Raw genomic sequence first — 72089 nt, forward strand, 5'->3', positions numbered from 1 at the left:
GTAATGAGTGTGTTCAGTCGTGCAGAAAAAAGTGTGCGACTTCCCGGGAATTAAGAGTATAAATCACGCAAACCAAGCCAGCTGGTTTCTGTATCAGAAGACTGACGTAATTACATACATTGGTGTCATTTTTATTGATCAGGTTTCACCTTTCAGGTCCGACTGCATTCCTGCACTTTTTTGTTTTTTGTGCAGCGCGAACTGAAGCGGATCGTCAGTTAATTTTGTCCTCAGAGGAATGTTTCTGTCACCTCAGGCTGCAGCATTACGCACCCGTGTCACACAAATACAGGGAACGCACACAGTTTTGCTTTACGTTGAAGCTGCAGTTGGCAACAGTTGAACATACTCGATGCAAGTGCTCGCCAAAACCACATTCCTCCTCGCTGGAACCCATCTTCTCACCCGCCCTCCGTTACCCCAGCGTAGAGTGCCCCAAGCTTCAGAGGCACCTGCGTTTAGTGTCAGGCATCATTTGGATTTTAACGTTTCTCGTTTTTGACGAGTATCCAGTCCTTGAAAAGCAATTAGTAGCATAGCATTTGCAAAATTGAGTTGACTGTTTTAAGACTCAAAATTTGTGCTTTTCACCTGCTAACCAAACTTAGCAACGGCTGAGTGGGTTAACTGAGAATAATGCTAGACTCATGATTTAATAAGAAAGATGCATTAGGAGAGCGGAAGGCATGCATGCATTCAACTCACATATCCATAGGTGCAAAACTCATTTCAAACTAGCACAAGTGAAATTTGTGTAGGAATTGATAAGCAGATCACTCATCGATATGAGCGCCAGTGCATTGAACATAATGAGCCTGAAGCTCTGTGTGTTTTGTGCTCTGTGCCATTGTAGTCAAAGGAGTTACTGAAAATTTATAGCAAGTTGCAGGACTTTTGCAGAATTTTCTGCCATTGAATCATGCTCGCACCATCTGAAGGGACATGTACGCACTTTGGGATTCGTAGAACGGCCAATAAGAACGCCCCCTCTCTCTGAAATGACCTGTGATTGGCCGAAGTCTCACATCAGTCGCTGGATTTTCCAAAGCTTGAAAATAGAGGCAAGAGAAGGTGCAGAAGTCTAATTTTCTCTCAGACCACTTGAATTAAAAAAATAAACTGCCTACCCCAGCTTTAATTTGCAGTTAAATAAAGTGACAAAAACCTGTGAAGAGAAGCAGCCTGAGAAGATGAGATGAGACTAAAAAAATCAGCTGCAAAACACTTTTTTTCCATTTAAATATAGACGCCACAAGACGACGAGACCCAGTTGGACAATAAAACACACAATGACATATTTAGATAGACTTGTTATGGCCTGTAAGTACACTGTACTGCACCTGTTGCCGAATTTCTGAGCCTGCTGACCTTTGACCTCTTGTGTTCCTCAGGAGATCAGAAGACTGATGCAGGAGAAGAATGAGAGCTCCACCAAGAACGTCACCAAGACCATCATCACCAAGAGGTACAACATCACCGCAAACTATCTGAAATGTCACACCAGACTAGATTTATTATTTTAAAAACCATTTGTCTTTTTTTTTTTCAAACAAAAGTGCCAAACATTTAATGCTTCCAGCCTCTCAAATGTGAGAATTAGCTTATTGTCCTCATATGATGGCAAATGAAATGTCTTTTGGTTTTGGACTGTGGGTCAAGCAAAAGTATAAAGCTGTTAAAAGATGTAACATGGAAATATCAGCCTCAATATGATGCCAAAACCAAAATATTATCATACCCTGCAGCGTCAAAAATATCTGCCAAAATCTGTTTGCTCAAGCCACAACTGATTACACGTCCATGCGTCTGACTGTGTGTAGGTACAGGAACCAGTACCCGATCCTTGGCCTGCTCAGTGACGACTACCAGGTCACCTCTCCAGTCAAAGAAGCCAAGACCATTGTCATCGAGAGGACTGGAGAGATGATCAAACAGGTAAAAACAGGAGAAAAAGACGGGAGATCAGAGTTTTAAAGCAGGTAACCATCAGAGTAACATGAGCTTCTGACTATTGCTCAACATACTGCAGGGTAAAATGTTTCCGACCAGCAGCACAGTGATCAGTTTAGTGGATAATTTTACTGTCTTATTACTCCTGTTTGGTGTAATGAAGCAGCAGACATGCCGTTCTGCTGCTGGGTGCGAGAAGTTTGGATTTGTCACATGATGATGAGCAGATGAGAAACCTGCTGGCATTGAGACACTGTGCTAAATTCTGTCCCTGCTGACTCGTACAAGAGACGACTTTCACCAAGTCGCACCACATTCAACACTGACATAATGAAAGGCGGGATCCAGAGGTCGCAGTGAGGGCGACGGGTTTACAGCACTACATGCAATATATTACATACAGTCAAGTTTTCAGAAATCATGCTTATTTTTATAAATTACATTTGTACATTGTAGGAAAAAGACAAACAAAACTAAAGTTATAAAGGTTTTGGATGGGAGTAACGGCATGCACATTTCAGTTTGTGGATTAAATTTGAGGTTATATTGAGAATGGTACTGGGTCCCTGGTACACACATTAAGTGCACAAACTCCTGCATGTCTTTCCGTAAAGATACTAATTCTTCTATCTACCAGAAAGTTTAATCAGTGTAAATGATCTGGCATGTTAGAATAAATCTCTTTAGAAACCCGACTGTGGAAAGGAAAATATTATAATTGAAATTTACAAATGTTAATGCACCACAAGAAGGTGAATGGCTGTCTTCCTTTGCCTTATTCTTTGGCCCGTCCTGGTTTAACATTGAACTGCTGAACAAATTTTGTGTCATCCTAAACTTTTATATCTTACTAATAGCTAAATATACATTAAAAGATATTAGTATTAGTGCATCCTGTGTTTTATGATAATGCAGTTGTGAAAGCTGCTGTTTGTTGGTAAGTAAGAAGCAACTACAACTGCATTAATGAGAGTCTGATTTGAAATCAGATGAACTGGTGCCACCCTGTGGTCAAAAGGTTCTGCTGCAGGTTTTAGGCCTAAACTTGCAAGTCAGTGCTTTTAAAACAGCATTTAATGTTGATGGTTAAGCAGTTAGCGATGTAATATGACTTAAATGTACACAAGCTTTTTATAGCATCACACAGGCTCGACTGGATTATTGATATTTGTGTTGCATTTATGACTAATGCGAAATTTTGGTTTTATGGGAAAATTAACTAGCTGCAAAATTTTTCTGTTATCATGTTTGTTTTCTAATGTTGTGTGCTCTAAGATCAGCCAAAAAAAACCCCCAAAAAACAAAAACTGACTGTCTGAATTCCACTTGAAATACCACCTGAGTTTGTCTTTTTTCCATTTCCTACATGTCATAAATGCAGCGCATTATTTTATTTATTCATATATTTATTTGGTGTAAAGGGAATGTAAGTTGTTTTGGCTGTCTAAATCAGTTTAAATGTTTACCCTGCTGGTTCTCAGTTTCTTTCGATGTGGCCATCATTCCAATTTTCTTTTTAAAGATGACTCAACATCTGTACAAAATGTAACAACTGCATCTGTGTTTTGTTTATTTCGAAACAGGAAATCATAACAACCCCTTAAAGACTGACTGCTTCTCTCCGACAGGAATGATTGAACGACGAGAAGACCCAGACATCACCCCCCCAATGCATGCAATCCCCCTCCCCTCCCTCCCTCTCCCTCATCCTCAGGGCTCCCAGGGTTGGTGGTGGTTGAAACCCTCCCTAAAATTGGGATCATTGGTTCAAATCTTGGGTTTGAACAAATCGAGCTTGTTTGGGGGTGACTGTTTAATATGGGCTCTTTTTTGTTTGTTTTTACAATGTGGGAAGAAATTATCAATGACCAAATCTTTTTAAAGTGTGCTGCAGCCACTCAATTGTGCAGCATTGTGTTAAAGTGGCAGTAATGAAGCAATCATGACAACTGGGCCTGATTTATGATGAACAGTGGACAGGTTTGTTTCAAGAGCAGAGCTGGGATGACGTCTTTTTTTGGTACGAAAATACACTTTCTCACCTTTACAACTGTATTCTGCCTGATTCAGTAAAGGTTTAAAGGGATAATTTGGATTATTTGATGAGGATTTGTGTGAGGTACTTATCTAAAGTCAGTGTTTTACCTTCAGTAGACGGTGGTCGACATACCCAGAGTTTGGAGAAGCAGAGAGCGGCACTAGCATGGAAGCTAAGCACTGAGCAACAAAAGGTATTTTAGCCACTTTAAAAAGGTCCACCTACAAAAGCCTTTTCTGACAAGAAATTTTCATTATTCAAGCCATATGATGGTGAAAGTAAAGTTCTAGAAAATATTCTAGAAAGACTTTTCCAATGAGAAACTGCTGACATGATCCAAACATTGCTCTCTCCAAACCAACCAAACTCCATTAACAAAATGTGTAATTTTACCTTGCAGAGTACAGGAGTTGCCGGTCTACTGAAGCCTTGATCTGATTGTTTGTGTTATCATGTGACTTTGGTAAATTCAAACTACCCTTCTGAAACACAGAAGTCACACAATAACACAAACAAACTGACAGATCAAGATCAACAACTCCTGTGTTCAGTGAGGTAAAAATTACTCATTTTGCCTATAAAGTTTGGTTGTTTTGGAGAAAGTTTGGCTCTGCGATGACAAAGTGGAAATATTAGGTGGACCTTTTTTAAGTTGCTAAAATACCTTTTGTTGCTGACCCTGTCTACAGCAGGTCATTGCTTAACTCCTGTGCTGGTGCTCCTCTCTGCTTCTGCAAACTGGAGGCCTGTCACCATCTACTGTAACTAATACACTGACTTCATACAACCTTACTTCAAATTATCCGAACTATCCCTTTAAGGTTCAAATCTTTGTCAGATCACAATTAACAAAGAAAAACGCTGTCTGTGTCCCAACCTGGTCGTTGATTGGCTGCTCTCTTTACTGCATGCAGTAGTTGAACCTAAATGTTATGTGATAAATCATAAAATAAATATTTCTTTTTCAAAATAAAAGTCTTAACTAATCTAACATATTCCTAAATTTAATATTTAATATCTTGATCTAACTCTTACATTAACACCAATACAGAATGCGTGTTGAGTATTTTGACGAGGTTAAAAGATCATTAGCACTCTGCTGTAAGGTTGGGAAATCACGATACATTGCACCCAATAGAATCACTAAACGTGATTCTGTAATATACTGCAAGACGGTCACCTGTGATATATTACTAAGTATGCAACTGAAGAGGAAAACAATGCAAAATATATGCAACAAGTCAAGGAATTTCCTATATACATTACCTGCATGATAAGGATTCAATTTCAATTTCACAGACTAGTGTGATAAATAACATAAGTCAGAAAGCCAAGAAACTAGAGTTAAAATAAAGTTGCAGCTCTGTCTGAGTATCACAGGAGATTGCATTGCGATATATTGCTGTATTGTTTGTTTGTCCCAACCCTACATGGTACGTGAGCTTATAACTTACAGTAAGGTTGCATTCAGCTCCACATGGATGTCGTCTTCCCACGAATCAAAAGCAGAAACCACCATAAGGTTTGGATCAGAGACGCCTGACGAACAAAGTGAAATTAAGGGGGTGTATTAAAGTTATACTACATACTAATTCCAGGCAGGTATGTATCGAAGTTCAGCCCAGTCTCAAGGCAGTTTGTGAAATAGTCACAACATTTAATCTACAGATTCAACACAAATTCTCCTCTCTTGTTTTTTGGTGACACTCGGAACAACTTTCAAACTAATGAGGATGAACACAGAGGCCTAGAAAGTGAGCGTAGAGAGTTTGTCAGGAAGGATGAGTGGATAAAAAACAGGACTTTCAGTGGAGACCGGGGTTCATTTTTCATGTGAAACCAGCGGTCAGTGTCGATGGTTTTAAGGAAGTGGTTAGGTTTAGGAAAAAAAGATAATTTCGTGAAAAATAACCCAGTAGTTTTGGTGCCTGAGCCTAACAAAACTGCAGCTGTCACCTGAAATGTTTCTCAGGAAGCTCAACCGGATGTTGCGTACTTGTTATTGCTCACTTGACCATAGAATGAGAACGACTGTGGATAATTTGTTTGAAAGTCGCACCGAGTGTCATGAAAAAAAAAACAGGAAAATTTGTGTCAATGTACACAAATCGTCGGTTTAAATTTTGTGACCATTTTATGAACTGCTGTGAGACTGTGTTGCTAAGTTCCACACTTACCACACAGCATGAATGCTAAATACAATCGATGGATACTATTCTCCCACAAGCCGTGCACAAAGGAAATGGAGGAGCTGCCAACAGGTGGACAGATTTTCAAATAAATGCAGATGATGATGAGACAGCTCCAGATAAATCTTGGATAAGTAATGGCAATTTACTTTCTCTTTGTTAAGTTTAAATTGGCAACGATATTCCGTCTAACACTGCACAATCACTGCCCATTTCCTGACAATAACGGTAAAGTATGTGAATTTATTTTGTGTACTAATTGCTTAAACGGGATTTTTCTAAGTGAGACTGTGTGAGGTACTTACCCAGAGACAGTGTATTACCTACAGTAGATGGCGGTTAGTGCCCCCAGTTTAGAGAAGCAGCAGGAATACCAGTGCAGAAAGCTAAGCTGTGTACTGCTGTGGACAGAAAGAGCAGCAAAATGTATTTTAGCCACCTAAACACTACATACTCCATATTTAGAATATTTTCAGTGCTTTAGTTTGCCAGCAGACAGCCTTTTCCATCTGTAAATGGTCGTTATGTAAGCCAAATATTGCCCTGTCTTGCTCAACCAGACTCCATTCAGAAAATCAGTCATTTTACCTCACAGAACACAGGAGCTGCTGGTCTGCCGCTGCCTTGATCAGTTACTTTGTTTGTGTTATTGTGTGACTTCAGTGTTTAAGAGGGTTTCCTCGGATTCACTGAAGTCACACAAAAACACAAACAAACTAACTGATCCACGCAGCAGAAGACCGACAACTCCCATGTTCGGCAAGGTAATGGAGTTTGGTTGTGCAATAGAGAGCGATATTTGGCTTACATAATGGCAGTTTACCATTAGAAAAATGCTGGCTGATTGCAAAGTTGAGAGTAGAAATATTCTTAAAATGGTATAGCGTACAATTAAACTGACTTTTTTATATTTTTTGTAGGTGTCTGAAATGCGTTTTGACCCTGTCCAAACCAGTATATTGCATAGCTTTCTACACCAGTATTCCTGCTGCTGCTTCAAACTTTGGGCATGCTAACCGCCATCTACTGCAGGTGGATACACTGATTACATATAAGCATCGTATACAACCTCACTTAAAAATCCTAGCTATACCTTTAAGTTGTTTATTTGTCATTATCCCATCAGTTGCAATGACAGAATGTGGAGAAGTTGTGGACAAAAAATAGAAAGGCCTAAAGAAGTTTTTTCCATCTATTAATGGTCAGGGCTGTTTGGTTTCATCAGTTGATCTCTTGCTGAGGGTGTTCATGTTTTGTACATGACACGTTTCCTCACTAGAGGGCTCATGAAAGGGAAGACGACATGCTCATGTGGAACCGTAATGCGTAAAGAAAGCGTGCTGTCTCAGCCCCCAGTTGTCACTAATGCAGGCTTAGAGAAGCCTGGTGCCATCTAGCCTGTAGCACGAGATCCTGCTCAAAGCCACCACACCATGCTTAGCCCAGGGGACGAGGAAGAGGATGTGTTTCTATGATTGCTAGTCTGCATGTAAATATTTATATATAGAAATATATATTTGTAAGATGGGCTCACTCAGTGAATGTTTTTGACTGTAGAGCAGCCGTCCTGCAATACAGTTCAGAGGAACATTTGAAAAATGTTCTGATCGGGTAGTTTGCTTTGCTTTTGTTTTGTGCTAAAGTTTTTAATCTGTCCGCTGTGTAATTGTCCTTTAAAAGCGCTTTTATTTGGAGGTGTTGTTATCCTCGGAGGTGTTTGGGTATGTGCTGTTCAAATGTAGCACTCATGTGTTCATATATGACTGTGTGAGGAATGCAAGTTTACACTGACTCCATGGGTGTGATGCATTGAAGTGGGTGGGTGGGTGGGTTTTTTGGGGTGGACGGCTGGATGTGTGGAACTGGTGAATGATTTTATGGGGTTTCATGATGGTGGAAGAATATTTTAAAGCACAATATTATGTTTTAGTGAGTTTTTCTTCATGATTTTTCCTGGTTTTCTCTGTTTAGGCTTTTGACATAAGGAAGCATGTTGACGGCTTCGTGTCCACCTGGTGCTCATCTGTAAGGTGCAGCAGCCTGTTTCACTGTTTCACAGCTTGATTACACTTCAGGGTAGAAAGTTTACAGCTGACTATTTATTTATTGTTGCTGCTTTTAGCACAAAAAAAACAACTTTGACTAGCTGAACGCAGATTTTTTTTTCACCGTCCTGTTGCCAATAAAACCAGCACGTTTCAGCCTGTGTTACGGCCGAAATCCATGGGATGCGTACACAACACGGAGCACGTGCATTATAATCAGCTGAAGCTGCTACGCTGACCACGGAAGCTGCTCGCACAGCTCATCTCTGTTTTTACCCAGCTGGTCTATTTTTCTCCCCTCAACATGTGGCTGCATAGCATCTCATTGGGTAAAAGATACATATTTCTATGCAAAAAACAAATATAATCTGTATAAAAACTCAATAACTCGTTGTACTAGAGGCAATGTGATGCAGCAGAGCAACCTCATGGGTGTTTTTACTTTGTAAATCAATTAAATCAAGTGTCTCTGCGACCCTGTAGTAAAAATGATCTAGTTAATCAATTAATTACAGGTGAATATCACCAGGTTTCTAAACCCGGCATAAGCAGCTTCATTATCACTCATTAAAAAACTCAATATGCACACATTGAAGCAAATCATCTGTTATCTAAATCTCCTCAGAAAACACAGCTGGCACGCAACAGCGTCTGTGTAGCAGGAAGAAAACCCTGCTCCGCTGTGCCAAAGCGACACGACACGTCCATGTCTCGTGTATTCAGATCTTCACTGAAGTACAGTCTGATGAGCTGATCGACAACGAGTACTCCTTGATCCACCGTTCACGCGTGCTGGCATGAAACTCCCGATCTCTGACAATCATTACATAGTAATAAGTGGAAATTTATTTTCTCGTGATAATGGCTTGATAATCTCATTATCAAGAAATAGAAAAGCTTGTTTTCTCGTGATAATGAAATAATCAACTAATGGTCTTGAAAAATAATTGCAAGTTTCTGTAAATTTCTTCTTAATCACCTAGAGATGAGTAATTACACAACGGTTCGAACTACACAAATCTCAGAACAACCGCAGTTTCTTCTTGTATATATTGACTTTTTGTATATAGTGAGCAGACCAGCTGTTTTCTGATATTAATCAACTTTGTGAAGAGGGTAACATTCTCTAGTTATTTTGGTGAGAAAAACTGCTGTTCTTGTTTTTCTACCTCTGTCTGGAGGTTTTTGGTCTGCCTGTGTCATGCATTATGCTAAAATGGATGAGGATGAGTTTTGCATTGTCACTTAATTTTACACGGAAATAATTTAAGTTTTTGCAACAGATATATATCTAGAAATACATGCACTGAAGCTGGTTTAACAGGCCGCAGCACCAGTCCCTAGCTGAGTATTTTAAAATGTTTCAGTCATACTGCATCAAAAATGACCCATAAACGTCTGATTAACACACTGACAGAAAAGAGCAGCCCAGTGGACACCGAGACGAATTTCTTTAAAAAGCCTGTAAAAAGATGTTGTCTATCGTGGGACCTCAAGTATCTTATTGTGTTAGCTTGTTAGCAAGCGCATGTTGGGCCAACACAGCTGTTTGTCTGACAAAATATCATCATCTGTTCATTTGGGTTGAAAACTAGCAACTCTGATCATTTTCAAACAGCTCTGGCAGCATCAGAACAACAGCGGCTCTTTGGTTGCACAAAGAGGGGCCGTCTCATTCGCTTGCTACCTGGGTAATCTCTGAGGTGACCGAACCCTGCCTCTCTTTGACAGCAGGAAATAAATGTTTATTTGTGCTAAATTAACGGGTTGTAGCTAATCTGCAAAATAGATGTCTAAATATATTTTCGTATGCGAAATATTTTCTTTATTTTCCAGTTCCAAGAGGATTTGGGCTGCTAGCCTGGCTACACTGCCTCAGTCCTCTCCAATGAGAAATGTGTCAGCTGTGATAGATTGTGATTAAAATCAGTGATGTAACTTTGCAAAAGTGCACTTGTTTTGTGTCGTACTTAACAAACTGCGAAAGAACAGTCTCTACAATCATCATGGTCATGTTGACAGATGAGGTAAGTAAAGTTTAGGATGTTTTGTGGTGGGTGAACTCCATTTTTAAATGTTGCAGGAGCCGAAAAAGAGGCAAGACACTTGCGAGCGTGCATAAATGTCCTTTGAGTTTTCTCGAAAAACCTTCCAGAGTACTGGAACAGTAAGACAGTACAACTGAGATGGTTTTCGTGAGTTTAAACAATTTTTGTTTCCTTATTTTATCTGTCTGGCTTCCCTCCTTCCTTCCTTACAGAGCTCACTGTTTACCTGCTTGTCTGCAACCTTACTGTTTTTGTTTGCTCTCATAGTGTAGTCTTTGGCCGCAGCAGGCAACAGTTTTCAGAAAAAAAAATCCTAAAAACCCTCTGTAAACTCGGCACCAAACAAAAGACAGAGACAGGTGTGGAGCCGCCAGATATTTCCCTCAGGAAATAGTAGAGACAAAAAAAAAAAAACAGAGCTAAAAGCGACCGAATGCTGGACTCACATTCATCATGTGGTTGCAGCTCCGGCGGAGGCTCTGGTCCGTCTCCGTCTCTCCAGCAGAGGGAGGCAGCTCCCCTCGGCAGCTCGCTCCTCACTCGGGGTCAACGAGTGGAGCTGATGGAGCAGAGAGACAGAGAATGAGGTCATAGCAGCTCTGTAGGGCTTGGCTCAGTTGGCTGCTTGTCAACCATTTTGACTTCAGTCACTGTTCTCAAAGCCCACATGGCCACAGAGGAAGCACGAATCATCACAGAGCGCTGCGAACGGACAGGACTGTCCTGACATACAACCAGGCCCAGGAAGTAACAGAGTACAGTGATCAGATCAATAATTAGTCACTACAGTTGATTATCAATACTCATCTGTTTGATATTCTAAAAAAGATGACTGTTTTGGGGAAATATCGAAAATTACAGAGCCCTCAAAATCCTAAATGATCATATTTTAGTGTCTTGTTTGCGGAGGATAAAAATTTGAACTTTAAGGTCTTGAGGCTTTGTGTGAAAACGTGTTTGAAAGCAAAGGTTTGTTAAAATGTAACACAATATAATGCATTTTAAGAATTAAAAGAAAGTTTCAAGGGAAACTGAAAGGAACAACTTCAGCATCGTAACTGATGATAGTTCCTTCCTGTTGGTTGTGATTTTTAATATTTTATTCACTCTGCTTATTTTATTCTTCCTGAATTTGTTGCAGTTTTATTTTTCAGTATTAGTTCATGACTTGCATGTTTTTATATACATCTGTCTTTTAAAATGTCAATACAGCGTGGACAGATAAAGTCTATGATTATTTATTATTACAAGACGTTACTGGGGCGAAGTTCATGATGCGGCTGAAATGATTCTCCATGTTTCCTCCCTCCTCACTGACACATTTCTCAACTGAATCGATTATGCAGCCCATTCTATGTAGGCCTCATGAATTAAATATGAGGAATTACACTGAAAAAAACAAACAAAACACGTTTTAAGTTATTTGAACCTGGATTTGATCATGATATGTCTTGATTTTTAAGGGCGATTTTGTCTGTATAGTGAAGGCAGGGTGCAGTAATGGTGCTTTTTAAGAACAACAGACTGGGAAGCAGAAATGTTTCATTCAGTGCTGCTGAAACCGCCTGATGCTGTCAACTCACTGCATTGTGGAATTGACAACGTGTGAATTACCTCCCGGCAATTAGATTACGTCTCTGCCTGTTGTGCTTTTTTGTGGGTTAGGGACCTGATCTGATGAAGCATCAGATGGCCGTCCTCGCCTTAAATTAGCGTGGTATCAAGACAGAATATGCAAAAGTCATTTCCCCCCACATAGTCCACCATTATAAAAGAAACATCTGTGAAACTGTTGACGCCTCAAACTGCAAACAAGGTCACTTATGACTCCATTATGAATGTTTGATCCATGGAGCTTTTATATTTGCAAAACTTTTCTCGAGCCGAAAAAAGAAAATTAAAAACCTGTGAAGACATCATAATGTAAAGTCTATGGGCTGAGCGGGAACTCGCGGGTCGGAGGAAAGGTGGGGAAACACTACAGCGCATATTCAGTGAGCCTTATAACCAAGTTTTTATCGGTTGATGAAAGGCTCGGTACATGGCATACACGTGTTCTTTTTCTGGCATACAGAAACACAAGGCATGTTTTTTATAATATGAGGTGGAATAAATAAGTCTAGAAGGAAAAAAGAAGAAAACAAACAAACAAACACGTCACACAGACATCGTCATATATCACTCTACAGGAGCAAGTTCATAATCAGTTAGACCTATCTTCCACTTTGATGCGAGTCCATAACCGGTCCCAAGGAGATTCTCCTTCCTCCTGATCGCAATTTATTCCACTGGGCACACATTCATAAGATGCTATTTCCACCATTGCATTAACCCGTTCTTTAATTTCCCGGAACTTTGTTGCCTTCCAGTGTCTTAAAATAACTCAACATACGGTTATTAGAGACAGAGTAATAACAGAAATCTCTCAGTGAACACAGCTTTGGACTCAAACAGCATTCACATATACAGTGTAGGAAAGTTCCTATTTCCAACAGCTTCATTCTGCAGAGTTGTAACAGTGTAATGGTGATACTGCGTGAGCTTAACGGTGATTAAACTTGAGCAGAACTACATGTGCGTTAAAGAGTTTTAACGAACACCGGCCGGCCAATCAGAAAAAAGTATTCACCCAGACCATGGTATAAAAGTCTCCTTTGGTAATATCCTGACCTGAGCAGGTTTGTCAGAACTATATTGGTAAAAACATGTCTGAAAACTATTTTAACACCACACTCTGTAGAGGAAGTGCAGTCTGGTGATATTATCTGAGCATCTGTCATTATTATCAGCAATATCCATCACATCTGCCGTTGTCGCTAATGCATACTGTAATAATGATGTATAACAGATCCGTTATTGCAGTTTAAGGTCATGGGACAAGTCTGGTTGTGGTTTAAAGAAAACAAAAATGACTGTCAGCTGGAAAGATTAAAGAAGTCCAGCATTTTGTTGACCGTCCATCCACCCTGACCTCCTCTCTCTGAGGACTTTGTGTCTATAATAACGTCACATTGTTTCCTCTTTTGCTCCTGAGGGACAAATATCCAGATTCCTCTGACTGCTCTGTGCTTGTCCCTCCAGTTGGGAAGTTTTTTTTTTCTATTCAACTTTCTCTCCCACGTATGAACTTTACTTTCACACACGGAGCTCTTTAATTTTGCAAACACATATTTTTTCCCTGCATGTGCACATTTATTTTTCATATCTGGCCTCTCTGTCCACCAAATACGACTTCTTTCTGTCACATTCAAGCTCCTGCTCCCTGTCTGATGTACACACTCTCTCTCTCTCTGTCTGTAAACCCAATATCCTCTGAGGCCCGGGGGTTTTAGAGTGTAAAGGCAGTGCAGAGCCAGGAAGAGAGAGACTGCATTATCCACATCAAAGAGCCAGAGTTAACAGCCATAATCAATGCTTCCCCATTACGCTCTCCAGTCTCTCTCTGCCCCTCTCTCTCTAATCAGATCAATATGCTTTATTGGCATGAATGGCAGTATGATATTAATATTTGCAAAAAAAAAAAAAAAAGAATTCATCAACAAAAAGGTGGCAACACAGAACATACTTGTAATCATTGTTTTTAGAACACGAGTGTTTCTTCAACTATGGATATTTCTGACTCTCCAAAATTAGTAAAAATCAGCCAAGATGAATTTTAATTTTAAGCATCAGAAGTTAAGGTTAAGGACACAATTTAATAGTAAATGGCAATAATGTAACATTTAAAATAATATATGTATAATAATAACTGTATACTGTTGTTATATTTTCTATATTTTCTCTTCTGATTGCATTTTGCAATATTTTTTCTATCCTTGAAAGGAGCATCTGTGACATGAACAATTTTCCCCTGGGGATCAATAAAGTATTTCTGATTCTGATATCTGATATTAGCTGGATTACACTGTGGTCTCGCGCAATACTTCACTGATTTCCAAAATTGTTGTTCCCATCAGTCACTTAGACACAAAAACGTGGGAAAATAGACTCCAGGTTGAAAAATGCTGATGTTACCATTTGTTTGACTTGAAATTGTCTCTATGGCAACACGTAAAACTGTTACAGTAGAGACATTTCTGGTATGTTAGCTCTCACTCCTGACATCTAATATCCATGAATTCAACAAGTACATTTAGTTGATTTGTTGATTTATTTGGATTTCAAAACAAAAGTTTACTATGGATTTTGTTTAGTGTTGTGGTAAGTAGCTACACAAAAGTGTGGAACAGCTGCATTTAGATTAGGAAATCATAGAAACGATGAGTAAGTAAAAAAAAAAAGATGTTTAACACGGGGATAAGTAATATTTATATGAAACAATTTAATTTGCAATAATGTCAGACTATAATTTTAACTCGCTTTAAGAGCACTGGGATTGAATGTAAAACTTCCTGCTTCAAATGCAACGAATAATTTGGCTCATTTCTATTTAGATTTTTTTTTTTTTTTTAATATTGCTGGCTGTCACACCTTCACTCCTGCTCACCTTCACATGCACTCCAAAGTGAAGGAGGAGATGCTGTGGCTGTCTGGGAGAAGCCAAATCTTCTGTAAGGAAACTGCTCTGCCTGAACTACACAGACTTCAACTGCAAAACGAAAGAAAACACACAGCAGTATATAAACTCTGCAATGCAACACCTACTGAGACAGGCCATGTCAAACTTTTATCAGCGCTTAGACAGAAAGCATAGAGAGGTAAGCTAAGTGTAAGTGATGCTAGCAGACAACAACACTAGAACTACACGAGAATAACTGTCCATGGTATGTGAGACTTTGCTGCAATGTAAATAACATGCAGACTGTTGAAAGTCGCCTTCCTGATATGTAATGTTCACTAAACTAAACTTCATGACATTTAACTGTTTCTTTACCGGTACTGAAGTGGCCTACAAGTTTGAAATACTTGCATTTTATTTGAGTATTTCCATTTTTTGGTACGTGTTACTTGACTCTGCTATATCTTAGAGGCAAATGTACATGTTATTATATTTATATTTATTATTATATATATATTTTGATGCCGATACTTTTGTTCTTATACTTAGGTAACATTTTCAATGCAGGATATTTTTAAATGTATAATTTACAAATTTATTTGGCATTTATTATTTAGATTTTATCCAAAGTGATGTACATCTGATACAACACAAGCAAGGATCTAGTCAGATATAAAAAATAAAAGGACGGTAAAGCATGTGTGTTCTCCCTCTTCTAAAACTTATTTGTTTATCAAAACAAGATGTTATTTTACTATTGTATTCAAATCAATGCTGCATTAAAATTGCTAAACTCCTCCCTGACTCCACCAATAGGTGATTTTAGTTTCACATCAGGTCACCTTTGTCTCTAGAGTTTGCAGGTCTGACAGGGAAAAAAAGGATGAGTTGAAGCTTTGAAACAGAAGCTGTGAAGTCTGAACACCTGCTGTTTTTTCTCTCTCAACTCAGTTCAGTTATGTTTAATTTGCATCAAGATGGTAGCCATTTTCCCCCAAAAAACTAAACAACAAACCAACATTATTAACAATTTTAAGACTACACACAAAGTATACAACAATTTAAAAGTAGGAAATATTCAATGGACTTGTAAAGAAAAGGTAAAATAGAAGAATAAGGCAAATGAAAATCAGATTTTTTTCTGTCTTTCACCCTTATTGACCCCCTCTCCCCCACATAGCTGGGTCTATCGACCCCTCTCTCCCAGTAACCAGGCCCCATGCCAGGGGTCAGCGACCTGCTGAAGCCCCCCTGCCTGGCTGTGGGGTCGGGAAGTGTGTGTGTGTGTGTGTGTGTGGGTACATGGAATCACACCAAACATCATCACCAACCCCCCACATCCACACAGGGGCACAGCCAGGCATTCGTGAAGCTGAAAAAGCTGCTGCTCACAGTGATGCAAACCCAACAGTAGTACAGTGTGAAGCACAAAGTTTTTAAATGTTCATGTATTTCAGTTCTCTCTCTTTCACATTTCTCTTTTCTCCTACATCCCACTGAGGTGGAATTAATGCAAGCTGCTTTGGATAGAAGCATCAACCGAATTAATGTACTCTCATGGTTAAAGTGAAGCAGCGGTCACTGTCTCCAGAAGCTCTCACCTGACCAACGATGTTACAGTGATCGACTCCAAGGAAAATTCTAATTTACTGCAACTTTGGTATTATTTTAGTCGCTTTGGCTCTAATTTCTGTATGTTATATCATTGCACTCAGGTCACTGCTTAGATCTGGGAGCATGGTTGTAATACAGGTTGTAAGCGACTCAGCAGTTCAATCAGATTATCTAAACCACTTGTTTAAGAGGTACGATCACACCTGAAAGGATGTAATCCCTCAATATACAGGACGCCGATGTGTGCACAACCATAGCACAAACAACAGGTCGAAGTTGAGGCAGGAAGTTTAAACTCAGACCTGAAAACTCTGGAGTAGCAAAAGAAGTGACATGATACAAAACTAAAAAAAAGAAAAAAAAAGACAGCACCTTTTATGCCTCATTAAATCACGTCTTCGAAGAAATCTGACAGGGTTGACAGAAATCTTAGACACAACAAAGATGATTATAATAGCATACGTTTATACCTATGTGGTCAGTACTCGTATCGGTACTCGGTATCGGCAAGTACCCAAATGTAAGTACTTGTTCTTGTACACGGTCTGGAAAAAAGTGGTATTGGTGCATCCCTAATTATTATTAGTATTCTTAATATTATAATATCAACTCATTTATTTATTAAATTTTAGATTGTTAACTAAAACCTAAAGATAAACACAGTGACATAAAAAGTAATACTGTTTTTGGTCTCTACCAGAATCCCCAGTTTGAAAACCACTGATCTAACATATTATCAGTATATGATGAATGGTCCAACCATAATCCTGACGGCAGTAATAAGATGTCTCCTAAAAACTCCCGAGTTAGCTTAAAACTAGCATTACTAAGATCAACTATATCCATGACTCAAGACTGAGATTAGAGGACTTTAAATCCTAATCGAGAACACGACAATAAACTCTGTCGCCTCAAAAAAGTTACAAACTTTCATTATAGGGCTGCAACAAATTATTATTTTTATTGTTGATTAATCTGTTGATTATTTTCTTGATTAATCAATTAGTTGTTTGGTCCATAAAATGTCAGAAAACCGTGAAAAATGTCAATCAGCGTTTCCCAAAGCCCAAGGAGGACGTCCTCAAATGTCTTGTTTTGTCCACAACCCAAAAATATTCAGTTTACTGTCATAGAGGAGTAAGAAAACCATAAAACATTCACATTAAAGAGGCTGAAATAAGACAAGTTTTCTTTTTTTTTCTTAAAAGAAAAAAGATTGAACCGATAAATCGTTTATCAAAATAGTTGATGATGGCTTTAAGAATAAATTTCTTGATTAATTATTGCCATTCTATTTTGTTGACACCATTTCAAACATTACTCACAAATTAAACTACAAATACAAATTTATACTGTATGTTTTTTTTTTATCATAATAGCGCCAACACCCCTGCGTTTGTTACAACAGCTCAGCCCTCCTTGGGTTGCCAGATCTGGATGACTTGTCCAGGTTGCGTCTACTCAGCCTGGATATTTTCAGTTTTCCACCGGTCACGACAGTCATCACTCTCTCCGCCTCACGATCTTTCTCTTCCTCTCGTCTCCCTTCCTCTGTCTCTCCACCCTGCCAGGAAAGCGTTGACAGCTCTCATCTTTCATCCATTTGATGTAATTATGGTCCTCTATACACATTTGAAGCTCGCCATTCACATTTTATGGCGTGATGAAAGGCCACATCGTGCTGTTTCTCTCAGCCTCTCCTGCTCAACCTTAACCTCAGGTACCGGATGGTTCTGAACAGATAATGAATATTAAGCCTTGTTTTCTCCCACTTCCTTGTTTGTTTGCCGACTCATGGCTTCTCCCACAACCCAAAAGGGAAATGCTGAACTGCTCAAACCACCAAGAGTTAGACGAAGATTATATTTTTGTCATTCAGGTTCAGGGGCAGATAAGAGACCCACCTAAACGCATCAAAATGGGTAGATTAAAATGAAATATACAAGGAACATTCATGCTTTCCAACAGAATGACACTTCTCAAGCCGAGTGCCACCCTCAGACCAAAAACCAAGACATTACAATTTAACAGGACTAAGACTGTACAACACAACTAGAAGAAAATACCAGAGTTAACAAAATGGCAATGGGCAAAGGGCAGGCAACAAGTTAGCTGCAGGTTAGCCATAGGTATCTCCATAGAAAAGATGTTTTCACTTTTCTTCTGGCCAGCTTCGGTCAGGATGAGTTGATCTGACTGGTTGATGTTCGCCTGTGTTAGACCAGACAGATGGTTCATCCAACCACCTGCTAAGTGTTTTTTTAGTTGTTTTTTTAAGTGCCTGCCCTTTTCCAAACATTTTCTACGGACATCTTCCAAGATGACATCTGGTGTGTCAGGTTACACTCGTGCACCTTGCACTGAAAAGTTGAGAATATTTTAACTTTTATTATCATCTAAAAACTGCTAGAAAAACCATGATGTGTCGCGAAAATGAGAAGCAGACAACAGGCATGACGTAATTTAGGAAAACAAAGGTTTTGCTAGTAGCACTGCGGCACTGTTTTAATTCTGGATTTTAAAAACTTTTGATGAGTAACGCTGATCTTATCTGCTTACAAGAAAACTCCAAAGAGCACCTTAGAGCAGATATAATGTTTACAATGCTCACCATGTCAATTGTGCTAATTAGTGAATAACACAAGGTATGATTCAGGCCAATGGCATCAGTTCTGGTCATAAACCAAAGCGCTGTTTTAAGTATTTTGACCAAATGGTGCTAGATGACAGCCAGAGCATCACCAAAGGGGAATATAAATGTGTTAATTTAAAATAAAGCATAGACAGAACTAATTTTGTTAAACAGGAAAATCTTCATATTTTGCCAAACACTTTAACGTGTAACATTTGTTTTTTTTTAGAGCTGCAACGATTTATCAATTATGAATCGACTACTAAATTTACTGACACTATTTTGATAATTGATTTATCGCTTTGAGTCATTTTTTAAGATAGCAAACTGAATATCTTTAAGTTGTGGACAAAACAAGACATTTGAGGACGTCATCTTGAGCTTTGAACAACATTTTCATCAATTCATCAATAATGAAAACAATTGTTAGTTGCAGCCCTTGTTGTTTTCTTTTAAGAATAATAATCTGTTGTCTGATTTTTCAGGACTCTTTCTAATCAGCATGACGTCTTTTTGTGTTAATGTTAAGTGAAAAGGAAGGTGCACTGAGTGACCTGCAGTGTATTGGTGCGTAATGGAGTTACACTGTAAGAGATACTGTAGGTTGTGAGCCTATAGGAAACCTCCTCCCTATCTCTCCCTCTCTTTTAATGTCTGGGCTCTGGTTTGTTTCACTTAATTCTATCTCCTCATCTCCTGATCCATCCATCAGTGTCTCTATTCGCCTCTCGCACACTTTCTCCCACACACACACCCTCTTCCTCTCTCATCCTCTGCTCGTCTCACATTGTGTCTCTTTGCAACTCATTTTCGCTCCCATAATCCTTTTCCTTTCTTTCTGTCTCGGTCTCTCCCTTGATGAGAGAGTGAATGAGTGGGTGAGTGAGTGAGTGTGGGCAGAGCCGCTGATGCACTCCTGGTCATTAATAAAAGTTTTATACACAGTCAGGAAATGCATTTGAGCCCCGGTGGCTGGAGCTCCTCTCAGACACACAGGAAATGGGCGCTTGGCCGACAGCCAATCCTGCTATTTCAGGGGTTCGTCCGGAGCCAATCAAGCTGGGCCTGGTCAGTTAATGGATCAGTGGCTCTACTCTGCTCTACACCCAAATATCAGCAACAATTAGAAGGTGTGGGGGGGTGACAAGGATGGGAGCTTTGAGACAGACAATTAGGCACGACCTGAAAGTAGTGAAATAAAGAAATAATACAAAAATCGACCACATTCAACGGATGATAACAATTTGGCAGTTACATACATGTGACACAGCAAAGGGCAACGTGAGGGGTGTCATTAAAAATCTGTCACCATAGACCATTTATTAAATTCCAGGTCTAAAAAGTGAAGCCAGTGCTGAAGTGCATCAGGCTCTGTGTGCACATACTGTTTTTTTTCTGGCAGAAAGGATGGATGAAGCATCTGTGTGGTTAAAAAACATGCTGCACATGGGTTTTGTTTGTAAGACAATATTGATCTTGAAACTTCCTATGACCACCATTGTTGCACGGTGCAGCTTTGCCACTCTGGTTTTTATTATCTATTTATAACTTTGGATTTTGCATTTGGGCTACCTGCTTGAAGGTGTGCTTTGATATGGGCTTGTCTTGAGTCGAGTCGCCGCAAAAGGCTTGTTAACCACAAGCCATTTACTAAGAATTCTTCACAATAAAGGTCCCCTGATATTTTGTCGTCTAAAAGCTTTTATTACGAAGCAGCAAAATCAGGAAATGTTGGGTTTTCATCAGCAGTAACTTGACACAACTCCTATCAGCTGAAGGCAAAAATGAAACAGTAAAATAAAGCAGGTACATCAGAGTTCAAACAGCTACACAGGAGAGAAACTTGACACCACAGAGATTCAGTTAGAAGCTACAGTACAAGTGCTGAGAGCCAAACACACAGACTTTTAAAACCTCTTTCTCTCTGAGCTCCTGCACAGACATGATCCGAGTCTTAGCTGTCCAGTGCACATCAGGACAAAAAAAGGAAATGTCTCCATTTTCTTGGTTACCACAGTTATAAATCCCCATTTAATATAGGACTTGCATGAAAAAAGCAACGGTGCTGACACCAGCGCCTTTCTGAAGAATGCAGAGATTTTTAACTTAACACACAAAAAGGAAAAAAGAGACCAGGCACAATCTTTTTCACTAGCTAGCCACAATTGTTACTCATTGGGAACAACAACAACAACAAAAATGGTGCTCAGAAAAAAAACATTAAGTGGACACAGGCTCTAAAACCTGCATTCACTGTAATTCCCAGCAGGGGGTGACTCCTTTGGGGGCTTTTTGGCCTTCATTGACAGGACAGCTTGAGACAGACAGGAAATAGGTTTGAGAGAGGGAAGAAGACATGCAGCAAAGGGCCACAGGCAGGAATCAAACCCATGGCCGCTGCTGAAGACTGACAGTTTCTGTACACGGACGGCACGCTCTACCGACTAGGGCGCCAAATGTTACAGTAAAATGTTCTCTCCCAAGTTCTCACTACATTTATGACCTCAGTATAAGAGTTTTCTAATGAATTTATGATCACAATCACTGGTTTAAGGTCTGCTTCAAAACAGCATGATGTTCATTTTGTAAATTATGGTTCTTTTTAGAGTAAAGTAGACGATAAAGCAGGATATGCATGAGGGTGGGGCTACCATGTGTTTGTCAAGTCATTCTCAGTGACTCAGTCTGTCCAGCACAACTCAGCAATGTCATGACACTCAGATCAAACTGTCAAACTAGGTAGTGTTGACCAATGAAATGCTGACATGAACATGCAGAGAGGTGGACTCAAGTCACACGACTTGGACTTGAAAATCCCGTACATAATAACTCCCCTCCAAGCCCAAAGATTAAAACGTTTGTTATCTAAAAAGTGTACCACAAATCAATTAATTTCCCCTCATTTCCTGAATCAACTAATGCTAAAACTATTCATTCTCAGCGTGTTGACACTCAATACCCCAGATCCTCTTCCAGTATCCAATCAAGTTGCGGGAGAGAACCATGAAGGACTGATATTATGTTACTGAGCTTCAGCTGGAAAAAATGATACCAAAGATAAAAACTACAAGGTGTTCAACAGAAAAATGAATTGCAGTGTGTTTGACATTTGAATTTGCACAAAGAACGGTAAGTCGAGGCTCTTGTTAAAATGGTATTCACCTACATTTGGTGTAGAGTGCACTGCAAGTTGTTGAAACTAAAACTTTAGGACTTACTTGGCAATCTCGAGTTGTAACTTGACTTGAGACTTGAATGCAAAGACTTGTGATTTGCAAAGCAATGACTTGGACCCACCTCTGCTAACATGGTCACAGTGACTATGCTAACATGCTGAATCTAGGTATAATGCTAGCAAAATGCAAAATTAGCATGCTAGCATGCAAACTTGTGCTAATTAGCACAAAACCCAAAGTACAGCTGAGGGTGTTGGGAATATCATTCATTTTTAATTTATTATGAATGTTCAAATGTATCAAATTTTGCACCAATCCTTCCAAGTAGATGTTGAGATATCTCACAGGTTGAGGGAAAATTTGGCTTTTGGATTATCTGTCTGCAAGAAGTGACCCACATTAACACATATCAGCTTTGTTTACATGGACAATATTTCTTCTGTCTGATTGAAATAATTCTGATAAGAATCTAGTCTGCGGGAAATATGACAGATGAAGAAGAGGAAGTAGTTCCAGTTTGCCAACTGCCAGTAAACAGAGAAGAAGAAGGGTTTCTGCTCAGTTACTTTTAAATGGACCCACATCATATTCTGGGAACAATATTATATATAATATTATTATATTAGCATCTTTAGATCTTTTAAGGTTTCTAACAGCAAAGTTGGATCCACTACTGACCAGTTCTGTTCTATTCCAAATGAAATGGTTATTCTCTTCCTCCTGACTGGATTATCAAAACCCCTCTTAATCCAATTACAAACTTCTGATCAGGCAGGATTGTTCCAGTATTTTCTGATTGAGATGTTTATATGTGGGACTTTTATTATGATTGTTTGTGAAATATTAAGTTCAATGTAAACACAGCTAGTGAGTCGTAAACCTCAGGGCAAATAAAGTGAGGAGAAATTCACCCTCACTTCATGTCTGACTGTTCAGCCAGGCACTTCGGATAAAAGCATCCAGTGTGTGTTTGTGTGTGTGCGCAGAGATGTGTGGCGCTCACGTGAGACATACTGTAATGTGTTGTGTAAGTTGACACCCATGTGCTTCATGGGTGGGACGCCTCCTCCCCGTCCAGCAGGCGTTTGTTACAGCAGCACAATGACACACAACCAGATCATACAGAGACACACACACATGCATACGCACACAGACAAACACACACACACACACACACACACACACACACACACACACACACACACAGGAAGAGTGTGACCAGAGTCGAGCGCCGGCAGAAATGAATGACTTTGTCAGCTGTATGCTGTTAACCAGGCCATTTGACATTGATCCCTGCCTGACCCAGAACATCTCTCTCTCTCTCTCTCTCTCTCTCTCTCTCTCACACACACAAAAACACACACACATCTCTCCATTTAGCCATTTTTGCTTAATTGGCGTGCAAGTTGCATGTAAGAGAAGCAATATTTCATGAACTTGCCATTTCTCTGTGTCACCAGCATTCACTCACTCTCTCACTGAGTGTCATTTTTTTTTTTTTTAGCTTTTTCTTAAACGTGGTGGAAACTACTTGGCAAGTATCCAGTAAATGTATCAGATTTTCTATCCCAAAAATATTTAATTAATCTAAGTTAAGTGAAACAAAATACAGAGACATAGATGGTAGGAATTCAGCAACAGATATCAATAATATTAGGATATAATCCTTAAAGATTATATGTAAAATCGCTTAAAAATCAATCAAGAGTGCACCAAAGAAGAATACTAGGAATCAGTTTGAAATGTTTTCTTTCTGTATAAAATAAGTATTTGTTTTTGTTTATTTTTTTCTGCCTGAGCACAAATTTGGTTTCGTCTGGGTGTTTGGTTGTTAAAGGACCAGTTTGTAGAATTTTGTGGCATCTAGCCGTGAGGTTGTAGACTGCAACCACTTGCCTCACCCTCCCCTTCCAAGTGTGTATAGGAGAAACTACTTCGGTTACAAAAAAAACCCCCAAAAATAGGTAGCAAAAATATATACTGAAAGAATGAAACAACAGTATAATAATAATAATAAAAACATACTTATGAATCTCTGCCATATTCTGCCAAGAGATCCCCCTAAATCTAACACCCCCATTTACACCTGGCATTAAAATGCGATTTGTACACACAAGTTATCCAGATTGTTGTGTGGACTGTGTTTACACCTAACTAGGATCTGAACACTTTGTAAAATCAGGTGTAAATGGGTCTTTACACACTGGACCTTTAGAGCTAACATTTTTGCATTAAAATGTCTAAAAACTCTTAACATATGTTATATACTTTATTGATTTGTGTCCCAAATGTTTCCAGCAACGTTCAAATGTGGAGTAAACCTTAATATATTCCAGGTAATGTTGCGTCTCTTCCAAGCCATTGCTAGTTAGTTGCTATAACTTGACTTTCATATCATATCATTCATAAAATAAGTCATCAAACTGCATCTTTTGTTAATGTTTAAATGTCAGAAAGATGCCTTGCAGCAGATATTACATATTTTCATTTGAGTCATTTGAGCAGTTGCTTTGGCATTATTTGTTGCTTGCTAGGCTGTTGTTTTTTTTTAATCTACCTCCATGTTAGCGGCACTGTGAGACTGTTTGTTGGCACAGTGGTTTGGAGCTATTTGCAAATGCTAACCTCAGCATGCTAACAAGCTCGCAATGACAAATTTAAAATGTGGATACAGAGCAAGTACAAGATATTACAACATGGCCTTACGACATTTTAGACAACTGCAAATTTGCAAGGATACTTGAATGCTCCATTAAAAAAACAACACAGAATGGATTGTGGACACTGAAGGCTCTGAAGGCTGGTCTTGTTGTGTTTGTCTAAGAAAAACATTTTAAATTGTACTTATTGATAATGTGAATTGTTTTTGTATCTGAGCTGTCTTTTTTTAACTCATCAAATCAAACACAAACTAAACAAAGTCAGATGAATGCTGGTTTTTATACCTTTTCTGTCCTGTTTCTGAATAACCATGTTTTTTTGGGGGTAAAACTTCTATTCAAGAGCATACTTTAGCCCTTGCAAGAAATATAAATATATATGAAAACCATGATTATGGTTTCGATTTCTTTTAGATAATCACATTTTCTTTGTCTTCATTCCCCCTCAGTGTGTCTCTATCAGCAGTTTGTTTCATCTCAGATATTTTCCTCAACAGGAAACAGAGCTCCCCCCACCCCCATTAGGGACCAGTGTCCGGTTACTCTAATGTGTGTGTGTGCGTGCGCATTTGTATGCCTACACTGGTGTGTCTTGCTTTAGTCCGGATGGCTGCAAGTTGCTGAGTAAGGGCACAGACCAAAGAGACAAAAGCACATACACAAACACGCACATGCATGAGCATCCACACACACAAAGGAAGAGGTTCATATTACAGTCATGCAGCATATTGTCAGTGATGTCACTTGTCCTTATGGAATGAATGAATGAATGAAAATATCCTCCCTCCCCCTTTCCTCTTTTGGCATGAAAATAATGAAGTACAGTTGTGCCTAAAGCATATATGTAATGGATACGGTTTAAAATCGCAGTATAGTAATTCAGAATGCAAAGAAATAAACAAATGGGTTACAATTTGAACATTACAACACTATTTCAACCATTCCACAACAGAATTACCTGGTTAGGAGACAAGAGTCGATGGGAAAAATACATCTCCTGAATAAAACTGATGTTATGTTTGAATTCACTCCCTTGTTGCCCACATGAGTATCTGTATGAATGTAGAACCTGTAGGTAAGGGGCAAGATGTTGTTATCGGAACTGGTAATGATACCGTCCGATCATTTTTGAGAGGGCTTCAATTCTATGCAGGTAAACAGTCCGTGTAGAGAGCAGAAGAGGCCGAACGCATTGATGCAAAATGCAATCTCAGAACCCTTCGGCCATCATCTGATGACGATTTAGCTTATTAAAAAAAATGATCTGCATTTACTTGCAGGTATCCGTTTATAGACACTAACCTCCGACTTCATTCTTACGTCTCAAGTTGCAAATCAGGCCATAAACAATGGCCGGTGCACGGAAGAGGAAGTCTTGGCCTGGATATCTGTTATCCGTTATCAGGATATTTGCTGGCACTACCGGAAGCCCTGACAAATTTTTCCTATGCCACAACGGGCTAAATTTTTGCAGACGATAGCCGATGGGTTCCAAGACTGCCTACATAATAAACATTAATGAGTTAACTGAGTAGTGAGCTGTTCAAAGGTGTCAAAGGTTGCGGATCATGTGATGACCACTTGCCCAAAAAAAATACCTGTACACAGTCGTTACAATAACTGGGACCACTAAAATGTTTAACAGCTGTGAGCTTATCAGTAAATCAGCAGAGTCAACAGAAAGTCAGAAAGCTCAGGTAGAGAGGGACTTTCAAGAGTAAATACAGCCTCAAATTCTCATTTATGTACAACATATATCTGCTTACGAGGGCTTGTTGATGTTACCAGTAGTTACGGTAAAAGTTACTGTTTGGGGGTCACTTAAGACCACTGTGGTAAAGAGAGTGTCAGTCAATGTTCCACTTTCTATACACAGCGTTAGCACCTGCTAACACTGTTGGGGTGAGTCAACAAACAAAATACACCTCAGGGTTGTGGCTTTTTGGTCACGGTTGAGAACAGAATTTGGCTAAACTGACCTTGAATGGAAATCCCAAGCAGACGCAAACAAGCTACTTTGGATGATGTGCACTGTTGGGGGAAAAAAAAATCACTTGTATTAACACAATACATAAGAATCTATGGCATTATGTGTACAGTACTGTATGCAAAGTGGAGGATCTTCCAGATCTGAAAAGTGCAGCCGTTGCAGAAATGCCTTAAAATTACATTCTTTCTTATGGTCAGCAGGAGCTCCACCCTTTCATCCAAATATGGTCACAAACTTGAGGCCTGAAAACAGCAGTCTACAAATAAATGTACTGCCATCATGGTGGGTGGCAGAACTTTTGTGTTAAGAATTTAGACAAACAAAATGGCAGAAATGTAGCTTGCAAAGTACAAAACAGAGATCGAGTGATTAGAGTCAATATAATTTGGACTATTTTTTATAAAGTAATCCAGGGCACCACCTCCACCACAAACCTGATGAATCAACACCTCTGTGATACAGTGTCAAAATGACAAAACCATCCCAAATCTCATTTTTTATTTAATTGTATTCTGTATGAGGGGAAAATACTTTTAACTGAATTCCATTATACTGTACCGGTGTTGCTGGTGAAAACTTGCCCGCCACTAGTTTGGGCTGCAGTAGATTGTCTTTAAATAGCCCATTTTACTGTCATAAGGACTATATCATGTTTTTTTCCATGTCCAGACAGGTAAAAGCATGACCCCTTCAAAGTATGGTTACCATATGCCGGGGATGACTATATGATGAAACGTCCCCACACACACTAGTCGGCACCAGAAATACTAGTAGTTTAAAATATTTAAAAATAAAATATTTATCAATATTTCATTCATGCATGATGCCAGTCATCTGTTGCCTCTAAGATTTTGTGCAGCCACACGCCACTAGTCGGGGCTGCGGCCCTGTCAGACAGCAGCCCCTCTTGCCCAGCGTGTGTGACCCGATCGCCGTGGCAACACCAGATGTTGACATCAGCAAAGTCAGACAGATGAATGTAGACTGTGACAGAATAAGCTGATATATATTCGCTCGATTGGAGAAACGTGACCACATTAAGCACATACACAGACATAAACCTGCAAGCAGAGCTGCTGCTGCTGCTGCTGCTAGCACTGCTAACGTTAGCCTGTTAGCTCTGTGTTCTCTACCCACAGACACTGTGACCCTCTTCGGTCTGAAAAGGTGAAGCGTTTATTGAGTTGTTGTGTTTTGTACATTAATGTGTAAAGTTTCTACTGCACAGCGCAAAGCAACGCGCATTTCAGAGGCATTTAAAGTACGATTTGGCGATTGTGGACAGTGATTAATGTCTTCAATTGGCTCTTAATACACAGAATTTTTTTTTTCGGACAGTGTTTAACATTATAAATTAACAAATTCTGCTAAATTTTAACTGCTTTCTGAGTGCTTTCTTAGTGTACACCTGTGGTGTTGGTGTGCAGCAGTGAAATTGGTCCCCACTGAAACACATTCCTGCAATGCACGTTCCGGACGTTGTTTGGGCTATTCACCGTTATGGTGGTATATGAAAATTTCATATCATAACAAAAATAAAGACCGGTTTTCGATACAAACCGTTATACTGCACAGGCCTTGGCTGCAGCCCTAAAAGATGGCGGCCAACTTCGTCATCTCACTAATGCCATTCAGCCCAGATGTTGTTATTAGCAAAGTGTGACAAATGACAGTGCAGTTTGGCAGTGTTTTGATCTAGAAAATGAAAAACAACGTTGCATGTAGAGTAAACTGGCATATAACCACTCAACTGGAGCAATGTGTAACCACATTCAGCACAGGCGTGTTGACGTCACCTGCAAGTAGAGCAGGCTGCTGCTAGCGCTAATGTTAGCCATGCTCAGCCAGATTACCAGGTTTGTGTGGAAAAACAAGCCCAACTGCAGATCAAAACAAGCCCAAGCCAAGAAAACCAGCGCCAGCATGTAGAGATCATAGGTTTGTCGTATTTGTGTGTGTTTTTGTGGCTATGCATACGATGTGACCTAGATCCATGTGCGTCCATGCTTATTTGGAGTCAGTTTCGTAGAATTTAAACAATAAAATAAATTCTCAAGATTGTACCGAATTGTGATGATAGCTACCGAATTAATACATTATTAAATTTATTTTCACAAAATGACATGTCAAAGGCAATTAATGCTAATTTTTTGCAAATCCTTTGGTCATGGCAGCTACTTAAAGAAAGCAGAAGCACTTGAAATTGAAAGCAAAAAGTGCTGTACACATCAGATTTATTATTTAAACACATTTAAAGCACAGCATTTAATTGAGGGACGCGATTAACATTTTTAAATGTCTCTTAATACATGTTGTATTAATTGGACAATGTTGAGCTTTATCAGTTAAAAAATATCTTCACTTTTAACTGTTTTCTGAATATCTTCTTATTTTTAGGCTTGTTGACTCGTCTAAATTAAAATTTGTTTAATTGCCTAATTAGTTGGCATCTCTAGTTAATATGATGTCACCTGAAAGAATCGATGTTTGGCTTCTGCCCCGTCAAGTTCATAAAGTACAACTGAGCTGAATTCAGTGATGGGAGAGGGAGGGGGGGAGAGAGAGAGGAGTAAGAGAGAGAGGATGGGAAAAGGAGGGGTGACCGGAGTGTGTGTGTGTGTGTGTGTGTGTGTGTGTGTGTGTGTGTGAGTGTGTGTGTGTGTGTGTGTGTGAGAGAGAGAGAGAGAGAGAGAGAGGGAGAGAGAGGGAGAGAGAGAAAGTGCTTCTAGCTCTCAGTCATTCATCTCTCGGGGAGAGGAAAGGAAACTACAGCAGGACGGGAAGGGAAACTGTTTTCTGAGTGGAAAAAAAGGACGATTTTTTTTTTTTAAAGTTCTGCATTTAATCTCTGACTTTAGAGGCCTCCTCCAGCTGCAGTTTTCATCATCATCATCATCATCAACACCCCAAAATACTGCGCTGCTGCTCGCTCCTTCTACTCTGGGTGGAGATACTTCCACTTCTTGTCCTCCTGCAACTGAGGACACTTTACTCTCTCTGAAAACTGCAGACAGAAGAAATCAAAACACCAAAAACTGTGCCTGTTTTGCAAATTGAATATTCTTTTTTTTTTAAACTTTAACAGAGAGATCGAAGCTCTTCGATGCAGCATGCCTAAAGGGACTGGTTTTTAGGGAGGTGTAGGAGGAGGTGACTTCAGGAGGACGCACCGGGATCAGAGCGCTCCTGGAAGAGCTCCGGGAAGAGGAGGAGGAGGGTGCGTCACGCTGAGACAGAGCATCCTCCCTACAAACACACACCCAAAAGACAACAGGCCCACAGTAATCTTATAAAATTACTGCAAAGGGATATCATTTAAACATTTTAACAAAAATAACACCCTGCAGAACCATCAAGTAAGATTAAGATAAGAAAAATTAACAAAAGTCCAGATAAATTCGTCACTTGGTTCCACAGTCATACCACAAGTTATTAAAGGGATATTGCAGGGATATTATAAGAATATCGTAGAATTTATTTGTCAGAGGAACACGCACACACGGACACCCAGGACGCCCAGAACGCCGCCGCAGAATGGATCTCCCTCCAATCAGAGGTAAGCATGAATTCACCCTGTCGCCATCCGATCTGCTGATGAACTATTGATGATTTGCGTGACCTTGGAATGGCAAAGTTCTATTGGGAATTTTTCATGAAATCTGAAATTATTCTGAAGAGTTACATTGCTTTGCAAACAGCCTTTGCATCTTGAAATGAGATTTTAAGTTTTTTCTTCATAGTTAGGCGGCGATTATACAGTTTTCCCTGCAGAACAACACTTAAAATTGCAGAAATTTAATGGAAACATATTAGCAGTGATGTACAATAGGACATAAAGTATGGCTGATAAAGTTCTTGAAGGCATATTAAAAGAAATTTTACGGGATACCATGGAATAATATGGAAACCTTATGCAGATGGACTGCATATTTTTCAGTCTTAGATCAGTTTTTTGACTTCCTTTACCGGTCAGGTTCACTTCCTACTCATCAGAAGAAAAAAAGACACTAATCATCTTATAAACTAGCCAAAAATTCTTGTGATTTTAAGCAAAGATGAATTTTAAGTGTCAACTCTCAAAATCTAGTAAAACCTGACATGGAAAAGTGTGCAGTACTTGAAGTATTTCCATATCAAATAGTTTTTTCTTGGTTTTACCTGCTTAATCTGTCATAAAATCGTTTTTAACTGTGACAAAACTAATCCAAATCAACTGAATATCTTGTCATACTTTAACTGTGGATGGTGATTTATTTAAATGGATCAAATTTTACTCAGGTTCTGTCCATGTCCCGTTTTCCGTCTCTCGTCTTAGCAGTTGGGTGGGGAAACAGTCGAGGAAAGGATGATTTCGTTTTTATGTTTTATCATTTTTAAATTCCATTAACATCTCTGTTTTATAAATACAAATTGCTTACTTTTCTACTGATCTACAGTTAAATACTGTAATATGTGCTTGGTCCTGTGGATGGGTGAAGGGAAGGATGTCTGTCTGCAAGCATGTTATCTGTAACCTCCTTTGCTCTGCGTGGACTCTGGGATCAAGTTATTTATTTGTTTTTTTAGGGTTATTTGTGTTTTTACTGACTTTTGCTGACTTGAAGCAAACTCTTCTGAATCACTGGGAGGTGTCAGAGAGCACTTTTCTGAGTGAGTGAAATAGTCGTATTAACCAATTGTTAGTCCGCATGTTAATATTAGCTGATAGTGTATGTGTGTGGGTGTATGTGTGTGTAACTGTGTTGGGGACATGTGGGGTTGGGATTGATTGTCCTCAAGGTCGGATGCAGAATGTCAATACCCATCTCCGCTGGGGTGGGACTGGAGGGGCGGGTGGATGAGCAAATGATGGGACGGACTGATGGGGGGGCAGGGAGAGAAAGTGAATGGAGATGAGAGGAGCGGTGGCGTTAGGCAGAGGGATTGACCAGGGACGGATGGATGGAAGGGAGGGAGGGGATGATGTATATGGAGCGGAGGAATATGGCGGATAGATGAATGAATGATGAAACGGATGAACGGTTTGATGGGTGGAGAGAGGGAGGGGATGAATGGAGATGGAGGGTGTTTTTATGCCACAGCAGAGCAGCTAATGCACTGACTAATGCACTGGAGGACCACAAACTTGTGGAAAGAGAGAAAAAAGATTCACTGTAAAAACACTTTGTAAAAAAGGAAAACAACCTGAGAACGAAAAAACCCCCGTATTGAGAATGAGCAAAAAAGAACGACATGTCTTCTTGAAAGTAATAATGCTCGACATTTCCAGAAATACAGTAAACTATATTGGCTGCAGTATGTAGGTCAGTTAAGCATTTGCTTTTCTAAGAAAACTCATCAATCTTTTGCCGCTGCACTTAAAAAAGTAAGCAGTATAATTTGCAGGATGAGAAGGACCAAGAACGTGCAACTGAAAAGAAAAAGAAATAAGCCATTCATTGAAATTCCCAAAATTTAATTAGAAAAGAATATGTGAAACTAGCGCTCAAGGCACAGTGTGCTAATGTCTTAATGGTGTAGTTCCTACAAAGATGTCACAAAAAAATTATGACTGCATTGAAATAAAGGCTAAACCTCACTGTATAGTATAAATTAAATTGCTTGTTTTCACTCTGCAAGTGAGTCTAAACTAGTGCTGAACTTTGTTTACAGAAAACTTATAAATATTGTAAGTAGAATAGGCCACTCATCAGAGAACAGATCCCCACCAGGCAACAGATGGTGAAGCACCTACTACAATGCCAACGCAACGGCCCAATGCAACAAGCAGAGATTTGCAAAGTTCTGCCAGTTAGTCAAGTTACAGTTTACATCCATGTCTGTCCAGACTCATATAATTTATGCAGGGAAGATGAAGGTGCTGAATATGGAACTTACCACTATACCAACATGTAACTTTTAAGGAATTTAATTAATGGGATTAAGTATATTTTTTAGGGAAAATGGAAGTTCATTGATACTGTCTGCCCCTTTGCCTACATTTGGATTTCTATCTTATACAACAAGCAGGGATAATCCCAAGCTCTGGCTTCACAGACCACAGACACTGCCAAGAAATGGGATTTTCATGCAAAGTGGTGAAGTTGGGTCAAACTTACAATATTACAACATCATACAACAAAAAAACACCAGTGGCAGCTGTGAATCTTTACTGTTACCTTTACACTTTAGGCCACTGGTGGATGGTATTATTCAGACTGACTCAGAATGATTACTAATCCTTGACGGCCAAAAGTAATGGTTCAAAGAGTTGGAGGTGTAGTTTGTATCTGTTATCTATGTGTATGAGCAATGGTATTTAATCTGGGTTACACAGCAGCAGCCAGCAGTTACTCATTCATAGAAAGCAGAGTGAACTAAATGAACCTTTAGGTCAAATGACACTTAACAAAATCATGCTTATCAGAAGTTTCAGGGACTTGCTTCACGCTCTCACTGCTGCTAAGCTCCAAGCTTGCAGAAAGCAACAAGGACTTCCAAAAGCTACTAAAATCCAGTCGATGTATTTTGTCTTCTTGTACAAAAACTCAGATAAGTATGTTTTCAAGCATGAAAGAACCCTGGTGGAGAAACTGAATCGCTCGACTCTTTAGTCGACTTTAAAAACTCCACCTGTTATAGTAAAGCGCTGTTGCAGCACAGAACTATGGGAATCAGGGCTCTGAAAACGTTCCCTGGACCCACATCCACTTGGTTGGTGCTTGTTTGACTTCTACTGTACCTGCTGCTTGTCACTTGTAATTTCATTACCAACACACTTCTCTTCACAGTGCAACTGGAAAAGGAATTTATACACGAAAAATCTTTGTGTAAAGAGGCCATATCAGTCACAACTGATTTTTTTCCAACTTCATTTTAGGTTTTACTTTAGTGAAAACTGTAATAGAGATAAAGATAAAACCGAAACCTGTAGGGCCATGACAGTGACAAAACCACTGTGACAAAGCAACATATTCATGCCAGGGGGTGGTTTACTGGAACTTCCCTAGTAATTATGTTTTATTGCACTTCATTGAAGCAGACTGTCGTAAGCGTAGTGTAGATCCTTTAAGAAACAGGGCAGTGTGTATGTATGTTTGGTGTGTAAGTGATTGAAAGAGAGCAGCAGACAGAGTGATTTTGCAGTAAATGGCAGTAAATGTAGAAAGACCAAGAAAAGTTGTGTCTTTTTACCAACTTCTGATAAATAAAGGCGGTTAGCCCTGTAGTAATCTGAGCGGGAGAGGCTAACACTAAGGTAATCTTAATGCTGGCATTGTGCCTTTACAACATTGGCTCTGCTGTGATCATATCCCTCTCAGAACCCTTGAACTGCAGCATCTTTTTTTGAAGACGTAGTAAAATAAACCCTTAATGATAAATCCAAAATGAAATGTGTTCTGTGATTGTTTATCCATTTTTCCATCTTGAAAACATTTGTTGCTCTTAGCATTTCATTAGCCACCCACTGGCAATCCCATGATGCCTTGGGTTGAGTCTGTCAACCGATCAGGGGCCGTGTTTCTGACTTATGTGACAGCGCTGATCTGTAGACTGATGCACTGATCCCAACATGACATTGACCCTTCAAAAAATTTGTAGTGATGACAGTAATGAACTCAGCCCTGTGGTGTGGTAAAGCATATTTAGTCACAGCCCCACCTGTGGTTCAGGTAATGGTAAAGGACTGTCCTGCATGGTAAAACATCTGTCCAAGAACCAACCTCCATATAGCAATATAATATTAGCTTGTCTGTGATTTTCATCAGCGGTGGTGGTTGTTTAACAATGAAGACAACAACACAGAATTACATTCGTTGGGTTATTCTGAAAAACAAGGTCATTCTCAAGAACCAACATTCAGTGTGATGTTGGTTTTGTTGACACAAGGCTGACAGCAGTGTTTCTCTTCCCTTTCTGGTAGAAAGTAGGGATGTCATGGTGAGGAAATTTTCCCCAACGGTTACTAAACTTGTGACACCAGAGTTACAGATTACACCAGATATTTTACAAAAAAAAGATATTCCTCTCTGATCGGGCTTTCGCTCTGGGGTTCATTTTGGCCGCCTCTCTCTTCTGATGTTGTTGAAGGGGATGTGTGTAGATTAAAGGCGTTGCCTCCAGATGCTGCCACCTTCATCAGACAAGGTTTACAGATTACCTCATTAAGGTTATTAGCTCCTTATTATCATTGGTATTAGCACTTTTGCTTTTTGCTTTGACACCAGATCCAAATCAGCAGATAAAAATGTGTGAACTGTCTCGTTAAGGCACACATAACTTTTCAACCTAACATTATATATGCTTGGGCAGTATAAAGGTATCGCTGTATTCAATACTGTCATAAACGCAGAAGCCCCTCTGTCTATGAAACTGATAGGGAGATGCTGTATTGTAGTACGCAGCTTATGCCACCAGGGGTGACAGGTCGTTTCTCTTCCTTCTTTTCTTTCTTTCCACCTGAAAGGTGGCTGGTGAAGATGAGACTCTCACTATTGAAACTGCTAGATTTCTCAGTGCTTTGAGACGATTAATTACCGTGATGTCATTAGGTTGTCTGCCCAAACAGAGCCAGCTATTTTGTCTTGTCTGTATTCATCAGGGCACAACAAACAGAGATTTCATCACCGTTTTTTAAATTTATGTTGTCGTCACAATTTAGTCATGAAATAAAAGGATGTCAATGGATACTCGTCAGATTTTTCATTAATGAACAACGGCATTAATACCGCAGCCACTAGAGGTTGCTGCCTAACAGTTAACGCAAATATGGGTTGTAATAAGCTGCTTGCACAAATGAATCCACCCAGCATGCACCCCATCTTCAAGTTATCCTGATTGGCCACTTCATATCGGTGATGTGGGAAATTAGCACCACTGATCTTTTTAGCACAGTGGGGTTTAGGTTAGACCCATATTGCAGTTGTTTGTTGTTTTCCTTTGCTTTGAACAGATATTAATTCTCCACCAAAACCAGGACTGAATGTGGGCAAACATGACCAATCTATTGTCCTATCATTACTGCTTTGTTTTGGCCTAATGGGTTGAGTGGATTTTTTACATGACAATCTGGTTTTATTCAATTTTGCTGAGCATGTTGTCAAATAAAATCCAAAAGACTCCTACTTCCTCTCCAGCTCTCTCTCTCTCTCTCTTGTGCTTTTGTTCTCTTGTTTTGACTTTTTCAGTCTTTCTTATCTGTTGCTCTACATCTGGCTCCACCACTTTCATTTTTATCATTATTAGTATCGCCATCCCCACTCACTCACTGCCTCTTTCCTTCCTCTTCTCCTCCCTCCCTTCTTGTTCTCTCCCCCACTCTCTCCCCCCTTGCCTGGACTTGCTGGTCTGCAGTGTCTATTTCAGTCTTTCCGTTGGGGTCAGATTCGGCACATCCGGTATCTCATCCAGTTTATTGTCATTCAATCCTGCTGTGCTCCCGGAGGGCATCAGGAGGAAGGCCCCTGGGTCTTAGTGCCTGACGGGCCTCACACAAACACAGACACATGCAGTCACACAACCAGAAAAGCTGGCAGCAGTATAGTCAAATGTCTTGACCTCATGAATCGGCTGGTTTAAACAGGCTTATATGCAACTCAAGACTTTATTCTCTTTTATGAATTTATCGATTTCATGTCTTATTCTTCTGTTCCATGATTTTTAAAGCTTTTTGATGATTTTACACAATGTTGACAGCCTACAACTAAGGTCTATCACTCCATGTTTTCCATCACAGTGAATCAAAAATACCCGTACAAAGTTTGAGTCCTACACACAGTCCTGAGTACAGACCGTATGTTAGTGGACCAACCATTAGTTTGTGGATGGTTTCACCTTATGGGTGTTGCCATCTTGGTTTTTTGCAACCAGAGCATGCTCAGTACCAATGAGCGAATGGAGCTGGTGGGTGATGTAGTGTGACTTGGGCGGTGCTTATTCTTGGCTGTATTTGTCAGGAAATAATGCTGGCCTGTCTGGTTATGATCTTTATCATATTACAACTAATCAGTCGCTACAATTTGTGTCTGAGGACATTTTAGGTGAGAAATAACTAGTGTAGTAACAGAATATTGATCCACATTTGATCAGCACTGCCTGGTTTTCCAGTCCGACAGAAACTGGAAATATAATGGCTGTTGCCCAGCTGTGTATAGAGGGGAACCCCAGACCCCACGATAGATCTCATGAGAGTCAATATTTTAACCAGAACCATGATCTTTACCCAGCTGTAACCAGGTTTTTTTTTTTTGTCTGCTTTTTGTGCAGCATGGGCAATGAAGAATCAACATGCACAAATCTCGCAAGAGTTTTTTGCAAATCTTGCATTTCCTTGTAGACACGACCCACCCCTTGGTCACAACTTTTCTCGATTTACAGCTGAACAGTCATTAATATGTTTCTAACAAACATTTTAGGTGAGAAATGGGGAATACAGTAACATAATCTTGATCTGATCAATGCTGTCCAAATATCCTGCTTTACTCTAAATGGGACCATAATTTATCTAAATGAATATCATGCTGTATAGAAGAAGACTAGCAACTAGTAATTGAAACCATGAACTCCAGAAACTGTTTACTGTCAATATAAATCAAGAAGTGGGTCATTTTTGTGCAAGACCCAATAAAATTGGAATTCTTTTCTTAATCAGTGGTGTCATCTCTGGAAAGAATGCCAGTGTAAGGCAAATCTGCAGTGATTTCACTTTTCAACCCAGAAGCTGCTTACAACTTTACTTTCATACAGGAGTATGCAGTGTGTTAGACAGCAACTAAATGAACTAAATGTTAAAGAACCAGTGTGCAGGATTTAGTGGCACTTAGCCATCAGTTTGCAGTTTGCAAACACCTTGTCTCACTCTCCTCTTCCAACAGTATAGAACTTATAGTGGTCGTGAAACTCATGAAAAATGCAAAAGTATCTTGAGCCAGGGTTTTCTGTTCTGGGCTACTGTAGAAACTAGGGATGTCACAACACCAGAAATTTAGGCATTAATGCCTAAATGATTGTAGGACAAAAGACTGAAGGGGAGATTTGCAGAGGCTGCCACATATCACTGTCAGGAGAGCATGTTGCCATGTCTGGAGAGTAATGCAAAAATGATTCCTGCTCAGATAAAGTCTGTTGCTTTTTCTTTCTCATTCTCTCCATTTTTTTACCCTTCATGTATTAACAGATAATTTTAACAGAACAGTAGTACACATCTGTAGGTCTATACTGTATTTTTTTTATCCTGGTGTTGTGCTGCACTGTGGAGAAAAGTCCACAGTTTTAACAAGATTTAACCTATTTTGTTGTGTAGAGCGCACTGGATGCGCTGCTGTGTGCACCGCTGCAGCAGGCGTGTCTCAGTGTTTGACTGAGGGGGAGACAGAGAGGGGGAGAGGAAGGTCGAAAGAGGACTATTGCACGCAGTCTTTCTGAAAGTCATTAATACTTACTCTGAACGCTGCTTTATCACTTGACCTGCCCATCGTAACCCGTGGTATTTTCTAGAAAGTCGACCCCGTCTGCCCTGTGGGTTAACTGGCTTGATCCGCACATCACTACTTTTTCTTTTGGATGAGTTGAAGCGGAGCTGTTGTTGCAGCTGCACATGTTGCTGTCTTACATGTGTAGTTGTTCAGTGCTGGTAGGCGACCTTCTCCCTCCTCTGGTATTTAACAGCAGACTACAGCACTTGTAAGCATTTATGCTTTCCCTGTCACGTCCAGAAGAATTGCATCTCTGGTTCCTACAGTACTTTAAAGAAAAAACAGTTCTACCCTGCCCTAGTAGAAGCATGGTGGTGCAACATGGCGGCCTCTACTGAAGAGGACCTGCACTCTCTGTAGATATAAGTGCCTCATTTTGAGGTAACGAAAACTCAACAATTCCAAATCATGCACACTGGACCTTTAATGCACTCAAACTAGCCTATTATCTTTGCAGTTATTCTTATATATGATTTAATAGTACTGAACTGAAAGCCTCATCCAAGGTTCCTTGTGCCACCCAACTATGTATAAAGCCCATCTCTTATAGAGTGACCAGATGCCAGTGACCAGCAAGACAGACCATGCAGCAGAGCCGCTGTAACCATTGTAGTTTGACTATATTTCTGTAGTTTACAAAGTTACATACTTAATACCCAATTTTAGCAGTTGGCTTGCACCATAGTTTAGTACAGTGCCACCATTACCATACATGAAACCAGAGGTGTCCCCATTTTCATTTAATAAATAATAACCCTGGATATTAAAATGATAAACTGACTGTCAAACTGGAAATGTCCCCACTTACAATATTTCTGGCTATGCTACTGATTCACATCTTTAGACTCAATTTATGTGGCAAAAACTTAACGTTAATGTGAGGAATTAAAATTTACAGAACAGACAATTTAATAAAAGAAATTAATGAAAAAAATGTAAATTTGGTGCCTTGTCAAGTATTTCTCTGGGGGAGTGGGGTTATGCTCAGGGAACTCAGACTCATGTCTTCAATATTTGTAAAACCCTGGCTGCAGCCCCGTAACAGTCAGGAGTTGTTGGACAGCTGGCTTTTCTTACTTTCAAACTTTGTTAGACTCACTGAATGCACAGGAATTCAATTAATATTGAGCCTCTCGGCTGAAAAATAAGCAAATGTGTTGCTTTAAAACACTTCTTGTGTTATTATGGTCACTGCTGAGCTGCACTTGTCAAATATTTCTTATAAAGAACTTATTAAGGACCCTTTTTTAACTTTGGACAGGGAGGGGGACACAAAAAGGAGAGAAGATGAGCCAAAAAAGCAGAGAAGAGCAGGAAAAGTAAAGGGGGGGTAAAGGACAGGGCAGCAGAGTGAAGATATGAGGTGAAGGTGATGTGAGGATGTGAGAGGATAGGGAGAGAGAGACACGAGAGGAAGGGAGGAGAGCAGAAGACAGGAAAGAGGAGAGGAGAGGAGAGGGCAACCCCTCCTCATTCCAAGGCGAAGGGTCACTGCAGTCGGGTTTAAAATAGCCTGAAACCATGATGTCATCGGTGAGGGATGCAGCGATGCTCCATCCATTAAACTCCATCGACCATCGGCAGGTCGAGTCCAGACTCAGCGGAAGTCAGGGAGTCAGCGGACAGATAAGGGATCAGAACAGTTTCTAGGTTTCTGTTTGATATTTGAATCAATGAGTTTTTGTTTTCACCTCAAACTTTTTTTTTTCACTTAAGTGACCAGATTTTTAGTCAGCTACTGAACAGAAGTTTCATATAACTAACAATAAGCTCATGGATGTGGCAAAACACTGAACTCTTTGAAAATAATATGCTGACAACCATGAGTTTCACCACAGTGAACGTAGGCAAGAGGCCCAGCGACAAACAGATGTTTGTGTGTGTGTGTCTGCTGTTTGTTAGCGCTGCTTCAATGTGACTGAATACACAGTTGTTAGAGTAACACCAAAACCACTAAAACAATCAAAATACTGATTACATACTGATGTTTTATAAATTTTACACCAACCAGGCCCAGACTAAAGAATTAGTAACTTTACTTTCATGGATAGGTAATATATTATAGAGTATAATTTATTAACATAAAATACAAATTATACAACTAGAACAATGTATTCAATAGAGTGCACTCTTCTACTCTTCTAACAGATGGTGAAGCACCTACTGCAATATCACAACAAGTGTCAGATGCAACCAGCGAGGACTTGCAAAGTTCCACCAAAATTAAAATGATGCCATGCAGGTTTGCGTCAGGGTCTTAAATCCCCGTGAAGGGGTTTATTTCACAATAATGGCCCACTTACTGTACTCTATCCTTATTATTACATGATTACTCACCAAAATAAATCAAGATCACAAATCAAGAATTAACAGACCCTAGAATGCTGCAATTGGGTATTAAGTGTATTTTTACAGAGGAGTACAGAGGTTTGATAGAGAGATGAACATTATCACATTATCGCAGTGAAGCTGACCTTTGACCTTGTGGATATAAAATATCATCACCTCATCTTTCCATCCTGTTAGATATTTGTGTGATTTTTTTTGTCATAATTAGCATATACATTGTTTGAGTTGTGGCAAAAAAATGTGTCTCGTGAGGGCCCTGTGACCTTTGACACAAAAAAATCTAATCAGTTCATCTTTGTGGATGCTTGTACCAAGTTTGAAGAAATTCCCTCCAAGTGAGACATTGTGTTCAAGAGAACGGGACGGACATTAAGTCATAGTGACCTTTGACCACCAAAAATGTATTCACGGCACATATGCAGACCTGATGAATTTTTAGTTTTGATCAACAGGCTATACTGAACATTTACTCTGCTCCAAACTAATTGACACTAAGTCAAAGAACCAGCTCACATCTCTACATCAGCCCCAAGCCTAACAGGACAGAAGAACTGTGGAAAAAAAGTTTATTTTTGGTCGTGGAGTACTTTGCCAGACTGCTGTTCAAGCTCAATGACAGATTGATACCGGCTGTTTGTGACCTGACAATTGAAACTCGAAAGCTGTAAGTTTTGCTATGTTTTGTGTTGTTTTACGGTTTATTTTGTAGGTTATCCTGCTGAATTTGGCGTTAGCATGTTGTTGGTAATGTGGCATTGGACTAATGCCGTAATATTCAGGGACAGTCAAGAAAAACTATGTGCACATTTTGCGTCCTTTGAAGAAAACATGATAGTAAGAGTAGAAGGCTGGATGCTAGTTCATGCTTCTTTTTGTCGAAGTTTATACAGCCGTGCAAGCTGGGTAAGTGCTGAGCTTTGTTTACACATGGAAGCTGGTGTGACCCTTGTCGCTTGTGTGCAAGTACTGCTGCTTTATATAATGCTAAATTTACGTGATAGACATTTTCTGAAGGTAACAATATGACATTACATGCTCTACACTGCGTAAGTGTCAACAGACTGTACTAAAAAACAAACAAACAGAACTTCCTCAACTTTCTCAATCATCTAATACAGCCTGTGGACTGATTTCTATTCAAAGGATATTACTTCCCCTACAGCAGTGCAACAGTGTGCAACACCTGCTAATGTTAGCTTAGAAATGAGGTGCGTTGATGTCAAGAAATGGCCAACATCTACCACAACACACGCATTACTTTACCTCCCTCATTTATCAACATTAAACGAACTATCAGTTTCAGTCACGTTGCTGTTTTGACCAATGCCTGCGATGCTTACTCGCATCTATGGGGTACTAGCATGTGTGCCAGCAGAAGAATGCTGACTGCAGTTCACCTGATGGCCACTGGTGTCATTATAAAGTCCAACTAGTACCTTTAAGTTTTTGCTATAACTGACACTTTTCCAGTATGAGATGATGTAGGACAGTGGTTCCTGAACTTTTTTATGGCACGCCCCTTTTCAGAAGCCAAAAAAAAGTTCACGTCTTCCTCAGCACAATCAGTTGCCGCAACAATCCCACAGTTTTTTCTCCGAACAGCCAGCAATAATTAAAAGAAACATTTCATAACTAACAGTACCGCCAACCACAGGCAAGAGTAAAATCCAGGACATCCTCTCAGGCTTCTCTTTGAAGAAACTGAGTTCAGTGATTTTTGCGAGGCATGAATGTTTACAGTTACAGCGCAGACAGAAAGCATCGGTAAAAAACTGGCAGTGTTAATGGTGATTGGGCAGCAGAGAGTGAACACAATGTGTGTTTTGTGGAACAGAGTGATGGAGCAGGAGTGTGTGTGTGTGTCTTTCTCTGTGTGTGTGTCCCAGGGCAGAGGCTCAGTCATTACTGATACTCCCCCAGCACAGAGGTCCATCCTCAGGTTACCACCGACAGCCTCTTGAAACACCAGCTCTCTGTGTGACCGTTTCTTTCTCAGTTTAGCTTTGCTTCACTGAAATTCATTTTTTACATTTTATACACATAAAGTCTGGGGAAATTCAGCAAAGGAAAAAGATACAGGTAAAGCCTCTCCCACTCGGTCACTAATATATGTTATATCATGTACAGTATCTACAACAGTCAGTCCCTCCAGGATTTCACAGGCTTTTTTGGGGGGATTGCTGCAGCCTGAAATGTCTGATTTCACAGCAGCTTTTCTTTAAAAAATAAAAGAAGAGACAGAGATGCCTGTTGCAGTGTTTATAAGCATGCAAGTGAAAATTGCTTTTTGTTGTATAATTCATTAATAATAAAAGGCAACTTGTTCCAAATTATAAGGAGAATAAAGCCACACTGTGTTCTGTAGTAACCTCACCAGAAAGCCTCAGGATTACAAAATTCTAACAAAATGTGTTTTATTTGTAAATGAAGAAGTAAACCTGGAGGGGGAGATTAACACAAAGAAGCTAAATGTTTTTGGAGCTTAAAGTCCAGAGCATCGATAAATGTCAATAGTAATGACAAAATTTGTGTTCTCTTCAGTACCCGTGACAAAATAAAAAAATATCTAAAGTTTTAAAAGCATTGAGTCAGACCATTAACTGTTTTAAAAAAGCTGCCTTCACTAGATTTTTGAATTTTGAATCAAATTCAAACTCTCAACTTTTGAAATAAACTAAACCAAGTTTTGCCAACCTGTAACCTTTTGTTGAGATTATTTGCTTTTTTCCTTTAGATAAACTTGAATCTCGGAGTTTTAGACACCCCAAATTGTATTCGTGGTGAGCTGACAATCTGATTTTTCATTACTGGAGGCTTGAAAATTAAAAATCTGCAAGTGAAAATATTGAATTAAAGCCTCTGTAAACACAAGTCCACTATGGTCTTCTAATCATGTAATTGAGTGTCTTATGTAAATAATAGTATGCACATACAAAGTAGAAATCAGACTTAAAGCCCAAACTGAAAAGTGTGCAAAAACTTGGATGACAGCATTTCAATTTTGGATTGAGTTGTGCGTGTTTGTGCTCGGAGATTTATGATGCAACTAATTCCACAAACGAATTATTAAAAAAATCATGTCAGTTGCTATGTCGTCATATCACTGCTTTAACACAAACAGTGATTTAACCTGGCTGAAATTAATATTGGTTTAAGTGTGTGCTATATTTTGAACATTTTCCTCCATTTGACTTGTCTGTTAGACAGCCTTTACCGACAGCGAACTGAGGTCGCCGTCTTTGCTCTTATCACAACCGCAAAACTCCAATGAAAAAAAAACAAACATTTTATCTTTGTGGATGCTTAATATGAAATTAAACTTTGATATCATGTATGCATTTTTACTATTTCAAGCCAAGTTATCTCAACAAAACATTACTAGTTGTTAAAACTTTTTCAAAACTGTATACATGTATTCATGTATACGTGCATGAAGTTTGTGCAGGGGATTGCTATGATTGGTGGAAGTCAAGGGAAACTACGCTGATTGGTCAAATTTGCAAAAAAGTTGAGATGATTGGACAAAATTACAACGTCGTGCAGAATTCACAGTGCTTAATTCAATTTGTGTTAATAGTTGCGTTGCAACACTGCAACTTCCTGGAGGGACTGATAGGTCAGGTTTCATGTACAGTATACTATGAAAGTCTGCTGCACCACAACAAGAAATCCCAAGTACACCTGCTACTTTCTCAAAAGTTGAAAAAAGTCTTAAGAGGATTAAAAGCAGAGTAACTGACAGTGACTTCTTTTCGTCTCCGCCTCTCATTCTCCTCATTGAGCACCAGTTTCACAGAGACAGAGAGAGACACAGAGAGGATGGATGCCTCTCCCATCATCCTCTCTCCTCTGAGCCAGATGGATCATCTACTAAATAAAACAGTCATTGTGCCGCCGGCCATGTTGGTTCAGTTTTAGCCATAAACCTGCTTCCCCTGAAGTTTCCTCCAAACTACCTTAACATTCCTGGGAATCACAAATCAACAATGAGGAATGCACCTGAACCTAAATATCCTCCTAGGATTCAGCAATTCATATTTGTCCTGACACTGAGGCCTTTATTTTAAACTATAAAGTTCTGGCCTTCATAAGGATGTTGTTATATGAGTCTTTACTATTTTACATTAAGAGTTTGGAAGTTTTGATTTTTAAAAAATGTTTCAAATCCTGCATTGTTTACATCCATGTGTATAAACTTGCAGTCTTCTTGGCCTGTCTTTGTTGGTGCATTGCAACATATCTTGACATGTAATTGCCACCTGTTGATCACTGATTAGTGAGACACTCAATAAAATCATATTGCAATTAGTAGGAATGGTCATTTTTGCGTCACCATTCTCAGTTTCACAGAAAAAAACTCAAAACTAAAATAATGATCTGACATTTATTTGGTCAAGATTTGTAAGTCAGGGAATCTCTGTTGCACTTTTTGTCAAATAATTGTCTTTTATCAAAAATGTGCGAATTAGATACTTTGCCATAATGTAGTTTCGATCATATTTCCATTAATTCTGCAGTGTTATGTGACACCACTGGTAGGAATGCATGTTGTGTTACTCACGTATGCATGTGCGTCCTCATGCACACGCACAAGATGAACATAACAATGGCGACTTAAAGACAAAAACTCCACAGCGCTATCAGAGGTCTAAGACTCCACGGGGAACCGTTAAACGCACGTGCCTCAAAAACAGACACTGCCATCAGCTTCACATGTACTGTGAGGAGTGGGTGCTGCCTGCCAGCCCCGCCCTCCACCATCATCTAGCACACACACAGATCCCAGCTGTTGTTGCCAGTGTGTTGATAACAGACACTGCCCAGCAGAGCCAGACTGAGCATCACCACCCAAAACAACCGGCGAACCAATCAGTGCAGCAGATTCAGGTCACGTGCCAATGTTGATACCAGAGCTGTTTAGACAGATGTCATTTTCCTGTGCTTCCTAGAAATAATGTTAAACATAAAATGAGGAGAAAGTACCTTTAGAATCTCTTTGTCTGCAAAATTATTTAAGTCACGATTACCAACTTCCATGTTCATCACAGTTGAACCTGTTTTTTCTTCTCCGTGACATGCAGGCCTGGTTTACAGCATGGTTACCCAAACTTTGGCATGAGACTCATAATGGGTCACAGACACATTTTTATTGGATCACCAGTTGCATCAGAATAAAAATGCAATTATCCATTTATAAATACAGATATTATGACAATTCATGATGTGTTTTTGTAAGTTTGGTTCCTGGAGAGACACCAAATTTCTCTTTGGTGAAAAAGTTTGGAAACCACTAGTTTACAGTGAGGGAGGCTGCGCTGAAATAAGATTTCTTTTCTTGGATTTATCTATTTATTATTTGGTTAATAAAATGTCAAAAGTTCCCAGAGCTCAAGGTGATGTCACTTAATGGCTTGTTTTGTCAAATTAACTGTTTAAAACCCATAATTATTGAATGTACACTGATTACTGCTAATTAAGGCTGCGACTAACAATTATTTTCATTATCCATTAATCTGTTGAAGATTTTCTTGATTAATTGATTATTTGTTTGATCCATAAAATATCAGAAAATGGTGAAAAATGTTAATCATTCTTTCCAAAGCCTAACATTACATCTTCAAATATCTTGATTTGTCCTGAACCCAAAGATATTTTATTTATCATCAGAGAGGATTAAAGACACCAGAAAATATTCCTATTTAACTTGCAGAAATCAGAGAATTTGAACATTTTATTCTTAAAAAAATACTCAAAGCAATTAATAGATTCTAAAAATAGTTTGTGATTAATTCAATGGCCAATTAATAATAGATAGGTGATTATAACATTTAATTAAGTGAAACCAGACTATTTTTGAGTGATATTTACTTTTCTAATAATCAACTTCATCAACGAATTTACTACTTTCAACACCAGTGTCTTTTGTTAGACTTGAAGTTGACTTGAGATTTGTCCATCCAGTTCCACAGTCTCTAACTTTCTGACATGACTTGCAGTGTTTGTGTCGCGTTGGGGCGGTTGACAGTGTTTGGCTCAACAAGTCAGTAAATATGAGGTCATGGAAATGGACAGCAGGCCTCTTCTTTTTTAACAATTAGATGGGCTGATATGCGGGCAGAGTATGAGCAAGCCGTGGCCGCCGCTCTGCCTGATGAGATTAGTCATCGGGACTTCTCCTCTCTCCTCGGACTAATTTGGAAATGCATCCTCATCTAACCAACCTGGGCCTTCTTATCTGCTCCTTTATGGCTGGACCTCTGCAAGGAGCACTGAGTGGCGGATACAGAGACATGCTGGAGGCTACAGCACCTTTCTGCTCAGGCTGACACAATTTGTTCACAAGACTCTCCTCAGAAAGCCTGGAGGACAGGAAGAGGATTTCGGTTTTGTTTCATTTTTGTTTTTACAGCCCAGCTTGCTAATCGCCTCTCCTTCCCTCCCAGTGATGGATTGCTGTTCTTGGGTTTCATCCACGTCACCCATCTCCTCTCTTATTGCTTCTGCACTTAATTTTCCTCTGGACATTCGTCTTTTTTCTACGTTCTTTATTTAACTGTTTAGCTGTAATACAATGTGATCATTAATAATTCTTTAATGAAATCTTTTGCTGACAATATGACACATTTTATACTTTTCTGTAGGTAAATATTGCAAATTTCTTTTAAAAATAAGCTTGGTCTTAATTTACACATGAGAAGGGTTTTGTTTGATGTAGGACTGACTGATTTTGAAAAAAATTGCAATTATTTTGGCTGACATTGCAACTGTGATATGATTTGCAGAATTGGAGGGAATGCTAATATTTACATTATTGTTCTCATTTTCATTGAAAAACATTAAAATTATCAAGGTGTGACTTTTGCTGGGATCTATACCAAAGAACAATGTTTTCCTAAGTCTGTAGAATATAATGTGTAGGTAAGGACGTCTCTGTAGCACCACTGTATTAATTTAAATTTGGTATGGATACCGAACAGAAGTATCCGACACGCTGAGACAAAATGATGAATCTTTTTACAAGGAAAGAAACAATGCAAAATCAATAAGAAGGCACAAATGATCAAGAATTTACCACAAGTGTTTCCCAAAGTTTATCAAGTTTCTGCAGTTTTTTTAGAGGATATTGTGGTTACTAGTTTAACAGTGAAATCAATTGAAACAGGCAGTGTGTTCATAAACATTTGTTGCTTATTTTGCAAGCTAAGAGAGCCTAAACACATATTTGCATTACAGTGAAATAAATGGAAATCACTCAACAGTATCAAGTTTTACCAACTACTAAAGTTTTGTTGAGATAATTTGCTTTTCTTCTTTAGAACGTAAATCTTTGAGTTTTAGAAGTAGAGTAAATGCAGTGAAATGAAAGTGAATGATGTTTAAAATTTATATACTTTTGATAAAAAAAACAGGTTCACAACTCACTGGGACCATCTTTTTTTAATTTCTAAAACTATAAACAAGTTTATATCAAAAAGAAAAGTAGCTCAACTCAAGATTATAGGTCAAAAAGTCTGGGTTTGGCTCAAAACTACAAAAATCTTTTGCAGTAAACTTTTTTTCTTTTTACAGTGTAAAGTCATTCTTATATTCTGCAACTGTAAAAATATGTAGCCTATACACCACATTAAAAAAAAAAGTTTCAATATTTTATCAACTAAACTGTGTGTCATAGCCTATGTCTATGACTCGCCTTTTCCTCTAAATTTTGGTGGCGGCGGCCCAAACCACCTCTTAACGTGGTCTGAGCGATCGGCTCTCAGAACATCCTCAGCGTGTCTTTGGTGCATTAACACCTGCACTTAAAACAGGTCACTTTTGATCAGAACACAGAGGATGTATGTTTATACAGGTCCTGAGAAACACAACTGTTTAAGGTCAGGTTATGATGGAAGGAAACTAGTTCATACAATGTTATGTCCTGCCACATCTAACTGACAGCAACACTGAGTGTGAAGCATACTGACACCTTAACGCTCACAGTCAGACAGTTTTGTCATCAGATGAACACCTTCACACTAAAAAAGGAATGAGAAAGATGTCTAACTGCTCCTCTTTTGTTCCTGAAGGGCAGTGTAGATGTTAACCACAAGAAAACAATCTGAGAAACATTAACGAAAAAAATCCCTGATACATTAACAGCGTTTTAGGAATGTATCTGTGTTCACATTGTCGTGGCCAGAGATGGTTATTTGCCGCCGCTTCCTCTTACCTCCCTCCTCCATCTAATCTCATGATCTGAGCTGCTTTAAATGCATTTCCATTTGGCCTCATTACTCTCTGAGAGGACTGGCACCATGAGAGGAGCGAGCCAGCTATCTCTCCCCCTTGGCCACTTGGCAAGACTACAGTTTCTTTGTGTATGTATAGCTCAGCATGTATATGTGTGTGTGTGTGTGTGTGTGTGTGTGTGTGTGTGTGTGTGTGTGTGTGTGTGTGTACGGTATGTGAGTGTGCGGTACTTGTGTATGCTGTGTCTTCATCATACACATGAATACAAAGAAATGTTTCCCGTCCAAAGTGAACAAAAGATATCGAGCTCAGTTTTTCGTCCAGAGTTCTGTGTTTTCATTCAGGGCTCATCTGATGTCTGAGCAGGAAATCAAATCAGCTGCATATTCAACTAGACTTGGACCTTTTATTTAATTTAGTCTTTTCTGCTCATGCATTTAATGCACTCATAAGCAAATTTATATTTACCTTTAAAGCATTTAGTAGCAGTCTTACCCAACATTACAATGAGTGACTACATGCTGTCTCATATTAGAGCACAAAATGTGAAAATGCTTCAATTTAAAAAGGTCCAGTGTGTAAAATTTGCAGGGATACATTAGCTAAAAATGGCAGAACTGGAATATAATATTCAAGTTTTCATTAGAAGTAGGAGAAAAAAAAATCTCTTAACTATAGTGATTATTTTTTACCAGTCCTGAACTGATTTTTTAAATTCCAAAATCATTTTTTTATTCCCGAATCAATTTTATATAAATAACAATAAGCTTTATGCTAAGACACAATGGGAATTGCCATTAACGTGCTAAAAGAAATTAGCATCATGGTCACGGTAATATCTCAAGCTGATCCATTTTACATCACATGCTGTTTTACTAATATCTGCTGACTTCACCTTGCTAATTCAACTCTGACTTCAACACGCCACACTGAAGAGCTACAGCAACCCAAAAGGATCAAAATGTGAAATGTGAAAGAGAAGGCAGCACATATTTATAATTATATATTTTAAATTCTTAAAGCATTATCTTGATGAGCAGGAACAGCTAAATGTAGCAGCTAACTTCAAAAACTATTTTACTTACTATTTTTATGTGCAGTAAAGTAATGACACTGCAATGGTTTTTTTGTTTATTTGTTTTTTTTGGAAATATGACTCATGATATACATTCTCCTCTTGTGTATGAACTTTTTCACACGGTCTAGTGTTAAAAAAGCAAACAAAAATAGCAATAAATCTTAATATCGAATTAAAATACTTGCAGAATCACAATACTTAAGAATTGCAATGCATATCGAAGTATGGTGGCCAGCCTAAGTTCTCCTGCTCACTTGGAAGGGGAGAGTAATGTGAGGTGTTTGCAATCTGCAAGATCCCTGCTGATGATCCCTGATGTCTTTTTAGGAAGATCAAAATTTACTTTGAGCCAGAAACTGTGAAAAAAACATAGATGTAATACCAATTATATGCATGTATGGATATCATTTCATCCATCCTGTTATTCTTGTGCAGTATCAGTTATACCAAGACATACTGAAACAGATTCAATATCAATATTCTTTAAGTGAGAAAAAAACAAGAAAAAGAGAGAAAAAAAGACAAACCCCAAACAACAACAACAAAATAAAAGTAGTATCTAAAAAAATATCTTATCTTTACCATTTTCTAATGTAAGAAAACACAAATTTGGTCAAAATGTAGAAAGAACTGTGCATCACTGAGGAGGGACAAGCAACCAAATCAAACACAGAAACTGATGGGCCCCAAATAATCCCTCTTAAAAGGATCAGTTTGCCCAGTTCACAAAAACGTGTAATTTTCTCATTAGCCTTAGTAGCCTTACCCTGCAGATGCTTTCAATTTTAAGCCCAAAGGTTTTGAGATTTCTGTCAGTGAGAATTATTTCAAAAGCCCCACAACATTTCTTCTTGCCAGAAACAATACTCCAAATAATCGAAACACTTTCCAATGAAAACAGCTCACAAAAAATAGGAAGATATAGGCAGCTATTAAAGAAACCACGTCTTACGGCATCTTTGTACTGGCTTCAGCATTGAGCAGTGGTTGCCGTTTGGTCAGAACCACAAACCAAAACTCAGCGTACTTTACATTTAATTAACTGGTTTTCTAAAATAAGGTATCTTTTCAATGAGATTTTTCTGAATGGGACTCATCTGTACACTTGAGCGGTCTTGTAAAGTCGAGCAGGTAAACTCAAACTCCTCTGTTGGTTTACGACCTGGATCTGTTTTGGGTTGAAACCTGTGACTTTACAGTTCCTCTACAGCGTTTCTAAGTGCTTGGCGATGCTGCCAGCCTCTCTGTCTGCAGGTGGGTTTCCTCCATGGCAGCAGCAGCTGTGTTCAACAGATGCTAAATTACAGTGTGGACCTCATGGTCGTATCTCTCCGGCTCTGGCAGGCTAATAATAGCGTTAGTCTGAGCAGTGGAGAACCTCAGCGGTCATGATGACATGGCTGATGGTTGTGTGGAGGCTCTGCTGCCAAAATCTATCTTTGATCAAGTGCTGCTTTAAGTATTTAGGAAGTAATATGTAGGCTACCGTTTGCTGTACATAATGTGGTGTCTCCTTTCTGACAATAATCATGGCAAAATTCTTTATTTGCTGATGCCATGTGATGCCCACACAAAGAGTTGTTGACATAAATCAGCAACCCAATAACTGTTTGGTCAGAAGTTTTGTTTCTCCACTTTGTCTGAAGAAAAGTAAAGTTTTAAGAGGTTCAGTGTTCTCGGAGCTCATCTGTCAATCACACACTCAGTCTATAAATTCATCTTTCGGTTTTATGCTAATGCAGTCTGACTTTCCGTAGGTGGTACTTCCTGGTGTCTTGCCATTGTGGCTTTGGTTCACATGCTAACTAGGCAAAACTCTATTTATTTTAAACAGACCAGAAACAAAACACATAAGTTCCTGTTCAGGAGAGGATTGTTTATAACAGCAGATGGAAAATCTCTCAAGGAACAAGGAACACTGAATATAGCCTGACTTATTCTCACATCAAACAGCTGGGATCAAGGAAACGGGTGGATATATGAATGCATATTCCTTTATGGAAGCCCATTTCCACCAATATGCAAAGCGATGCAAAGCGAAGGACTGACTGATGACAGAAAATTGACAATTTTACTGTATCTGGTTTCTCAAAATCTTAGAATTTTCTGCTTTTCTGTGTTCATACTGTTGTTAATTGAACATTGTTTTATTTTGGATTATTTGACATACAAGAATAAGTATTTTAAAGGTGTAAATTGAGGCTCTGACATAAAAAGTTTTGTAACTGCAAGGTGTCAAACAACTAAAAGCTCTAGTTGTGCTAGCTGCAATTAAATGCATGAAACTTGTCTGTACAATAACCAGCTTGTCTGTTAAGATGATGGAATCACTGAAAGTTTTCAGGTCAGCATCACTAACCACAATCGCTTCCTTTCTCTGTGTGTTCACAGGTTTATCTGATGTGCCGTGAGAGTTGGAAGCACGTTGCCCCTGCCCTGGCCTGCAGCCCTGGTGCCACCCAGCCTGGCTCACCAGGATGGACCCTGCCCCTTCCAACAGGCTGGACGGGCTGGACCTCCAGCAGGTCCAAGTGCTGTCACTCGACCAGATACGTGCCATCCGGGCCAACAATGACTATGTGGAGAGGCCCGTGGCGCTGGAACTGGCATCCCAGTCCGAATTTATCTACACCCATGATGACCGTTACCCTCATGGAGTATACCCCCACTACCCCCAGCCTTCCTTCCACTCGGCCCTGCCCCGCAGCCGAAGTCAGCAGCAGCACGCTAACCCGTCCCACCTGAGCCGTTCCAGTACCATAAGCTCTTCCATGTCTCGGACCAGTGCGACCTCAGACCAGCGGCTACTGGCAGGTTTGACACCATCTCATTCTGGCCTTGGATCAGTGGTCCGTTCTCAGCCTAAAGAAGAACTCAAGCCTAGTACTTCTTTTGGTAAAGGCCTTACGGAGGACGAAGAAATGGGTCGTCATTTGTTCATCTGCGAGCGGTGTGGTCGCTGTAAGTGCCAAGAGTGCTGCGCCCCCCGCCGTCTGCCTTCCTGTTGGGCCTGCGGACAGCGTTGTCTGTGCTCTGCTGAGAGTGCTGTGGAGTATGGCACCTGCTTGTGCTGCGTTAAAGGCCTGTTCTACCACTGCTCCGCCCAGGATGACGAAGATAACTGTGCTGACCGGCCGTGCTCCTGTGCTCCAGCCCACGCCTGTGCCCGCTGGGGAACCATGGGGCTGATGGCGCTCTGTCTGCCCTGCCTTTGCTGCTACCCCCCTGCCAGGCTGTGCCTTGCCCTGTGCCAGTGTGCCCACGACCGTGCCACGCGCCCCGGCTGCAGGTGCAGCAACACCAACACTGTGTGCCGCAAGATTTCCGCCTCCAACCCTAACCCTGGCCACCCATCACTCCGTAGCAAGGCCCTGGAGAAACCGTTATGACACGCCTAGATGGGGGCCAGGTAAATCCATTTCCCTTCAGCCGTCGCCAAAGCAACGCTGTCGCCAACAGTGCCACAGCTGACATTGTGACGACAATGCCATTGTGACCCACCTACCTACATACAACAAGCCAACCAACCAACCCACCGTGAAGTGTTGTTCACCTAATGTACCTTGAATTTACTTCTTCTCCAGCTCAGGAGGGACCAAAGCTTTACTGTGCCTGTTCATGTTGGAGACTTCATGCCTAAACACTTGTCCTGAAGAAGAAGAAGAAGAAGCTGTCATGCTTTGCTGGACTGCCCTTCAACCTTAACCAACACTTCCAGACAGAAATCACCTCTCCGCATTCTGTGGTGTAATCTGGACGTGTTTAAAAATCTATTTATTTATTGTTGAACTTCCTTTCTCCTCACCCTTTGCAAAGAGAACGCACAGAGCACAGAGACAGGCGATGGACCAAATCAGGAAGGAAAGACGCCTGTGGCGATGTGTATGGTCTATGCCAACAGAGTTTCTGTTCTGTCCTCTAGAAAGAGAGAATCAGAAGAAGCATAGGAGATTCAGGACTTGGACCACAAAGACATTCAGAAAACTCCACAAACGGTTGAAGATGAAAGAATGAAGAAACCAACGTTGTGCTGTAGGGAATATCAGACTGGGACTCTGAGCAAAGCACCAAGGCATAAAGTGAGAACAAAGACGCTTGTAACACACCTGCAACAACAGTTTGACACCAAAAAAGGGACCATGCACTGTACGAACTGAGTGAATTTCATTGCTATTAAGCTCATTTGTAAAGGAAAAGCACTGTGAGGTAGATGGACGATGTTTTCCCCAGCAGCCTAGAGCTGAATGGGGCGATTATTTAACCGGAGGGAGGGTGCATCCATTGTGACTAGGCGGTGTGTGTGTGTGTGTGTGTGTGTGTGTGTGTGTGTCCTCCTACTGTACAACAACCTGTGTATGTAGAGCCTGTGTGTATGTTGTTTTGTCAGCAGAAGAAGCCTCCCTTGTCTTATTTTTAGCAGTGCTGCTTCAGTGGAGCTCTGAGGGTCTGGTCGGGTTTCCTCCCGAAGTCAGTCTGTCGCCAACCTCCCTCCTCTGACCGACCTCCTTCACTGCCCCCACCTCCATCCTTCTCTCCTCCTCCTCCTCCTCCTCCTCTAACACAGTTAATCCACTCTCCTCCCATCCTCAAATCAAATGCTCCTTTCTCTGAACCATCTTTGTGTCTCAGCCAGTTATACCCTGATCCAGAATGGTTTAGGGAGGAAAAAGAGGAGCTTAGTCCACTTAGTCCCTCAGTTTCCAATCCTAGACACCATGGAAATACAGTGAAGATTTGCTGAAGCAGAAGTAAGACTGCAGAAGCTGAATAAGTTATTTTGCTTTGATAAAATTATTGCAGGGAAAAGTTGTCCATTTTATCAAGGGGATTTTGATCCAGGAACCATATTCATGAAACTTCTTGCATTAGGAAAAAAACATACCAGCCACTGGGCCTCATGCAAAGACATTTTTTGTATTTCTTCTTCTAAATCTTTCTTAATTTTTCTGTAAGGATTGTTGAAATTCACTTCGTCATTATGAGATGCACGTTCCGGAAATATCATCATTAACGCAATCAATTTAAATGTAAGGTTGCCTGTTCCCTCTCCCGTGTGAGCTAATACTGAAGATAAATACCAAAATTGGTGAGTGCCACAAACTCAAATCAACCATGTATGTGCCATTCAAGAACAGATCTGTTAGTGTGACTAGTTTTTGCATGGGGCCCATTGTTTTTTTGACTTAAATGTGCTTTGCTCAGCTTTTCTAGCAGGAAAAACTAGCTCTCAGTGGCTTAGAAGTCTCTTGGACTGCCCCTAAGACCTAATACAAATCAGTCAGCTGCTCCTAGTAATATGCAGAATTTGGAAGGAAACATGATAAGGAGCTTTTAAGCAGGATTTTGAATGTGGTGGAGGTGGTGCAATTCCTCACCATGAAATAGAAGCAATGGATTGTGAGTTATCCTGGAGATCAGGGTTTGTACAACACACTTTTGAATATCCCTGCAGTCTGTCAGTGCTGGTCTCACATAGCCAGATGGTGTGCTGATGCTGGAGAAAGGCTGCCTGCTCAGATTATCACTCTGCTATAGGGGAAAACTATGCCTCGGCATGTTTGTATTTCTTTAAACCAACCACAGTTGTCTTAAGTGGCGCAGTCCTGGATTCAACAATGGTGCCCCTGAACGTTTCAGTGTGAAGGTACTAGCTTGGAGGTTGTTGTTGTTGTTTCCCGTGACTGCACACAGATAGTGAAAGGAGAGAAGAATCCTGCCTGAAATAGACGGCAAATGACAAGAGTCTACATCAAATGAGTCTAGGGGTTAAGCCCGCCCCTTCTCAGAAGCTCAATCATGGAAACGTACTTTGAGAATGTGGCTCAATACCTTTATGAGCTTGATAAGGCTCAAGTCTGATGGGACAGAAAATGAAGATCTTCCAGCAAGGGATGAAAAAAATTAAAAATTGAGGAGAGTCTCCTCCCATTCTCTATTTTGAAGTTACCACAACACAATAAGAAGAACAATTACAACCTACCCCAACCGGCGAAAGCCAGCTGACAAGAGGCATATTTTTCCCACACACCCATATCTCCCTCCTGCCTCATCTGTCTCTCCTCTTACGCTCAGAGGGCTAAAAGCCTCCAGTTCCTGGTCCATGGAGAGTTGATCAAACAGGCAATTAGCTTCATGATAGCTCTTAATGGGCCGGAGAAGAATGGAGCGTGGGAGGGAGGGAAGTGAGGGGACAGGATGAGTGGAGTTGTGGTGTTTGGCAGATGGACAACTGATGGGGAGAGAGGGATGCTGCAAGGAAGGAGAAAGGAGAGAGGCTGCATGGAGGGAAGGAAGGAAAGAGAGGATGCTCAGGTCGCCATCAAGTCAGACGAGACCATGCACGCTCTAAAAAAAAAATAAATAAATAAAGAGCAGCGTGACTTCCTTTTTTAAGATTAAAAATTACTTTCATCGCCTTGACTGAACTTCAGGTACACAGTTTAAATTTAATGTAAATGCAACAAAAGTGCACGGCTCCTGTAGGAAGGAAGGATTCAAAGCTGATAAAAACAACACACACACACAGCATCAGGTGTGTGCATGTGTGTGCGCGCTTGTGTGTATGCATGTACATGTTTTTAAGCGTGTGTGTGGATGCATATGGGCTTTTCTGTGTGTGTGTTTGAGTGTGTGTATGTGTGTCACGGTGCATCAGACACACACAAACTGACCTGATTTGTTAAATGTTACTTTGCTATATTTTTATATGTAAATACGGGCTATTAACGGTATAACTATTTTTATTCTGCTTTATTTTTGTTTCTATGAGATTGATATTATTACGGCTGTTTTCCATTATAGCAAATATTTACTTATTTACAGTCCACTTGTGATCAATTCAGGAACTTTTGGGGCAACTCTGAGAGCAAAAATTGAACAAGGAAACAGGAAAACGCTGTAACATCAACTCATTACCATGTCTCTTAGTATTTGCTCAGTATTAGGGCTTGGTTTTGAACCTCAAATACATCTTGAGCATCAAGTATCAAAAGCTAAGCCTCTCTGCTCTTTCTGCTGGTCTGAAAGCAAGAAAAAATTAAGATTTAAATTCAGTGTAGCTGTGATCACTGTTGCATGCAGCAGATTGTTGCTGCAGCTTTTTTGCTGCATGGAATAGTTTGATACACTTTAAAATAAAGGCATCAGTATGTTACAAAGGAGATGCTTGTTACAGTACTTTGTCGAAAATCGCCTTGTACCTTATACCCTGCAGCATTAAGAAGCTGTATCAGATAATTCATCATGCAGTGCAAAGGTTTGAACTTCTCCCTCTTTTTTATTTCCTTCTTTTGCAAATGGAAATCTATGAATGCCTTCAATTCATAGCGTTTCACATGGTGTAAACCATTAACATAAATAGAGATAGACAATAAATCTCCACTTCCTCCCACTGTACAAAAATGAAGCCAAAAGTAGTAGGGCTCAGCTGTTAATTGTGATGTGAAAATCCCTTTTTGTAGCATTAAATAATCATTTAAAACCAAAATGATGAGTAAAAAAGGACCCTTGAACAAACATCATTGTGATAAGAACCACCAAAAATGACAGAAACCATAATTTGACGTGTACTGTTGGTGTTTAACTTTGGCCCATGTCCTATAATACTGCAGCCAGCCACCAGGGGGCGCTCGAGATGTTTTGACTTCACTTTTGGGGAGCTCTCACTTTGTCCATTTCTATATATGTCAACAGTGTAAACACTTTTGCCTGCAGATTTGGTCAGATAACATATTGTATCAACTGGTGCATTTCAAGCATAATGAGGCCTTATAAAGGTTTATAAAGAGCAGGAGTGACCCGTGGTTATCGACTTCCAAATCAGTATTTGATCGCTTTTTTTTTTCCCCGAGAGAGAGGAAAAAAAAGGAGGCTAAAGGCTGAAAAACAGGAAGAAAATGGAGCTGATCTGATTTGTCTAAAAACCTGTGAAACCCCAATAACAGCTGAGCAAGTTTGGTACCTCGGTCAACTTTCTCATTTCCTCCCACGTGCTCAGCTTGCCTATGATGAAAAGAAAACAAACTCTGAAGATGGGTAGATAGGTTATAGAGAGCTGGATACAGAGTTAAAGGCTTCAGTCAAATGAGAGCTGCTCATCGGCACATGAAGCCAACTGTGGTGTTGGAGCTTCTGCATAATGGAACCCACAGAGCGATCGGCTGAGCGGGTAACTGCTGGTTTAGCTTCTGCTAGCTTGAATGGGATAAAATGATTTAACCGTACAGCTCTTCTAGACTTTCCAAGTGCTACTGCACCTGATAGATCAAATTTTGATAGCTGTCATTACAGGGTCTGGCCACTATGTCAAATTTGCTTCAAAGCACGGTGCTTTTCCTGGAGGCTTGGAGCTAATCTCCAGCAATCATTAGCTAGTGTCTTGCTAATGCAAGATATGAATATGTTCCTTTTAAGAAAAGAGCTGACTGAGGTACCAAGTTTGCTTAACTGCAGACAGCAAAAAGGAGCTTTAGGAAGGGTAAACTGAAGCTTTGAAGGCCCAAACAAAGTATTTATCGTAGAGCAGTCACATGTCAAGTGTAGACTCCCAATGTAGCAACCCAAATATTTTTTTCTAATTCATGCATTATGGCTTATCTTAATAGTTTTATTGTTGTGTTGTGTATGAATTTTGCCCCAAATGTTTCTGTGCTCATCACTGGTTTCACTTTGATAGAACGGTTGACAACTGTGGAGGACACGCTCAATTTAAATATGTTTTTTTTGTTCCTTTTTAATGTTGCAACTCTCTCCACTTACCTATGACATTATAATTATTGTTATTAATAGAAGTATTGGCAACCAAAAACCATAATCTATGTAATTGACACCTATTAATGCAAATTACTTAGGTTGACATTATGTCCACATTAATGCTGATGAATTTGAAAACTTTGTTCACTTTTCATCCACACTAAATAGACGTTTTCAACCACCCAAAGCAGAACAAGTGGATTTACTGGAAAACACCAGTACAGACAAAAGGAAAAACCGAGCTTTTCAAAAATGCTGATGTATGCTTGTCATGGGAGTCATTTTTGATAATTCGCTGGCACATTCTATCCTGCATGCATGCTCTGTGAATGACAAACAACGCTTCAAACGCAGCAGAAAACCACTTGGCGGCCACTCGCAGACGCTGCTGGTTCAACCGGTCTGCATGGTAGAAGAAACAAACACTTTTCTATTGTTGTGGTGTTTGAAAACAAAAATGTGAACATAAACTTTTCAAATTTAACTGCATTACTGTGGTCATGGCCTCAGATGGGTTCTACACAGACACACACATACATACACACACGCACGCACACACACACACACACATTGTCTCCTCTACATTGGCTGGATGCCTCCAGTCAGATCTTGGTGCTTGGGGAGATGACTTGAGGAACATTTATTTGTACCCAGATTGTTTTCTGTCTGAGCTGGATGACGTTACAGAGGAAACTGCATATTTTTTACCTACTTATGTTTCATCTGTGTTCAGAGTAGCTTTAAAATATTTACAGTGACCATTGTCCAATCATAACCTCTTTAGTATGCAATGTTTTATATGTACTACATATACACACAGAGTGGTGCAAGCAGTGCATTATGGGGTGGCGTAAGTCGGCTTCAATGATTCTCAATGGAAGTCGAGTTTATGTTTAGGATGTTCCTGGTGACCAATTTCCCTGATGATCGAACAGACTTCAATTTAGACTTGTTGAAGAGTTTAAAAGTAAGAAAACACCGAAAACAGTCATTTGAGCACAATTTATTGATTATTGATGATTAAACCTTTGATAAAGGGACAGAGTTATCCAGGTGATTCAGATGGAAAGTTGTATCTAACATCAATAGATTAAAGGAAAATATGTTGTAAGGACACAAGATCTTTTCTTTCTAAAAGAAAAGTTTTGGTTGTTTTAGGCAACACATAAAAAGCCATTTTCATGGACGCGTGTCATTTCATGCTGTTCAGGCAGGTGCTTTTTATGAGTTTTGGACGTGGTAACAATAGTCAGCTGACCTTCGCCGTGGTTAATGCTGTGAAAAGATTTCAGTTTGATTAGATTGAGGAAAAAATTGTGGTTTGGGTTAAAATAGGTATGTAAGTGACATAACTTATCCTACTAAAGTTAGGATAAATATATATTGACTTTCAGTTTTATACAGTATACAAACTGCGGTCTTCTGGCTGAAAGTCCTGCGTTTGTTTGACCCATCCCTCCATCACAACGTCCTCCATATGCAGACATTTGTTTGCTCTTTACACTACGACACCTGACATTTTTTTCTCTGATATTCGTGTGTACAATAAATGCCGTCTCTTCATAAGTCATCACAAACTAAATGTGTGAAATTCGACACAAAGAGCAAAAAAGGCATTGTAACATGCAAAATCATTGAACGCACTGATGTTATTCATTCACAGTTTGGTGACACCAAACTGTTTTGGGGGATTTATTTCTTGATATATTCATTACTGGTGTGCCACTTCCACACCTCACTCCTGCTGACTACACTGTGTGTATCTGTGTGTACAAATAAAGCATTCCAGTATATAAATCTTTCAATTCCAAGATTTCCAAACATTTCCAAACGTTTCCGACATTCCTCCCTCAGGACCGGAGCTCATGTCAGGAACCCGTCTGATGCTGTACGTACGCAGGCTGCCACTATAACCAGTAAACTTCTCCTCTCGTGTCTTAGCAAGCATCGCTTCTGGTACAAATTGGCATCCTGTATGTTGTAAAAGAATTTAAGGAGAGTATATGGAACAAATATATATAGAAATCTATCTAAAATGAATATATTATATATGGAACAATATGCATTTCACACTTTCTGTTTCACTGCTGATATTGCTTCATGGATATTTATTTAAATGGTTGCAGCGATGGCGGAAACAATAATCATGAGGACGGTGTTGATGAGTGAAGTATTTATTTTACAGCGGTCAGGGGAGATGAAGAGCACCAATGTTGTTGTTGTTTGTCTTTTGATTTTGTTTCTTTGTTCCTCTTGGTGTGGTGTGGCTGCTGCTACCCTCCTGGCTAAAGATGAACCAATAAAAAGGAGTTTCCAAACTGAACAAATGTGCACTTTGTGATTGACTACTGACTACTTTGATAGAAGTGATGAGGCCATTTTCTGTTACTTGGACATGAAAGATAAAATAAATGTAGCTTCTGTCATTGTGTGGGTTTAGTTAGTTACTTTTGATATTTAATCTTTAAACAAGTCCAAAGCTTCAACAATAGGCATTTACATTTCAATGGCCCATTATTTTGAAACCCAAACAGTCCAGGCTCATTCAAGCCTGTTACCCCCAAAATAAAAGCCCATTGCTCAGTGACAAAGCAACATATTCCCGCAGGATGGTGGTTTACTGTGCCTGTCCTATTTTACTGGCTTTATTCTAACATACTGTCATAAGCGTAGCATAGCTCATTTAAGGAACATAAGGAGTACATAAGAATGTGTGGTGTGCAAGTGAAGGAGAGCAAGCCATAGAGCTTGTGACCAGAGGGTTCAATCCCCCGATCAGCAGGATAAATCTGGGTGGGGAAAGTGAAATGCAGCACTTGGCCCTCCCTCATGACCACCACTGAGGTGCCCTTGAGCAAGGCCCTTATCCCCAACAGCCCTAGTGAAGCTGCTCATTGGCTGCAGATCAGACTGTAGTTGCACTGTGCAGCTTCGAGGCGTGAATGTGTAACTGTGTGAATGTGATCAGGGCGTTGCTGCAAAAGACAGTATCTCTCTCAGTGAACCTACCCTGAATAAATGAAGGTCAGAAGTTAAAAGGTTTGAAAAATCGCATTTCTTTCAGAACTTTTGGAATCCTGAGACGTGGTAAAATAAATCTATATTGATAAATCCAACATCATTTTTCTGTCTTGGAAAAACTTACCCTCTCATGGGCAATCCCAAAATATTTTCGGAGCAATGGCCTTTAGAGCAATGGGATATTTTTCAGACTATTGGGGTTTTAAAATAATGTCCTGTTGGAACAATGGCATGACACCCCAACATCCACACATCTTTTAACATTTAGACATAGAAGAAACATGACATTGTGGTTTAATAAGCAGCTGTCATTCAGTTTGGAGACATTCTCTGACCATCAACAGCTATCTTAGCCCTGGTGACTCAGGTAGGTCTATTTGCAGGTACACAGGACTGCAGGACACACCTACTGCAAGACAGAAACCCTGAAACAGTCACAGTTTGGTTACACTTAACCAAAAAAAACTACATGTTAAGGTTTAGGCATGGAAACTACTATGGTAGATTTAGGAAATGTTCATGGTTTGGGTTCAGATAAGTCGGTTAATCCATGAAGGTATCTCAGGGGTGGGCGTGTCTTGTAGTCTATGAGGCTGCAGAAAGATCCGTCTCTGGTCACTACACATGCAGTTCTGAGGATATGAAGTTTGCACACATGTAAACAACAATATGTTGTAAGACAGGACATCTCTGTGTCACAACATTCATTAATTTACAAGTTTTTTTTGACATACATTTAGCCTTTAACGACTATTCTGCTTCCAACTGTGCAGCCCTAGTTAAAAATTACGCCTGATGGTTATAGCTGGGAAGTATTTAAACTGAGTGTCCTCCACAGTTGGTCATGTAGGTCATGACTGATGACATGTTGTGTTCTCCAAAGGATAGAAGCACCTAAGGTGATAAAATTAGGTTGTTGTAGCCTCTTACACACAACAGTCGGGGAGGGAGGGAGCATGCTTGGGGTATCTATTATCGAGGGATGTGACAGGCTTTTATGAATCAGGGTGTATACGTAATGTGTTTTCTTGGTGGTTTGCATTTAATATATTTAGGTGAAACTATTTAACATATCAAACCATTTTCTTACTGTTATCGATAACATGCAAAAAATGCTCATGAAGAGCCTGCGCCAATTTTTTTTTCTCAATTGGAAATGCATATTAGTATCTCAGCCATTCAGAATACAGCAAGCAATGACTGACCCTGTTTGCAGGTTTAGGAAGTCCAGAGAACAGTTTATGGAAGTCTCTTTTAAAAGAGCAATTAATGGAGAAATTGATTTTAGGACCACATGGCTTTTTTTGCTGTAATCTGAAAGCCACTGAATGTATTATCAGGTTTCTACGAAGCTGTGAAGTGTCAGCCAGGCCTGTACCTTTGACTTTTAATTTTTTTAAAAAGATATTGTTTAACATAGTTGTCATCTTTTGCACTGATGTACTAATATTTCATGTCCATCCAAGCCTTTAAAGTTCACCAGCTGTCAGTCACCAAACAATGTCTGAACAGAAAAGGAGCAGAAACTTTTACTTCTCACTGGACACCTGAAATAACTCCTCCCACCTCGCCACCATTTCGCAAAGCATATTAAAACATCTTTAGATTGTCTCTAATAGATCACTAACAGACAATTTTGAATGCTGTGGATACAACTCAATTGTCTTGTTTTCCTGACGTTGTTTGAAATGGTAAAATGAAGTGTGGTGAGATCTGGGTGAAGTCAAACAGCAGTTTTATAAATGAGGCCCCCTGGTACTCCACTCCCATCACTTTACTCTGTTGGGCCCATAAATAAGTAATCAAGGCTGGGTCACACTAATGGCTTCCCAGAGCAGTGGATACAGATGTGTGTGTTTGTGTGTGTGTGCGTATGAGAGACACGCAAAAAGAGATGAGGAGAGGGGGATTATTAGACGAAGAGAAACAACACGCCAGTGTGTGTGTGTGTGTGTGTGTGTGTGTGTGTGTGTGTGTGTGTGTGTGTGTGTGTGTGTGTGTGCGCGTGCGTGCAGCCTTGGAGGGAAAAAAAGCACAGCCTTTCTGTTCATCATCTCAAATCAAAGTGCATTAAAGCAGAGCTCTTAGCATCTTCCACCCTTACACACTTCCCTCTGGAGCCACACACACACACACACACACACACACACACACATACACACACACACACACACACACACACACACACACACATCACGTGATGTACTGTACCTCTGACTACATACATGAGCACACACAGATAAAAGTGCACACATATTCATGGAAATGAACATACACACTTTCTCTGTCATTTGTGACACACAAACACTCAGTAGACAGTGTGTGTGTGCACACGTGTGTGTGTGTGTGTGTGTGTGTGTGTGTTTTAAAAAGTGTGATAGAGAAAATAAATAATGCATGGATGTTTCCCTCCACAAGCTTTTACCAATAAACCCATTCACCAGCTCTGGGCTCTGATATGTGAGTGCTGACCTGGTAGCCTGACAGTCGACCCCGTACACAGAAGGTTGCTGGTTCAGTTTCACTGCCCACTGCTGTGTGCAAGCGTCCGTGTTGGTGAACTTTATCTGGGCCTCCTCTTTACCTGCTGCAGGTGAAGTGATATATCTGTCCACCTCCCCTGATCTCTGACCCCTCCAGTAAAATGGGTACATGTATGTGCACCCAATGAGCCATTTAATGAGATGTTCTGTACTGTATGTTCAGAACATATCAGTTGTACTGCTTTATAACCAGGTTGCATGTGTAATGGAGGAAAAAACTATCAATGTGCTTTATAGTTGGCATCATCAGTGTAGTATTACAGTTTAAAGGAGTAATAGGCAACAATTGCATGTCCAAAAATGAGCACTGCAGTCCAAATGGCAAGTATATATACGGTAAATACAGACAATATATAAAATAGATTGAAATCTTACTCAATATGCAGTCTGTGGCTGAAGCTTATTGTCTCCCAATGCCCAAAACAAAAGATTTAAACTTAAAATATTTTGATAATCAACTAATTATTTTGGGTCGTACTTTTTTTAATGCAAAATGGCAGAAAATGCTACTTCCAGCCTCTCAAATATAGAGATTTTCTTTGTTTTTCTATTATTATATTAATCTTAATATTTTGGGGTTTTAGACAAAATGAGATATTTGAAGACTCACTATTTTCTGACATTACGTCGATGTTGCAGCCCTAGATTAAACATGCCAATTAACATTAGTCTTCACAACCACTAATAAGTAAAAATATTTGTACAGGGGCAAGTAAAATTTGACTTCAGGTAAGTAAATTTCTGACACACAAGTGGAAACGAAAGATTAATGATGAATGTTGAATTAGTGGCACCTACTATTTAGTGAACCAACTACTAAAATTCGAAAAGTAGATGGAAGGGATGCTAAAATAACTTATTTTCTAGATCCATTATATTCAGAGGATCGGAAGAAACATGGGAAGAAACAGAAGTCAAGCAGGTAAACCTCAATAATAGTTCTTTACATGCAGGAAAACTGTGCCCACAACTACAGCAAGCACTGTGATGGATGTTTGTAACACAAAGTTTTTGTATTACAAGTAATAATAAATAGATGGATGTCAACTTCAAATCGCATGGTTAACAGTGCCAAACTGACATTACTGCGAACATCCATTTGCTGACTGGCTTATTATCTATCAATATATATCTGAGAAACAAACAAGTCATTTACTAAAAGAATCTGTCCTCTTCCACTCCAGTGATGAGACAAGCTGATGAGTGATGCCACTTCCAGCCGTGACCTCCGACCCCGCTCTTAAAGCAGTGGGCGTCCAGAGGTGAGAAGCCGCCCTCTACCCTGCCCGACCCCCTACCCTCGCCAACTTGCGCATCTTTACTGTGGCCCTTGTTGTTTCTATACAGGCGCTGTCCTGGTGCACCCTGGGAGTCGTTCTCACAGCCCCTCAGAGACAAAACGGCCTGTCTGTCAAACACCCATACAGCCGTCAATCACTCTAAAAAGCCATTCTTCTGTGTTTACACAGACGATACTGGAGCTCTGCTGTTGGTGAGGACCATTACTGGGTGAGGCTAGATCGGCCTCACACACACTCATCGCTGTGGTTTATAGCTGTCAATAACCAAACAAAAAAAACACAGTAACAGAAAGGAAAGAGGGTCAGAGGTCAGAGTCGTCAGGGAGAATGGTTGCCAACACTAACCTCACATAAACAAGTGAAACAGTAAGAATTACAGTGAAAGTTAGCGATGTGGCTGCAAGTAAATGCAACCAAGTTCTAATCATCATATTATAGAAAACAATCAGTAGCTCCAGACAATCAATAATGTATTCTAAAGCAAACTGTTTCATTGATTTCACATCAAAAGTATGAATGCCTAATTAGGGCAGTAAACTATGTTTCTAAAACACAAAACCCAATTCCAAAATAGCTGGGATGCCTACATTATAAAGGTCAACAGGTGATGGTGTCATGAATGAGTATTAAAGGGGCGTCCTTGAAAGGCTCAGCCATTCACAAGCAAGGATGGGGCGAGGTTCACCTCTGTGTGGGCAAATAGTCCAACAGAACGTTTCTCAGCACAAAACTGCAAAGAATCAATCTGTGATGTCATTAAAAGATTCAGAGAATGCAGAGAAATCTCCACATGTAAGGGGCATGGCTGTGACCTTTGACCCCTCAGGCAGCGCACGCAATAAAAACTGCATTAAAAACCCACATAACTGTATAAAGGATACTACATGGGCTCAGGAACATTTTGGAAAACAGTTGACAATAAACAGTTTCTAGCTGCATCTACAAGTGCAAGTTAAGACTCTATCAATGCAAAGAGGAAGACAAATATCAACAACATCGAGAAATGCTGCCGACTCCTCTGGGCCCGAGCTCATCTGGAACAGACTGACGCAAAGTGGAAAAGTGTGCTGTGGTCAGAAGAGTCCATATTGTTTTAAGAAATCATGGACATCATGTCGTCTGAGCCAAAGAAAAAAACAGGACCATCCAGATTGTTACCAGCACCACGTTTTAAAAACCCAGCATCTGGAGGTATGCTAGTGCCCATGGCACCATGGGTAACTGTCACATCTGTAAAGGCCCTGTTAATGCTGAAAGGTACATACAGGTTTTGGAGCAACATACGCTGCCATGCAGACATCTTTATCAGAAAAAAATATGACAGTGTACTGTTGAGCAACTAAAGTCATAAATCAAGCAAGAATGTTGTGTCCTCAGTTCCACCTAATACACACTCAGTAAAAGAAAAGAAAAGGTGATTATTAGATCATTTTAAACATTAAACTAACCTGGGAGAAGGAAAAGTCCTACATACATTGCATCGGTTGTGTGTTTTACTTAAATGTTACAATGCCTATGTATCATCAAATAACTGTCAAATAAACAAACAAACAAAAAATCTTGTCTTCTTACTGTATTCAACTGAATATCAGTCGACAAGTTTTTGCAAATCATTGCCTTCTGTTTTTATTTACGTTTTACACAAAGTCCCAACTTTTATGGGATTGTGGTTTGTATTATAGAAGTGAAGTTTAGTTGTTTTTACACTCCATTATATTACATTACTTCTGATGGTGGAACAAGAGGCATAAATGCTGATATGGCTTTGGGAAAGTTTCAGAGTTCAAACATCTGTTTTGATTGTGGGCAAGGTCTATGATGTAATGATCCAAGACGCAAAATGGACTCAGATGGCTTAGGTACTGGCAGGGTGTTTGGAAAAGATAAGAGGTCATAGCTGTGGCTTTTCTTGTGTGTGTGTGTGTGTGTGTGTGTGTGTGTGTGTGTGTGAGTGAGAGTGTGTGTGTGAGTGAGAGTGAGAGTAGGAAGTTGGGGATTTGTGTGGGTGGGAGAGAGGAAAGGATGAAGACAAGGAGGAGATATGAGATGATATATACTTGTGTAAGAGAACAACGTACCACGTCCAGCGACAGTAGACTAAATATTAGAAATACCTCTCATTAATATCATTCATCAGCACCAGATTTTACAGCCTCCTTAGTGTAACAGCTTGGTGTGCCTCAGTAATTTGCGACTGATTAGACATAACAGATCATTTTAATGTATCCAACATCACAAATACACGGCGACGCATTACAGCTACAGGGGTTCACTTCAAGGATCGCAGGTTTGGGTTTACCCTCCTGCAGTGTGGAACAAAACTGAAAGCGAACAGCTATGCTAACAGTTCTGTTAGACTGCATCACCGGCTGTATATAAAGATGGATGACATGCCACCTTCCAGAAAGAGAGGCCAATATGTCTGGCTTGCCCCCCTGGTGTCTCACTGCAGTATAGATCATCAGATGAACATCAGAGGAACATGGACCACAATTAAAAAAAATAAAAATAAAAACATGTTAAATAAAAAATACCCAAAGATGGTTTCTGTCATTTTAGACATCTTATCGCACTGCTGTATATTCAAAAGTTCATTTTTCTGACTAAGTTTGATTTAAAATTAGTTATTTGATGATATTAAATGCTATTGGTGGGATTCTGATAACGCCAATCTAACCCCACTCTGACTATCACTACTGCACAGATTCAGTGATGTCACCTGCACAGGCAGAGCTTTTATCCATTAAATTTTGGCTTCATTTTTTCACAGTGAAGCAAAGTGGAGATGCATGGCCCATCTTTATTTACGGCCTATGGGCAACACTTAGACATGGAGGTAATTTGACTTAAATTCAAAAATAAGCACGCTGACATAATATCAACAAAAATGCTAACATGCTGATGTTTAGCAGATATAAACTTTTCAATGTTACAAGGCTTAGTTAGCATGCTAACACTTGCTAAGTAAGGGATAATGTACAGTGACTACGATCTACGATCAGAACTGCATCCATAACAATGGTCTGTAACGGTCTGCCATACAGACTTTTGAATGCTGTAATGTGACCAATCAGAATCAAGTATTTAACAAGCCCATGTAATAATAAGCATTACACACAAAGCACTCCTACAGCTGAGGCTGATGGGAACGTCATAGTCTTAGTTTTGCAGGTACAGTTGTTTGTCATAATTAAAACTGTCGGGCAACTGAAAACTTGATGATGGTGCAACACAAAAAAGTTAATGGATCACCAGCTATTCCAGTTTAACTTGAGGTTACCTGACTTCATGGCAATCCATCCAATAGTTGCTGAGAATCAACACCACAAATGCGAGGCGATCACTATGAGGACCATCACATGTCTGCACAACATTTCGGGAAATCGATGGATGGTTCATTTAATTAGCTGCACCTGTTGCATCCAGCTTACGGCTCCTGAAGCTGATCCCCAACATCAAACTTCACCCACAGCAAGCATATAAATGGGAGTAGTGATGACTGCAACTGGTTAAGGGTCTTATCACCATATTTTGGCACTGAACCAAGATGGCAAAAAAATTTAGCAACATCTGTACACTAATGCTAACACATGACTTGATCTAATAATTTACAGGACACCTCAAATGAAAGTAATCTGTGACACGGGGAAGGAGTCCCAAACCTCATGACACCATGGCAAAGAAAAGCTTAACTTTAGAGATTCATGAAGTTGGACTTACGTACAGGAAACAAGTGGGAGAAAGATCCAGGGAGAGAGGGAGGGCTGCACACAGCTGCAGGGATGGGGGAGGGTGGGAATGTTATCTGCAGGGGTCAGAAGGTCAGGACAGAGGTTTTAACTCACTTCCTGTTTCTGCTGCTGGGATGACAAAACTCCTCTCCCTGCCCTCTGGAATTCACATCCATCCATCTCTCCCTCCCACTCTCATTCTTTCATCCCATGTCCTGTCTTTTGCTTTTTCTTACTCATGAAACTCAGAATACACGTTCCCATTCAGATATTTTCATCTAAATTATATGTTGAATTAGTTTTTGCTCATAATGTCAGATTTTTGTTCTCTAAACACTCAACAAGTCAGATTGTAGGGCTTGACTGTGATTCATCGATCCATTAAGACGTCCCCAAGTTTTCATACAAGCTCTTGGTTCACGGCAAAATGGCCAACTGCATTCATCTGATGACATCAATTAAAACCCACATGACTTGTATTTCTGTCGATTAGTTTTTGCGGATGTTTGTTGCTGACCCAGTGGTCAAAATGAGAAGCTGGCGTCCGGTCAGAGATGCAGCTGCGTTCAAGGCCTAAGATAAACCATTTGGTTCAAAAATGTTTCCACCCACTTTATAAGAAAAAACAAAAGGAACATCTGAGACTTCTTTGGATGGGTTTATTTGGCCAAGTGACAGAAATACCAAACTGTGGTGCGGTTTGTTAAAAAAAAAGAGGATCCTAATGAAACAACCCTCAAAAAAACAAAAGGCTTTATGGTTAAGAGGAAACCGATATTGGCATGAAATTTAATAACCGAAAAGCAAATTCTTCAGTCCTCCTCTGATGGCTAATGAACAAGCTGCTCAATTTTCACCAAAGTCATTGTGAAACTAAACATAAATACACTAAAGTCAGCTTTCTCTCTTTGGCCAATGAGCAGCCTGATCAATTCATGTTATTTTCCTCAACCATATCTCAACACAAGTGCATCAAAACTTTAGCATTCTGCAGAACCCTAGATTATATTAAATGCTTTGATTTTTCAAATTCTTGCTTACTACAATATTTGTGCATTGCAACAGACAGCTAAAGAGTAACTTCATATATACATATATATATATACTTCATAACTGCCCTCTCTCTAATATAAAGTATCAAGTCTGAGCTCTGCTGGATGTGGCGGGGTGTGGTCAGAGGTATGCTTTGTTGCATCAGTAGCCACAAAGGCTGGCTTGATACGACTACTTCATGTCTGATACTGCAACCTGCCAACAGAGACACCAATCAGACACCATCTTTTTCCCTCTCTTAAAGAACTAAGCTGTTACCAGTATCTGTGCAGCCTTATTAACCCCGAAATCCAGCAGCATGTTGTACACTTTTTTTCCCCCAAGATGGCGAAATCATGGGCATCCTCTCTGATATTAATTTCTGTACACAAGTATTTGTTTTACAAAGGGTTTACAATGATAGTAATCACATCACATTTATGCCATAATTCTTGATGCTGATCACACACTACATGCAGAGTTCAAATAAGACTTGTCCCTGGTCACTGGTATCCGATCAGTACTTGATATTGGCTGATGGCAAAGATCAATTATCTGGAAGGAAAAATGGCATTGGGACATCTCTACACTGATTGATGCTACTCAACCAGTTCAAATTAATTTTAAAAAGCAGCTGCTTTGTCTTTTTCCTTCCTTGAGCTCAAATAACCCCTCGCAGTTTGACAGGTCTCACTCACATTCAAGCTACTTTTCATGTGACTCTTGCTGCTCATCTGTGTTCCTTACGACGCATCTCTCTCTACAGCATTCGGGGCAAAGTTTAGTTAAGCATTTATGTGGCAGTTTAGGTTAATGGATAGTATTAGATTATAGTTCCCTCCCTGATATCTGATCCAGTGACTCTGGTCAGTATTGGACTGGCCCATCCCGCGTTGAAATGAGATGCTGACTGCTGCAAATAGACTTGCAAGTGGGGGAAAAATAGTGCTGCACACTCTGGCTCCATATGCATTTTTCTTTTATTCAGATGACGTTTTGACCCTCAGGCCTTCTTCAAGATCAACATTCGTTCATCAATCAATAAATCATCATGGTTGTTGATCTTGTAGAGGGGCCTGAGGGCCAAAACATAATTTGAAATAAAGAAACATGCCTACAGAGCCAGGGTGTGTGACACTTATTTCCTTCTGTCAAACATCTGCCTAACCACGGACTCACAGCACGCAATCCAATGTCTTTGGAGGACCATTACTCATGTTTGCACTTCCACTGCATACTGTACATAACTGCTAACTAGAGTTGCATTTAGCGAACATTACATCTCTTTATTTTTTGTCTCATTATATTACATGTTGTATGGTTATGCAGTGATGAACTGTCAGTCCACGCTGCACTTTAAGGGCATTTCCATGTACCACTGACATAACTGTCAAAAATAAATGCAGACGTGGCTGCAGGGCTCAAAGACTTGAGCATGAACCCCAACGGTGCATGGCACAAATGTATGATTCTATTCTATATTCTATTAAACCAAAACATGATGACCGTTTTGTAATTTATTTATTTAGTTTGGAGACTAGAAGTGAATTTTGAGCTCAAATTAAGTTTAAGTGTGACCTACAAACAGGCAACCTATGTAGGTCATGACCAAGAGTTTACGACACACACACGAACCTGTACCCTTCATGCACACACGTCATCAACACACACACACAGACACACACACGCTTTCTGTGATTTCAATAGACTGTGTGCATCCTGTAGAGAATGCAGAGAGGAAGTGATTGAATAATTCAGCAT

General features: G+C 39.8%; 2 protein-coding genes across 2 annotated transcripts in view; both read left to right on the forward strand.

Annotated features, from left to right (window-relative positions):
* The window catches only part of pof1b (POF1B actin binding protein), a 44368-nt gene extending 40201 nt beyond the window's left edge, over positions 1–4167 (forward strand). The window contains exons 11-13 of the mRNA XM_084730391.1: positions 1392–1465; positions 1821–1935; positions 3534–4167. Coding sequence (XP_084586517.1) covers positions 1392–1465; positions 1821–1935; positions 3534–3554 — 210 coding nt within the window. The 3' untranslated portion in view covers positions 3555–4167. The remainder of the gene's footprint in view (positions 1–1391; positions 1466–1820; positions 1936–3533) is intronic.
* A 25428-nt stretch (positions 4168–29595) lies between these two features.
* Positions 29596–55378, forward strand: LOC146319412 (protein sprouty homolog 3). Its single transcript, XM_084730016.1, has 2 exons — positions 29596–30396; positions 52341–55378. The coding sequence occupies exon 2, from the start codon at positions 52427–52429 to the stop codon at positions 53336–53338; it is 912 nt and encodes a 303-aa protein (XP_084586142.1). The 5' UTR covers positions 29596–30396; positions 52341–52426; the 3' UTR covers positions 53339–55378.
* The last annotated feature ends 16711 nt before the right edge of the window (positions 55379–72089 follow it).

Source organism: Lutjanus erythropterus, chromosome 11, assembly GCF_056507025.1.
Source record: "Lutjanus erythropterus isolate fLutEry1 chromosome 11, fLutEry1.hap2, whole genome shotgun sequence".
Classification (NCBI taxonomy): Eukaryota; Metazoa; Chordata; class Actinopteri; order Lutjaniformes; family Lutjanidae; genus Lutjanus; species Lutjanus erythropterus.

What these genes read in the sequence shown, in the direction of transcription:
- LOC146319412 (XM_084730016.1), top strand. Translation starts at nt 52,427, where the DNA reads ATGGACCCTGCCCCTTCCAACAGGCTGGACGGGCTGGACCTCCAGCAG.